At 40.5% G+C, this 72,089-nt stretch overlaps 1 protein-coding gene across 2 annotated transcripts; it reads left to right on the forward strand.

The window, feature by feature from the left end:
- Positions 1-9,069: 9,069 nt before the first annotated feature.
- On the forward strand, positions 9,070-53,157 carry TMEM248 (transmembrane protein 248). 2 transcript variants are annotated; one of them, XM_046666811.1, is made up of 7 exons: positions 9,070-9,303; positions 42,509-42,685; positions 45,282-45,567; positions 46,958-47,108; positions 48,198-48,381; positions 49,522-49,665; positions 50,240-53,157. In XM_046666811.1, the coding sequence occupies exons 2-7, from the start codon at positions 42,527-42,529 to the stop codon at positions 50,258-50,260; spliced, it is 945 nt and encodes a 314-aa protein (XP_046522767.1). In that variant the 5' UTR covers positions 9,070-9,303; positions 42,509-42,526; the 3' UTR covers positions 50,261-53,157. The 2 variants fall into 2 exon arrangements, with proteins under 2 accessions (XP_046522767.1, XP_046522766.1); XM_046666810.1 differs by lacking the exon at positions 9,070-9,303 and adding an exon at positions 9,587-9,649.
- The last annotated feature ends 18,932 nt before the right edge of the window (positions 53,158-72,089 follow it).

Below are 72,089 nucleotides of genomic sequence, written 5' to 3' on the forward strand. Positions count from 1 at the left end.
TCTGCTTTTTCATTTAGTGGTTACCCTGAGGTTTGTAATCAGAATCTCGTATATAAGTTAGTCCATTTTCGGATGGCCTCTTATTTCCTCAGTATAAACTGATTCAGTCCCTTTCCTCCTCCCGTCGTAAGTTGTTTTTTTCATATCTTATTCCAACTTGTGTTGTAAGTTTGTGGTTAAAGTGTCCGAGAGGTGCTCCAGCCTCTCCACCCTCCATCATGTGGCTGCGTGTCTCTCTGAGGTTTTTGTGTTGTTAGGATGTCTTCTGTTATAGTATGGCTGTCCCTTTTCTTTGTGTGTTGGAGAGGAGAGTGTCCCTCGCAAGTTCACTCTGCCATGATGCTGATGTCACTCCTGAAAAGTCCATTCTTAAGTCCTGGGAAGCCATGAAGTTGTTTCCTTCCAATTTAAGATGTCTGGTCTTTCAGCTTTGAGCACTGTATAAAGAGGCAGGGCAATTAGGGGAAAGTTAGGTATCCAGCTTCTACTGTATCCAGCTATATCCCCAAATTCTCAAAGTTGCCTTTTGTTCTGTGGCTGTGGGAAGCTTAAAATGCTTTCAACCCTGTCCAGGTCTAAAAGGAGCCCTTGATTTGAGATCAAGTGTCCTAGGTATCTGACCTGTGTCTGAACTAATTGTAATTTCTTTTTAGACACTTTATGACCTTTAGTTGCTAGGAAGGAGCTTGAGGAGGTGAATGCTGTTTTTCTCACTTGCTTCCTTAGGAGGGAGCAGAGAAGATGATCAACATATTTTAAGGGGGTGGACCATTGTGGAAAAATGACATCTGCTTTTAGGATCTGTGAAAAGTAGGAAGGGCTTTCAGTATAGCTTTGTGGCATAACAGTCTGGGTATGTTGTCATCCTTCCTACATAAAAGTGAATAAGAATTGACTTTCAGGATCCACAGGGATCTATTACGGTGAAAAATTTGTTTTCTGTGGGTATTGCCATTAGAAGAGTATGAGGGTTAGGGACTACTGGATAATAAGGGATAACAACAAATCTTGGAGAAATCTCCATCGTCGCCCATGGTGTTTCTTAGGAAGAATGGGCATGTTACAAGGAGTAGTGCATGGGTCTAGGAAGCCTCATGCCTTATACTCTTCTATAAGTGGTTTAATTTCTGCTAAAGACTTGGAATGTAAAAGATATTGTTTAATGTTAGGAAGACGCTTTCTAGTGTAAATTTGGATTTTCATTGGGGAAGCTGAGTGAATACGCCCAATACCAGTTGTGGATTTTGGCTTCTCAGGGACTACTTTGAGGAGTTTTAGCTTTGAGCTATTTTTAAAGCTTGTTTGAAGGGCAAAACTTAACGGGGTAGAGGAGTCCTGAATGCCATCAGTTGTTGATGAGTTTGAATCAATTTCGAGGATAATTTCCCCCTTTTAATAAAAAGAGATGAAAACGTGATATTTTTCTAGAAAGTCTCATCCCAGTAAGTGGACAGGAGCAGAACTGACCAATAGGAAGGAATGAATGTCCTGAAGAGGGTCTAACTGGAAAGGTAAGAGAAGGGATTTAGAACCTATGAGGAGTTTATGAGATACTCCCACTATTTGAATTTTTCAGTTCTCTGAGGAAGGGGTTGTTTGAGGTTGGTCGGGTTGAGCATGGAAAGCGTGGCTCCAGTATCGATTAAGACAGTAAGGATCTCATTTCTGGTCACAAGGGAAGTTTTGCACAGGTGATTAGGGGGAAGGATTAGAAAAACCCCTTGCTTGTCCTTGGAGCAGCCTCAATCCATGGGGGAGCTTAAGGCTCAATGTTGGAAGATTGTTTAAGATGTTTTAGCTTAGGGCAATCCTTTTTCCAATGTCCAGGATTTTTGCAAAAATGGCAAACATTTTTAGGAGAAGTTAATATCTAGTTTAGGTTATCATGGCTTATGAGAGGAAACAGTCCGTTGTGGCATCATCAAGAGTTCTGACCAACTATTTGTTAAGTTAACTAGGTCAGGGGTAGAGAAGGTTTCCCATTTTATCTTACTTCTTTTATCAAGGAGGGAAAGAGCTTGGTTTAATCCACTTACAAACACTGAATTAAAGCCAACTTTAGTAGAATCTTCACTTAGAGGAATACCTGGATTTTCTTTGAAGACAGTTTGGAGCCTGTTGTAATAGTTATGAACAAATTCATTAGGTTTTTGGGTACAGGCCTGAATCTTATTTCAATCAATGGCTTTGGGAAAAGCCCTAGGGACGGCCTCATGCAGCACCCTAGCCATTCACCCAGTGACTTCAAAGGCTCAGGACCTGTGAGAGGTCATCTAGAGGATGGCTTTTAACATCCAATGTTGGACATGACCTTCTCCAACAAGGAGGTGAATTAACTGATAGAGGCCAGAGAACACAGGTTGGTAATTCTGGATGAGAATATAAAATTCTTTGGCAAACCTGTGGGCGTTCTCAGTCACCTTAGGAAATTCTTTAGCTATATTTCTTAATTCTGTTTTGGCCCAAGGAGTATAGGTAGGAATGACTCACAGTTGAAGGAGATGGTGGTTTGTGGAAGCAGTGAGACCCAAAGGACTTGTGTGGGTACTGCACCTGGTTCCAGGAGACACTGATCTTGTGGTGGTGAGATGGCTTTATGTCCTGCTTCTGACACCAGATATGTTAACCTAAAATAAAGAGGGAAAAGAGCCTTTTTTTGGGATCAAAGAATTGCAATTCAGGGAGCACAGATTTAGGTAGAAACCCAAATAATATCCCACTAAAGAGTGAAAGTTTAGGGTTTTTAAAGGTAAAGAGGGGAGGCATTCTTGAGTCACTCACAAAGAATTTCAGCTGGGGCCGGTGGCAGAAAGGCACTGTGGCTAACCATAATTGATTGATAAGACTATCACATAGCCGAACATCCATCATTGTGACAAGTTGCAGGAGTTCTTGCAGCATCTTTGGAATATTTGCAGTTTGGCCCAGTTCAAAGGTCATGGTTACACTCAGTGAGGATGTGCATAAGGCCCGCTTCTTTAACAACCTCCTGGTTCCATTTAAAATCCCTTAACGTAAGTGACTCCATTTTTATCACATTTCACAATAGCAACAGTGTTAAAGTAAGGAAATGTGTCACAGCCAAAGGCTGTCTTACAGCAAGGGTCTAGAAAGGCCAAGTGCAAACTCCTATTTTTCTCTTGGATCAGGAACCACCTACGTGTGCACAGAACACCTTGGAACAAGGATCCTGTTCATATAGAGAATCCAAATGTGCACACAGTTTCCAAACATCTGCAGTCATTTGAGGGGTTGTTATTCATTTAAACAGACAGCTGACCTACCCAATAATACCAGCACAACTCTTTCATACTTTGTAATTCTTTTCCTCCCGGATCAATGACTACCTGCACTTTATCGCATACTTCTGTTGACTGATTAAACCATAATTAATCTATCATTGATTATTTTGTCCCTCCCAACAAAATCTACCTTTTCTCATATACCATATATTATCTCTTATAGGAGTCTAGGCTAGAAAACTTGTCTGTTATTTCAGGTTCAAAATATCCTGAGGGCATAGCCAAACTGCTTTTCTCAGGTCATGTGGTTTGACAGAGTTTGGTTCCCATTAGGAGGGGTCCTTCTTGGGATCCCTATTGGGCCCATGTGTCCCCCATGGGAAGAACTCTGGTGCTGCTTAAAATCTGTCCAATACCTGCAGCTTGCACTCAGTCATGGTACCAAAGTGCTAAAAGCACTTCGATAAGTTGCATTTTCCTGTAAAAATCCCATACACTGAGGTATGTCCCCCATAAGTGCAGATCCTGGGCTTCTACTATGAGAATTCCAGGCCATTGTGCCTGGGATGCCCAGACACCTAACCCAGCAGTGCTGACATGCCAGCTGTTCCCATTGTGGGTGTGGCCATGTTGTCTTAGTGTCTGCTCTAATTGCAAGGCCCATTTGACAGTGCCCTGTTACCATTCCAGGCAGCTCGCACCTCCTTACCATTCCTCTTGGAATAGGATGCCTTTAAAGCAACTTTATGTGCACGAGGAGGTCTTTTTCATCAGTATGTCTTTCCTCATTAAGAGTGATTTCCACCTAGCCAACTATGCCTGGCCCAGTTCCTTATTCTCCTTGGGCTCTTTCATTTCTAGCGGGTCAGTGGTCTGACCCATTTTTCTAGCTCCTGAGGTTCAGATTCTTTCATTTCCAGATTTCACTGGAAAGTTTTGTTATTAGTATCTAATTCCAAAGTCTGTGCTATTTCAAACCAAGAGTAACTTGTTTATTTTCATCAGAATCATCTATTTTCTTTCTAAGTAATGCCTTAACCATATTTATTTATTTAGTTTATTGAGGTTATAATAGTTTATAACATTAAGAAATTTCAGTTGTACATTGTTATTTGTCAGTCACCATATAAATGTGTCCCTTCACCCCTTGTGCCCACCTCCCAACTCCTTCCCCTCTGGTAACCACTAAACTGTTCTCTTCATCTGTGTTTTACTTTATTTTCCACACATGAGTGAAATCATATGGTGTTTGTCTTTCTCTGTCTGGCTTATTTCACTTAACATAATACCCTCAAGGTCCATCCATGTTATTGCAAATAGGATGATTTTGTCTTTTTTTAATGGCTGAGTAGTATTCTGTTGTATATACGTATATACGACATCTTCTTTATCAATTCATCGGTCAATGGGCACTTGGGCTGCTTCCATGTCTTGGCTATAGTGAATAATGATGCAATGAACATAGGGGTACACAGGTCTCTTTGAATTGTTGATTTCACGTTCTTTGGATAAATACCCAGTAGTGGGATACCTGGGTCATATGGTATTTCTATTTTTAATTTTTTGAGAAGTCTCCACACTGTTTTCTATAGTGGCTGCACCAGTTTGCGTGAGGGGTCCCTTTTCTCCACATCCTCTCCAACATTTGTTGTTTTTCATTTTGGTGATTATAGCCATTCTAACCGGTGTAAGGTGATATCTTAGGGTAGCTTTGATTTGCATTTCCCTGATGATTAGTGATGCTGAGCATCTTTTCAAGTGCCTATTGGCCGTCTGTATATCTTCTTTGGAAAAATATCTGTTCGTATCCTCTGCCCTTTGTCTAAGCCATATTTTGAGTTAAGAATGAGTCAGGGGTTTTTCAGTAAATCCTACTTCTAACACCAGCTGCATGAACTGTGGCAATTAAGTAGGGTTTAACAGGGTTTGGGTGCTAAAGAAGACACACAGGACCCTAAGTGACAATGCTAACAAATCTACAGTTTATTACGGGAACAAAAATATAATGTAGCACAGTATTAAAGTAAAGATATGCATCACAGCCGAAGGCTGTCTTAGAGCAAGAGGTCTGGGAAGGCCAGATGCAAGGTCCTATTACCTTTCTTTTGTAAAACCCAAGAGAGAACCCATTTTCTCTCTTGGATCAGGAACCATCAACATGTGCATGGAACACGTTGGAATAGGGAGCCCAAAGTGGAGTTTGAGCTTTTTTTTTTTTAAATATTGTGCTAGTCACATAGGCATAGTCTTGCTATGTAACGAGCCTCAATTGCAGAGCCCTTTGCGGGGAGGGGTCTCACTGAGACCAGGTGAAAATCATCAGTCTGACTATTATCAGTAAATAATACTAAGAAACTGACCTAAACTACTCTGAAGCTCCTTGAACCCGTGAGTTACAAAGCAACACTCTTAATCAGTTTCTGTCCTGCCTTGACCAGGGGTCAGAACCCTGGAGGAACTGTAACAAAGCCATTCAGGTTAGCTCTGGTCCTACCACGGTTAACTCTCACAGCACACAATTTATCTCTGGATAGTGCTTTCTAGTTTACAGAGTGTTTGGAAGGTTTTTACCAACTTGAATAAGCTGATATTATCATCCCCACCTTACGAATGAAGAACATGAGGTTCAGAGTGTTTGTGACTTGCTCAAGGTGACCCACACTGTTACCGAACCTGAAGTGAGTTCGCTCACCCGTTGCGCAGCAAGCCAATCTCTGACACCGGGGGTGGTGGAAGAAAGTAGGAACTTTATTTTTGCACAGCGCTGAGCAAGGAGAGAGGGCAGCTAATGCTCAAACCCCAAAAACTCCCCGAAAAGCTAAAAGGAAGGGTTTTTATTTGGGGCTTTAGGTAGGGGAGGGGGAGCATATGGCCTTGCTGGTCGGAGCTTTCCCACCAGCCTGTCTTTGGCCTTGAGACACTTGCAGAGAGGAGGGAGCTCATGACCTTGCTGGTCAGAAGCTTTCCCACCAGTCTGTATCTCTTTGTGGGGAGGAGATAGTCCAGGTGCTTGTCCTTGACGGTGTCTGTCTCCATGGAGCATAGTGGATTCTGGAGCCAGGAACCCAGAGAGTAAGCAGGGAATGAGTGTTTTGGTTTTAACCCCATATATGCTGGGTTTAGTGTGGGGAAACTGATATCAGGGTCGATATCAAAACTGTGAGCCCCAGAGCCAGGTCTCGACCCCAAATCCCGCCTCCAACCAGTGCCTCCCACTCTCCTTCCTGCTGTCACATACCCTTCTTCCTAGTAAACTACTATCTTATCCTCAGTGAGTCCCTTATCGTTACTACCCATGAAAGATGTCATTGGTAATGTCAGTGGTAATGACAGAAAAAGGTGTTCTGTCAGAATTCAAATTTCTTCTTTTATGAGGAAGAAATTTCACTTATTCAACAAGTATTTATTGATTCAATATTTCATTGAGTGTAAGATGGTCATTGATTTACTAACACGTTTTCAGAAAAAAATTACATGGTGTGTATGAAAATAGTGGAGTGAAACGTTTTTCTTTCCTATTTGGACTTTGATGCACAGAGCTGACAAAATTTATTTTTAACTCATGACAGAATATATTTATCCTGACTCAATGACCCACCACGTTGCTCTTCACCTTCACAATCCAAGTTTAAGTTTAATCCATGTTCACCAAACTGTAAATATACATTTAAATGACCCTTGGTCATTGGCAGTGTTCACTGCTTGCATTGGCGTGCTTGTCAAAGCCGCTACTTATACCTTGGATTACTTTAACAACTTTAAGATTGAGGGTATGATCTTGAGGATAGAAGCTTTATCTTCAGTTTAAGGACTTTCTACAGAAATTAAGCAGCTTCTTTTGAAAACCAGCTGAAAGCTGTTGATACCTTTGTCAAAAGATATATGTTTGGGTCTGCAGTCATTCTCTGTCATGACTCATGAATGACTCACACCAACGTCTCCAAGATTTGACCTATTTTAAGGTACTTAGCAACTTCTACTGCCTTTGTCATCTGCACACTCAGCAACTTTCTAGTTCAATGGTAAATCATAGTGTTTTTTGTTTTTATTAACTATTTAGTAGATACAAAATAATATTTGTAAGTTATGTATAAAATACAAACAATGACAATTCAATAAATAACTGTGTAACCATCACCCTCTTTAAGATAAAAAACATTTCTACTACCTTTGACATAACCTGTGTACCCCTCCCCCGTTCCATCCTCTTAACACTTATCCTGAAGTTTGTGCATCTTTTTCTCATGCTTTTTGTCAGAGTTCTATGAATTATATATGCATCTTTAAACACTATGTTGATTAGATTAGCATATTTTAGAATTTTATGTAATGGAATTATGCTGCAATGTATCATTTTGTGATTTGCTTCCCCAGCACATTATATTCTGAGGTTGATCCTCATTGTTGTGTTGGCTGTTTTCAATAATTTTCACTGCTCTTTTGTATTTGATTATATATGAATATACCAAAGTCTATTTTTACATTTGACTGTAAGGGAATTGGTTTTTGTCCTCAATTCTTAGTCATTACAAAAAGTGGTGCTATAAACATTATTAGGTCTACTTGTGCAGATGTGCAAGTGTTTCTCCAAGACAATGTATCCTCCAGAGAGGAAGTCTATCTTCAAGTTTACTGGATAATGCCAAATTATTTTGAAAAGTGATCGTACCAAATTATACTTTCATCAGCAGTGATTAATATACGAGCATAGAAACACACACACACACACCATACATACCTATGCATGCACCCACCCTATATTCACACCCACCACACACTAAACATGCGTACAGATCCACGTGTGTGCGTGGGAAACGGCCTTGTACATAATGCATACTGACACAGACAGATCTGCTCCACGTATGCACGCTTAACTGTTACCGAAACCAAAGTGGATTCCCTCCTGGTGAGTTAAATCAGACTCTCCACCAGAAGTAAGTTGTCTCACAAAGGCTATTTGTAGCAAATAGGAGGCCATGAGGAAGCACTTCCAAAGTCATGGCATTCCTGAACAAAGGGAAGCAGGGACACTCATTTTGAATAGGAAATGAATATTCAAAAGGGGGGGGTCTGCTTGCGCAGGCTCAGTTGGAAACCATGCTTCCACCTACACTGCAGGCTATGAGAATAGAACTTAAGCTCCTCCTGGAGAGATTTTAGCATTAAAAATAAGGCAGGGGCTGGCCCTGCGGCGCAGCGGTTAAGTTCGCAGGTTCTGCTTGGGCGGCCCAGGGTTCGCCAGTTCAGATCCCGGGTGCGGACATGGCACCTCTCGGCAAGCCATGCTGTGGCAGGCGTCCCACATATAAAGTAGAGGAAGATGGGCATGGATGTTCGCTCAGGGCCAGCCTTCCTCAGCAAAAAGAAGAGGATTGGCATATGTTAGCTCAGGGCTAATCTTCCCCCCTCCCCCCTCCAAAAAAAGGCAAAGGTCTTAGGCATAGCTCTTGTGGTGAGGCTTGGTCTGGTTCAAGGTGGTTGTTGATTACATCTCCTTGATGTAACAAAAGGAAAAAAAAAATTTTGGAAAAACAGTTAAACGCTTCCAAACCCACCCTTGAGTTCCTCGCGGCAACTAGTCGGTGACATTACCACAGTCCCACTCTCACAACAGCACACTCACACGCAGAAACACACATACTCCATGCCTGCACGCACACAGCCCACGTGCTCGGTTGCAAGCCCCCCTTGTGACCCAACCAGGAAACGTGGTCTCCTCCACCCTCGACTGAGGAATCTTGTCCCAGCCGCGCTGCCGTTGGGCGCCAGGTGTCGGAGGTCACGGCAGCGTGGGCGGTGGCTTTTTTTTTTTTTTTCCTACCCGGAAACCGCGGCTGCCGGATCCCAGGCGGGCCCGTGTCGCGGCGGCGTGAGGCAGACTGGCCTGGGGCTCGCGGCTGTCCCGTGGAGCCAGACGCTGCGGCCGGCGCGCTGGGGAGGATGGTGCCGAGCGGCCCCGGGCCCGCCGCGCGCCGTCGCGAGTGAGCCCTGGGCGTCCGCGGGCGTCCGCCGAGCAGCTGGCCCGGCCGGGCCGGGGCGCGCCGCTGCCCACCAGGGCGTGGTGAGCCGGGGCGGGCGGGCTGGGGTCGGGGCTCAGCCGGGGCTGGCCGCGAGGCCGGGAGGGGCCGCGCTGCTCCGGAGCGGCCCTTCCGGCGGGTTTCTTCGTCGCCTTTCGGGGCTGCAGCCCCCGCCCCAGCTGCTGGTGGGGGTCGCGCGCCTCAGCCCGGGACTGGCCTGCGCTGGTGGCCTTGGCCTGGTCACCCGCCGCCGGGATTTGTCCACCCGCATCCCCGGGGCAAGGGCTCCCCCCCCCCCCCCCCCCCCCCCCCCCCCCCCCGAGATGGTGAGACTGCCAGCATATGGAGCTGAGGCCTGGATCATTTGGATTTGGCACGGGGAACATTTTGGTAGTTTGCTGTTTTTGACTTTGGGTAGTGTTTGCGTTACTTCTCCGTTTGCGAATTATACACATTTCAGAAGGAAGATGGGAGGGACAGACTCACGTATGTGCAAAAACTTAAAAGTGAAATAGTGGCATATTATACGTGTCAAACTTGGTAAATATCTAGAGATGGGATGGTTTCTTATTTGTAGTCGTATTTTAATAGAATGAGTAGCTTTAGGGTCATCCCGAGGAATGTAGTTCTAGTTTCCTTGCTAGGCACCGTCAGAAATAAAACTAGGCCTGTTGTGCGGTTTTGAATTGTGTGAACACCATAACCGATGGACAGCTGGTGAGGGGGGCTCTTGTTGAAGAATCTAATGTCTGTAGTTCTCAACTAGTAGATTACAGCCCTCACTGAGTGATGAATGATGAGCTGCTTTGCAGCCTGCTAAAGCAGGAAAGATTGTGGCTCCTCCTGAATTGCTACTTTCCTGCCTCAAAGGTGAGCTGCTATGGGAGGTAGTGGGAGGAAACGCTCCAGGACTGATGATGAATATTTGATAAACTGGTTCATCCCTATAGCACTCTTGGTCAGCTTGGGGTCTGAGCATTTGTATCCCAGCTGTAGATGTCAGTGCTTGAAAGGTGAGAGCACCTTCCTGCATCCACACTTCATTTAAGGATTCCAAAAGGAAATAGATCTGTTGTGCAGCTAGGATATACTTCGTCATTCCAAGCCTATTTACTCTCTAGGAGTAAGGAGGCAGTGTGTTGACTTCCTAGTAAAAGTGTGGGAAGAATTTCTGTGGCCTAATTGAGGTAGACCGGAATCAGAGCTGCCACCTGCAGCTGGGTACTGAGCTTACCAAATGCTGATTGAGCGCACCTTCTCTGTTTGGACTGTAGCTGCAGCTGCTGCAGGGAAGAGAGACCTAAGTTCAAATATAGTTTCTCCCTGCAAGGAACTTACTTAGAGAAAGCAATAGGCTGTAAAATGTGAGAGGATTTAATTGCCCTATGGAGCTAACAACTATTAGGGATTTCGTTATGGTTAGGATAAGAAAAGGCTTCATAAAGGAAATGAGTTTTGAGGTGGACCTCGAAGGATCAGGAGGATTTGGGTTATTCAGAATTAGCTGGGAAATGAAAGAGCTAGGGGCAGTTGGCGGAACAGCACCCAGGCTGGGTAGCTGGTCAGTAGGTATCTAGAAGTATTGACAGAGGCAGCCAGGTAAGGATTCGTTGCTTTTCTAAGACAGAAAAGCATGTGCTACCCAGTCTGGCTTCTGGGTATCAAAGGATTGTTTGCATTTGATGAGTTTTTCTTGTTCTGTTAAGCAGCCAATGACATAAAGCAGTACTTAGCTTATTTTAAGGACATTGAAGAAGATGCTGATTGTAATTCCTGTCTGGTGTTAACAATCAGGAAATTAAATTTGGTGTCTGCAAGTTGTTTCAGTGCCTGTGTTTCATTTGCGGGAGCACAGCTCTAGTACTGTCTCTGCCACTCTGGCTACAGTCAAGTGATAAACGGCAAGCTCCTTAGCCATCCCCTGAGTGTTTTTAGTGACACCTAGTTCACTTCACAGAGATGCTGTTTGTTTCTCTTACCCAATATTATTGAAGAACCTTTGAAGCCGTTCACACATGATGCCATGAAATTGCTCTGGAACCTTGTGACTAGTCTCCGGACCTCACTTGCTTCAGCCTTAGCCTTTCTTTTAACATGCTCAGGACTACATTATCTTAAATTTTTAATGCTTTTTTTTTTTTTGACTCTTCTACCTTCTCTCTACCCACTTCTCTATCTCCTTCTCATTATAGACAAGCATCTGAAAAAGGGTGGTCCTAACAGGGGACACAGCATGTCATATTACAGGGGATGGCAGATCTATGGGATGTTTTTTTGGCAATGTTAACATGCCACAGAATTCTATTGCTGTGTGAGAGGGCTTTAAGATTTTTATTTTATTTTATTTTATTTTTTGCTATGGCATTCCAGTTAAAATGAAAAAAAAGGAAATGAAGGAAAGATAGGATTTTTAGCAAATTGAATTTTCATTTAGGAGTTATTTTGATAAACATGGAAATCCTTAAATTATCTTTCCACATGTACAAATTGACTAAATTTGAGAAGAGGTCTATAGCTCTTTCTGTGTATGATTACAAAGCTAAATGTAGTCCTGGGGACTACACAGTGACCTTTGCTGATGATAGTCTCCAAAGGACTGTCATTTGCTAGTTGGACTTTTGTGCTGTTTGGTTAAAAGTACTGTTTTCAAAACATTTCCCAGTTTTTACATTGAGTTTGGATGTAATAATATAATTTTATATTGAGCTTGTAGTGTTCATTTAATCTTGTTATTGCTTATAGTTTGTTTTCTTAAATATCTGTTAATTAAACCCCAAATCATTAAATTTTAATATGAGGATACTTTTAATTTGTCTTTTAGGATGTCAGCAATTAAAAAATTGAAGAATAAAGAGATTTTCAATTTTGGGACTGTGGTGAATTTATTTTTTAAAAAAGAGAGGGGGCATGTTGGAAGTTACCATGATTTTATATCATGACTTTGAAAATAGAACAATGCATTCATTCGTTATGAGTAGAAATACAGCTGAAGTCTGAATTTTGGGAATAAGTCTGGTTACAGATATGTAATTATATCAGCCCATGTTGTTCTTCCCTTTTTGTCTTTATTCGAGTACCGAAGTTGCCTGAAATGCATGTTTAGCAACTAAAAGTTGATGCTTTCTGTTGTAGTTTCTCTTTTGATCATTTAAACTTGAGTTATTGTGAAAGTTTCTTCTGCACTGTGAATTGTATTAGATTAAGAAACAAGAAACCATTGGTAGAAGATTCCACTCACCTTTGCTTTATGCTCTAATTGATGAGACTGCTGAGTGAGATGGGAGTTGCTTTGCTAAAGAGATGGAAAATAAGTTAACCATTTTAAACTTCAAAAAATTGATCCTAATTGTGCTTTTATGGAAGTCAATGACTAAAATACACTTTATGTATCTGTGACATGTGATTTTTTTTTTTTTTTTTTTTTTTGCTTTTCAACTTGGCATTTGACTTTTGAAACCTGCTTATCCACCCTGGTGTTGTGATTGATGGCACAGCTTTTGGGGTCAGATGAATTAAGTCACAGTCTGTCTCTGCCATTTCTTTGAAATATAACCTTGTACAAATTACTTCTTTTATTTTCCTTTTCTGTAAAATGAGGATAGTAACGTCTACCTAGGAGTATTGTGAAGATTGAAAAATAATGTATGTAAAGCACTTGGCATGGTGTCTGGCACATGGCACGTTTTAAGTGGTAGCTGTTAAAAATGCTGCTCTCTGACTCTCTCCTTAGCCCTTTGTAATGTGGTTTCTGCCTTCACATCTCCCTAATGAAAGGGGTTTCACTTACATCACTATTGGTGTCTTGATTGCAAAATTGTATGGATACTTTTCAGTTTTTATTTCATTTGATGGGATTGACTTTTTATTCAAACCCATCACATTTGTTGGGAGGCAGTAGTATGCCTAATGGTTAATGCGTGGGCTCTGGAGGCTGGCTGGTTGACTCTAGTTCAGTTACTATTGTGTGACCTTGGGCAAATTAGCTAACTTTCTTTTGCCTTAATTTCCTCATTTGTAAAATACAGATGTTGTGAGGATCATAAAACAGGTGCAAAACTCTTAGAACGGTGTGCCTCTCTCACAAAAAGTTAGCAATAATGTTAGGTGTTACTGTTAAGCACCTTCTCAGTGCCGGGCACTGCCGACGTAGAGAGACTCCAGAGACAACATCCTAACAACGAGAGATAGCAGGAGCAGGCTGCATTTGGAGTGCAGTTTGGCTGACGAAGGCAGTGTCATTTGGGAGGGAGTGAGAGCGACTTGTGAGAGACATTTAAGATGTGGGAACGGACTGGTCACTGATAACTGGTTGTAGGAGAGTGAGAGAGTCAGAAATGGCTGGCAGGGGTCACTGGGTAGATGGCTGTCTTTCCTTATGGGGAGGAGCTGATTTGGCGACTTGGGATGGATTTTGGCCTTGTTGGTGCAAGGTGCCTGTGGGTCATCTAAGGAGGGAGCTTCAGTAGGTGGATGTTTGGATCTGGAGTGAGGAGATACATAAAACTGACAGGAAGCTCTGAATGAGCGTGTCCACCTTGAGCAGAGGCCCAGCAAGAACTCAGGGGGAATTTGGAAGAAGAGTGAGAAGGAAGGGGTGGCCACAGAAGTAAAAGGAAAGCCAGGAGAGTGAGGTCCTGGAAGCCCGAAGGCGGCGTGGCTCTCAGTGTCAAATCCCACATGGAGGTGAGTTAAGGCCTGAAACTCAGAGTGGCTTTAGCATCTGAGCCCTTACTAGGTCTTTAGACCTAGCGCGAGGTCTTACTGGAGACCTTCAAGTTTTCCGTGTCTTCCTTGCTACTCATTTGCCTCTCTGAGGATCTGTCTGCCTACACTCACTGCTTCATGGTGGGGGAATGAGGATGGTTTTTACTCAGTGCTGAGGTAGCTGGGTGCTTGAGGTTGCACGGGGTTTCTTTGATAGAGCGCATATCTTCATCTCTGCTAAGTTTTAGATGACCTGGCACCACATCCATTAATGTTCTTTATTAGACTCAGGGTTTGCAGCCCCCAGCCTTAAAGCCCTTTGAATATCTCAAACATCACAGGATATTTGAGAAATGCTACTTTAATTTTTACATTCCAAATGGACCTCTCGCATCAAAGTGAGTTCCTGCCATCCTGTCCTAGCACAAGACCAGTGTGTTTGCCGAGGTGGGCATATAGAGCAGGCTTGTGCTCTCATCCTCCCCTCTCTCTCATTCTCCCTATGGCCTTCCCCCCGTGTCCCCCAACACTTACTCTCTTCAAAACTTTGAAAAGGGCATGACTTTATAGGAGAGCTTTAAGGAATTTTGCATTTAGCCTGAGGTCAAAAATCTAGTTTAAGATGAATGGTGATTTTGTTCATGAGAAGTGAACTTTTTGGTTTGGGTCTCAGGTAGTGTTTTAGTGTATCTTAATTGAAAATGTTAGGAGCTATTTAGGAGATATTATCTGGGAATATGGACTCCCTATCCTGTCCAAAGATTCTAGTTTTAAACCTGGAGAAGTAGCCATGTGGTATAAACGGGCTTCAGAGGGAGGGAGAGAGACTGTGAAAGGACTCGTGTATCTGGCATAATGGGTGTTAATTTACTTCCTTTCTAATAAAATATTATAATCAAGTTGCAAATTAGATATTTCTGCCCTCCCTGGTCCGTTGGGAGACCAGCCTCTTTTTCCTGGCTCTGTTCTCTGCTTACAAATGTGTTTGTTTCCTCACTTCTTTTGACCCCACTGTCTCTTGTCCCTTTCATTTGAACCAGTGGTGTTCACTTAGTCCCTCAGTGTCCTCATCCTTGTTCTTATCTCCTTTCCATTTGATTTCTCCCCTCCTAGAGGATTGATTTCAGAGGTCATCAGTGATCTTGCCAGATAGAGGATTATGCAAGCTCAATTTCACTTGCATGCTTTTAAAGAACAGAGAGGCTCAGAGGTCTTTCTTTCCTTACTCTTGTTCACTTCTCAGCAACATTTGGCTGGTACCTCTCGGTTTTTGAATCTCTTCTCCCTTGCCTTGCAGGACACCTCACCATCCTGGGCACCCGTTTGGCTCATGGTCACATCCTCCACTGGCTTCTCAACCTCTGCCCTAATGGAGGAGCCTCTGCTTCTCTGGAAAACCTCTGTGCACCGCCTGCCCCAGGAGCACACAGTACTGGATTGTGTGGAGGAGCCTAGTCTAAATGTTATTTCTCATTTTATTCTTGGTTTCTCACAGATCCCTCTAACCACAAATCAGTGCAAGTTAAGCTTTGCCTTTTTGTAGTACCAGGACCATTCTGGTTTTAGAGGATCATGTTGTTTTCTATTTTTTTTTTCTAGGTTGGTTTAAGAAATCACTCTAAAGTTCTGTTTTTTCCTATTTATTGCCTTTATTAATGAAGAAAATGAGTGGAATTAAGATTTAATGAAGTTTTATTTTGGCCACCAGTCTTGCAGGATCAAATGAAGATTATTTATATTTATAAATTTTATGTTTTTGTTTTTAAATTTTATATAATATATAAAATTTATATATGATAAATTTTGTTTTTATATTTTTATATAAAAATATATTTTATTGTTAGAAATTATTACAAAGGAGATACATATTCATGATGGATATTTTAAAAAAACATAAACAAAGAAGAAAAATAATGTAATCTCACCAGCTAGAGATAATCACTGCTGTTTACATTTGAGGATATGTTGTCTTTTTTCCCATGTGGATGCTTGCATATATAAATATACTCTCTCATACTTAAAAAACCTGAAATAGCCTTTATTTTGTGAATGTTACTTTAGATTCTTTTTTTGTATTATATAAGTTTCAGGTGTACAACCTTATAATTCGACATCTGTGTACATTACAAAGTGATAATCTCCAAAAGTCTAGATAACCATCCATCACCCTACAATTTGACCTCCCTTCACAACGCTTGTGCCCACCCTCCAACTCCTTTTCCCTCTGGTAGCCACAGTGTATGCTCTCTGTCTATGAGTTTCGTTTTGTTTTTTTGTTTGTTTTAGATTCCACATATGAGTGAAATCATATGGTATTTGTCTTTTTCCTTCTGACTTTTTTCGCTTAGCATGATACCCACAAGGTCCGTTCATGTTGTTGCAAATATCAAGATTTCATTCATTTTTATGGCTGTCGTATTCTAGTGTGTGTGTGTGTGTGTGTATATATATATATATATATGTATATAGCACAGTTTCTTTATTCATTAATTCATCAGTGAACCACTTTGGTTGTGTCTGTATCTTGGCTATTGTAAATAATGCTGCAGTGAGCATAGGGATGCATATATCTTTTCAAATTAGTGTTTTTGTATTCTTTAGATAATTAGCCGGAAGTGGGGTAGTTGGATCAAATGGTAGTTCCATTTTTAATTTAACTTTTTTTTATTGAGTTCATAGTAGTTTACAACATCGTGAAATTTCAGTTGTGCATTATTACTTGTCCGTCACCATGTGAGTGCTCCCCTTCACTTCCTGTGCCAATCCTCCAGCCCCCTTCCTGGTAACCAGTGAACTGTTCTCTTTGTCCGTGTGTTTGTTTGTCTTCCACATATGAGTAAAATATGTGGTGTTTGTCTTTCTCTGTCTGGTTTATTTTGCTTAACGTAATTCCCTCCAGGGCCATCCATGTTGTTGTGAATGGGACAATTTTGTCTTTTTTTATGGCGGAGTAGTATTCCATTGTATATATTTACCACATCTTCTTCATCCATTCATCAGTCGATGGGCGCTTGGGTTGCTTCCACATCTTGGCTATTGTGAATAATGCTGCAATGAACATAGCGATGCATAAGTCAGTTTGAATTGTTGATTTCAAGTTCTTTGGATAAATACCCAGTAGTGGGATAGTTGGGTCATATGGGATTTCTATTTTTAGTTTTTTGAGAAATCTCCATACTGTTTTCCATAGTGGCTGCCCCAGTTTGCATTCCCACCGGCAGTGTATGAGAGTTCCCTTTTCTCTACAATCTCTCCAACATTTGTTATTTTTTGTCTTAGTGATTATAGCCATTTCCTGTTTGTTTGTTTTTTGAGGAAAATTAGCCGTGAGCTAACATCTGCTGCCAGTCCTCCTCTTTTTTGCTCAGGAAGACTGGCCCTGAGCTAACATCTGTGCCAATCTTCCTGTACTTTATATGTGCAACACCTACTGCAGCATGGCTTGACAAGTGTTGCGTAGGTTCGGCATGGGATCCGAACCAGCGAACCCCAGGCCGCTGAAGCGGAACGTGCAAACTTAACTGCTGTACCACCAGGTGGGCTCCTGATTATAGCCTTTTTAACAGATATAAGGTGATATCCTAGTGTAGTTTTGATTTGCATTTCCCTGATGATTAGTAATGTTGAACATCTTTTCATATGCCTATTGGCCATGTGTCTGTCTTCTTTGGAGAAATGTCTGTTCATATTCTCTGCCCATTTGTTGATCAGGTTGTTTTTTTGTTGTTCAGTTGTGTGAGTTCTTTATATATTATGGAGATTAACCCCTTATCGGATATATGATTTGCAAATAAGTTCTCCCAGTTGATGAGTTGTCTTTTTGTTTTGATCCTGATTTCCTTTGCCTTACGGAAGCTCTTTAGTGTGATGAAGTCCCACTTGTCTGAGAAGACCTGGTATTCGAAAAGATCCTTTTAAGATAGATGTCAAAGAGTGTACTACCTATGTTTTCTTCCAGAAGTTTCATGGCTTCAGGTCTTACCTTCAAGTCTGATCTATTTTGAGTTTATTTTTGTGTATTGCATAAGATAATGGTCTACTTTCATTGTCTTGCCTGTCACTGTCCAGTTTTCCCAACACCATTTATTGAAGAGACTATCTTTCCCTATTGCATATTCCTGGCTCTTGTGTCAAATATTAACTGTCCATAGATGTGTGATTTTATTTCTGGGCTTTCAGTTCTGTTCCATTCATCTATGTGCCTGTTTTTGTACCAGTACCATGCTGATTTGAGTACTATAGCTTTGTAGTACATTTTGAAGTCAGGGATTGTGATGCCTCCAGCTTTGTTCTTTTTCTCAGAATTGCTCTAACTATGTGGGGTCTTTTGTTGCCCCCCATGAATTTTAAGACTCTTTGTTCTATTTCTATGAAGAATGTCATTGGGATTCTGACTTGGATTGCATTGAATCTATAGATTGCTTTGGGTAGTATGGATATTTTAGCTACGTTTATTCTTCTGGTCCATGTACATGGAATTTCTTTGTCATTATCAATTTCTTTCAATAATGTCTTATAGTTTTCTTTGTATGTGTCTTTCACCTCCTTGCTTAAATTTACTCCTAGATATTTTATTCTTTTTGTTGCTATTGTAAATGAGATTTTATTCTGGAGTTCTCTTTCTGTTAGTTCATTATTAGAGTATAGAAATGCAACTGATTTTTGTAAGTTAATTTTCTACCCTGCAACTTTACTGTAGTTGTTGATTATTTCTAATAGTTTTCTAGTGGATTCTTTAGGGTTTTCTATATATAAAATCATGTCATCTGCAAACAGTGAGAGTTTTACTTCTTCGTTTCCTATTTGGATTCCTTTTTCTTGCTTAATTGCTCTGGCCAAAACCTCCAGTACAATGTTGAATAAGAATGGTGAGAGTGGGCACCCTTGTCTTGTTTCTGTTCTCAGAGAGATGGTGTTCAGGTTTTTCCCATTGAGTATGATGGCTGTGGGTTTGTCATACATGGCCTTTATTGTGTTGAGGTAATTTCCTTCTATCCCCATTTTGTTAAGAGTTTTTATCATAAATGGCTTTTGGATCTTGTCAAATGTTTTCTCTGCATCTATGTAGATGATCGTGTGATTTTTATTCATCGTTTTGTTAATGGTATGTACCACATTTATTGATCTGCAGATGTTGATTGCTCCCTGTGTCTCTGGTATAAATGCCATTTGATCATGGTATATGATCTTTTTGTTGTATTCCTGTATTTGGGTTGCCAATGTTTTGTTGAAGATTTTTGCATCTATGTGCATCAGTGATATTGGCCTGTAGTTTTCCTTTTTTGTGTTGGCCTTGTCAGGTTTGGTATCTGGGTGATATTGGCCTCATGGAATGTATTAGGAAGTGTTCCATCTTCCATAATTTTTTGGAATAGTTTGAGAGGGATAGGTATTAAATCCTCTTTGAATGTTTGGTAGAATGGTAGGGAAGCTGTCTGGTCCTGGACTTTTATTTTTTGGGATGCTTTTGATTACTTTTTCAATCTCTTTACTTGTCATTGGTCTATTCAGATTATTTGTCTCTTCTTGATTCAGCTTTGGGAGGTTTTAACAGTCTAAGAATGTATCCATTTCTTCTAGATTGTCTAATTTGTTGGCATATAGCTTTTCATAGTAAGTAAGCTTTTTCTTTGTAAGTCTGGCTAGATGTTTGTCAATTTTGTTTATCTTCTCAAAGAACCAGATCTTTGTTTCATTGATCCTTTCTACTGTCTTTTTTGTTTCGGTTTCATTGATTTCTGCTCTTTTATTATTTCCCTCCTTCACCTGACTTTGGGCTTGTTTGTTCATCTTTTTCTAAATCAGTTAGGTGTAGTTTGAAATTACTTATTTGGGATTTTTCTTGTTTGGTAAGGTGAGCCTGTATTGTGATGAATTTCCCTCAAATACCACTTTTGCTGCATCCCATATGAGTTTGTATGGTGTGTTTTCATTTTCATTTGTCTCCAGATATTTGATCTCTCCTTTAATTTCTTCAATGATGCTTCTGTTGTTCAGTAGCATTTTGTTTAGTCTCCACATCTTTGTCCCTTTCTCAGCTTTTTTCTTGTAATTAATTTCTAGCTTTATAGCATTATGATTGGAGAATATGCTTGTTATTATTTCAATTTTTTTTAATTTATAGAGGTTTACCTTGTTTCCCAACGTATGGTTTATCCTTGAGAATGTTCCATGCGTGCTTCAGAAGAATGTGAATTATGCTGTTTTTGGGTGCAGTGTTCTATATATGTCTATTAAGTCCAACTGTTTCAGCTTTTCGTTTAATTCCACTGTTTCCTTGTTGATTTTCTGTCTGGATGATCTGTCCAATGATGTGAGTGTGGTGCTGAGGTCTCCTACTTTTATTGTGTTATTTTTAATATCTTCTTTTAGGTTTGTTAATAGTTGCTTTATGAACTTTGGTGCTCCTGTGTTGGGTGCATAGATATTTATAAGCGTTATTTTTTCTTAATGGAGTGTCCCTTTGATCATTATATATTGCCCATCTTTGTCTCTCTTTACCTGCCTTATCTTGAAGTCTGTTTTGTCTGATAAAACTATTGCGACACCTGCTTTCTTTTGTCTGCCATTACCTTGGAGTATCATCTTCCACCCCTTCTCTGAGCCTGTATTTGTCATTGGAGCTGAGATGTGTTTCCTGAAGGCAACAAGTTGTTGGATCTAGTTCTTTAATCCATCTTGCCGCCATGTGCCTTTTTATTGGAGAGTTCAATCTGTTTACATTGAGGGTGATTATTGATGTATAAGGGCTTAGTGCTGTCATTATATCACTCACTTTCTGGTTTTCCAGCATTTCCTTTGTTTCTCATTCTGTGTGTTTTGGTCTACCCATTGAATTATGCAGTTTTTTATGCTGTGTTTCTTAGTTTTTTCTTTCTTTATTTTTTGTCTCTGTTCTGCTTTTTAATTTAGTGGCTACTCTGAAGTTTGTATTGAGAATCTTATGCATAACATAGTCCAATTTCTGATGGTCTCTGATTTCCTTGGTCTAAACTGATTCAGTCCCTTTCCTCCTCCCCTCCTAAGTTGTTATTAGTATATCTTATTCCAGCTTGTGTTGTGAGTTTGTGGTTAAAGTGACAAGATTATCTTTCTTTTTAGTGTTTTCCTTTCCTTTAGCCGAATGGTATACTTAAATATTTGCTGCCCTATTCTGATTCTGTCTACCTATTTAGCTCCTTACTCTGTGTTTTGTGACCCCCTTTCTCCCTTTTTTTCTTTTTTCAGCTATCAGGGCCTTCTTGAGGATTTCTTGGGGGGTGTTTGTCTTGTGGCTATGAACTCCCTTAGCTTTTGTTTGGGAAAGATTTAGTGTCTCTCTTATATCTGAAGGATATTTTTGCTGGATAGACTATTCTTGACTGGAGATTTTTATCTTTTAAAGTTTTGAATATGTTGTTCCATTTTCTCCTAGCCTGCAAGGTTTCTGCAGAGAAATCTGCTGAAAGCCTGATAGGGGTTCCTTTGTAGGTTATTTTCTTCTGCCTTGCTGCCCTGAGTATTCTTTCTTTGTCATTCATTTTTGCCATTTTTACTACTATATGCCTTGCAGTAGGTGTTTTTCCGTTGACAAATCTAGGAAATCTGAAAGCTTCCTCCCCACACATTTCCCTCTCATTCCCCAGATTTGGGAACTTCTCTGCTATTATTTCTTTGAGCACGCTTTCTGCTCCATTCTCCTTCTCTTCACCTTCTGGGATACCTATAATTCTTATGTCACATTTCCTCATTGAGTGGCATATTTCTCAGAGACTTTCTTCATTTCTTTTTAGTCTCTCTCCTCTGTCTGGAGCATTTCAACATATCTATCTTTGATTATGCTGATTTGCATCTCTCTGGTGTCCACACGAGCATTCAGGGAATCTGTATTTTGTTTTTTCTCTTCCATTGTGTCTTTCATCTCTAATATTTCTGATTGATTCTTCTTTATAGTTTAAATCTCTTTTGTGAAGTAGCTCCTGAACTCGTTGAATTGTTTCCCTATATTTTACCTCATTGAGTTTTTTGATGATAGCTATTTTGAATTCATTGGCATTTAGTTTACTTATTTTTGCATCTTCAGGACTGATTTCTGGGTGCTTTTTTTCTCTCTGATCTGGAGATTTGATGAATTGTCTGATGCTGGAATGACAGGTCTTTCCCGTTGTGATATTATTCGGTTGCAGTTACAGCCTATCGCCACTGGATGGGTGTCGAGAGCCACATATTCTGAGCTCTCTGCCTTCAGCGGAGATGCCACAGTGTGGGTTGGGGGAGGGGTGCTTTCCCCTGCGTGCAGTCCTGGGTTTCCTGATCAACTCTTGCTGTCTGGTCCCCTGGGGTCTTGGCTTGATGATGTCACCCCCACACGAAAGCTTTCACCCTTCACGTTAGAGGGCTCTCCTCTAGGCTGCAAGGGCCCTAGGGAGTCCTGGGTGATCCCACTGATGTGCGACCCCTCCCCCACTCCTTCCCTCATGTAGCCTCCCGTGGCAGCTATCCCGGTCTTTAGGGGAGGGAGCGAAGTTTTCTCCTACCCCATTCCAGCTCCTCTGAGGGCTGCTCCAGCCTCTCTGCCCTCTGTCGTGTGGCTGCTGTGACTCTCTGAGGATTTTTCTGCTTTTAGGGTATTTTCTGTTGGAATGTGGTTGCTCCTTTTTGTGTATGTTGGAGGGGAGGAGGAGTCCCAGGCAAGCTGATTCGCCATGATGCTGATGTAACTCCTACTCTGTGTCTTTTTATTGGAGAATTCAATCCATTTACATTTAGAGTGAATATTGATATATGAGGGCTTAATGCTGCCATTTTCTCACTCGTTTTCCAGTTCTCCTGCATGTCCTTTGTTTTTCATCCTATGTACTTCGGACTGCCAATTTGGTTAGGTGGGTTTTTTTTGCTGGATTTCTTAGTTTTCTCCTTATTTATTATTTGTGTCTCTATCCCACTTTTTTGTTCAGAGGTTACCATGAGGTTTGTATGCAAAATCTCATAAATGAGATAGTCCATTTTTTGATGACCTCTTATTTCCTTAAACTAAGCAGATTCAGTCCCTTTCCTATTCTTCTCCTAAGTTGTGTTTGTCACTTCTTATTCCATCTTGAGTTGTGAATTTATGGTTAAAATGACAAGATTATTTTTGTTTTTGGTGTTTTCCTTCCCTTTTTCCTTAATGTTTTACTTGAATATTTGGTAACCTGTTCTGATGGATAGCTACAATTTTCTGCTTTTGTCTACTTATTTATCTCCTTATTCAGGGCTTTTAACCCCTTTCTTCTTTTTTTTTTCTTTTCAGGTATGAGGGCCTTCTTGAGGATTTCTTGTTGGGGAGGGGTGTGTCTTGTTGCAGATGAACTCGCTTAGCTTTTGTTTATCTGGGAAGGTTTTTATTTCTCCATATCTGAAGGATATTTTCGCTGCATAGAGTGTTCTTGGCTGAAAGTTTTTGTGTTTCAAAGATTTGAATTAACCATTCCATTCTATCCTAACCTGTAAGGTTTCTGCTGAGAAATCCCCTGAATGCCTGATAGGGGTTCCTTTGCAAGTTACTTGTTTTCCCTTGCTGCCTTTAGTAATTTTTCTTCCTCATTGACTTTTGCCAGTTTTACTACTATATGCTTTGCAGTAGGTCTTTTTACATTGATATAGTTAGGAGATCTGGTGGCCTCTTTCACGTGGCTTTTCATTTCCTGCCTCAGGTTTGGGAAGTTCTCTGCTGTTGTTTCCTTGCATAAGCCTACTGCTCCATTCTCCTCCTCCCTCTGCAATACCTATAATCTTTATGTTGAATTTCCTGGTTGAGTCAGATATTTCTCAGAGACTTCCTTCATTTCTTTTTAGTCTTACATCTCTCTCCTCCTCCATCTGAAGCATTTCTATGTTTCTGCCCTCAATTTTGCTGATTTGTTCCTCCATGATATCAGCTCTGTTGTCCAGGGAATCCTTATTCTGCCTTATCTCATCAGTTGGGTTTTTCATCTCCAGTATTTCTCATTGGCTATTTATAGTTTCAGTCTCTTTTGTGAAGTAGCTCCTGAGCTCGTTGAATTATCTATCTGCATTCTCTGTTAACTTGATGAGTTTTTTAATGACAGCTATTTTGAATTCTGTCATTTAGGTTGTAGATTTTTGTGTCTCAGGATTGATTTCTGGGTACTTGTCATTTTCCTTCTGGTCTGGAGACTTAGTACATTTTTTCATACTGCCAGATGGTGTGGATTTGTGCGTCTGCATTGTGGTAGTATTTGATTGCTGCTTCCACCTGTTGGCATGGGCTGTAGGTCAAGAGCTGCATATTCTGAGCCTGCTGTGATCCACAGGACAGCTTCCAGGTGAGGGGCTGGGTTTCCTGGTATGGGGGAGGAGCTCTTTCTTTCTCCTGTGTGATCTCAGGGGCTTCTCACTCTGCCTTCACTATCTGTTCTCCTGGGGTGTTGGCTTGATGAAGACACCGCTGCAGTAGCTAGTCACGTGGGGTTTTTGGACTTTGGACATCCATGGTGTTCTTGTTAAGGGCTGCTGCTCCCTCCTCACTTCCTCTTGGAGGCCACGTGCAATACCTGGGATGCTGTCCTTTGGGGAGGAAGAGAGCTTTCTCTTCCCTTGTTCCACTTCCTTGGTGGAGAGGGGGTGTTACATCCATTGATGTAAGTGGGGTAATAAAACCCTCTTGTTATTGTATTGCTGTCAATTTCTCCCTGTAGGTCTGTTAATAGTTGCTTTATATACTTTGGTGATCCTATGTTAGGTGCATATATATTAATAAGTATTATGTCTTCTTGATCGATTGATTTTTTTATCATTATGTAATGTCCATCTTTGTCTCTTGTTATCTTTCTTAGCTTGAAGGCTATTTTGTCTGCTGTAAGTTTGGCTACATCTGCTTTCTTTTGGTTGCTATTTGCTTGGAGTATCAGTTTCCATCCCTTCACTTTGAGCTTATGTTTGTTTTTATAGCTAAGAAGGGTCTCCTGGAGGCAACATATTGTTGGGTCTTGTTTTTTAATCCATCCAGCCAGTCTGTCTTTTGATTGGTGAATTCAATCAAATTCACAATCAAATGTAAATTCACCATAATGTACATTTAGTGTGATTACTGATATATGAGGACTTAGTGCTATTTTAGCATTTGTTTTCTCATTGCTCTTTGTTTCCATTATTTCTTTTTCCTTGTGTTTCTGTCTGCCATTTTGGTTCGGTGGTTTTCTGTGATATGGTTTTCAGTTTCCTCTATTTTTATGTTTTGTGACTCTGCTCTGAATTTTTGCTTTGTGGTTACTATGAGGTTTGTATAAAAGGTCTCATAAGTGAAAGAGTCCTTTTTTTGTTGATATCATCTTCATTTGCCTATGCACATTTCATCCTTTTCCTCTTCCCTTCTTTTTTTATCACAAATTATCCCTTTTTGTATTGTGAGTTTGTTACCAAATTGAAATGGTTATTTTTAGTGCTTCCTTTCCCTTTGTCCTTTATAAGTGTTTACTAACCTATTCTGATGATACAGAGTTGCCATTTTCTGATTCTATTTATCACCTTGCTCAAAACTTTGTATACCTTTGCCTTTTTGTGTTAGGTAGGAGAGCTACTTTCAACATTTCTTGTAAGGCAGGTCTAGTGGTGATGAACTCCCTCAGCTTTTGTTTGTCTGGGAAAGCCTTTATTTATCCTTCATATCTGAAAGATAACTTTGCTGGGTAGAGTATTCTTGGCTGACAGTTTTTATCTTTAAGTGTTTTAAATGTGTTTTTCTACTCTGTCCTGGACTGTAGAGTTTTCTGTTGAGAAATCTGCTTAATGTGAGTTACCTTGTAGGTTATTGTTTTCTCCCTCCTGGCTTCCTTTAATAACCTTTCTTTGTCATTGACTTTTGACAGTTTTAGCATGTGTTTTGGAGAAGATATTTTTGCATTGAGATAATTGGCTGTTCTTATAACTTCAAGGATTTGTATATCCAGTTCCTTCCCCAGGTTTGGGAAGTTTTCTGCTATTATTTTTTTAAATAAACTCTCTGCTTTCTCTCTCTCTTATTCTTCTGGGACACCCTTTATGCTTATGTTGCCATTTCTAATGGAGTCAGATAATTCTCATAGAATTTCTACATTTTAAGCCCTCCGCCTTTAGCCGCAATGGCGGTGTGCAGCGTGGATTGGGGGAGGAGGGGCACTTTTTCTTGGGCACAGACCTGGATTCCGATCAGCTCTCACTCTCTGGTTTCCTGGGGCCCTGGCTTGATGGGGGTCCCCCCACACGAAAGCTTTCCCCCGATAGAGGGTTCCTGCTGCACGGGCAGTGGGAGTCCTGGATGATCCCACGGACATGTGGCCCGTCCCCCGCTCCTTCCCTCACCTGTGGCAGCAATCCCAGTCTCTAGGGGAGGGAGTGAAGTTCTCTCTTACCCCGTGACAGCTCCTCTGAGTACGGCTCCAGCATCTCTGCCCTCTGTCATTTGGCTGCTGTGGGTCTCTGACAATCTCTGTGTTACTAGGATTTTTTGGTTGTAATTCAGTTCTTCCTTTGGTTGTAGTTTGGAGGGGAGAGAGTCCTGGTGAGCTCACTCCAGCATGTTGCTGACCTGGTTGGAGGAGGAGCTCAACAAGGAATGTCTCTCTCCTTTTCTGCTCCCTATTTCTTTTTATATGCAATTCAGATTGTGTTCTTTCTTAATAAATGAAAGCCTAATTTAATATTGATATTTTCATTTCTGAATCCATTTATTAATCTTATTTAGGGTCATTACTAGATTTGTACTTGTTTTTTAAAAAAATCAGTTTTTTAAAGCAGATTTCAGGTCACAGCAAAATTGAGAAGAAGGTCCAGGGATTCCCCATATAACACTCGGCCTCCACACATGTGTAGCTTCCCCCATTGTCAACATCCCCAAGCAGAGTGATAGATTTGTTACAGTTAATGAACCTGTAGTGACACATCATTATCCCCCAAAGTCCATAGTTTACATTTGGGTTCACTATTGGTGTTCTATGTTTTAGGAGTTTAGATATGTATCTACCATTATAGTATTGTGCAGGGTATTTTCACTGATCTAAAAATCCTCTGTGCTCTGCCTGTTCATCCTTCCCTCTCTTCTGCAACTTCTGGCAACCACTGATCTTTTTTTGCCTTTTCCAGAATGTCATATAGTTGAAATCATATAGTAGATAGCCTTTCAGATTTGCACCTTTCATTTAGTAATATGCATTTAAGGTTCCCCCATGCCTTTTCATGACTTCATAGCTTGTTTGTTTTTAGTGCTGAATGATAGTCCATTATCTGGATATATTAGTTTATCCGTTCACCCACTAAAAGATATCTTGGTTGCTTCCAAGTTGTAGCAATTATGAATAAAGGTATTCTAAACATCCCTGTGCAGGTTTTTGTGTGGACATAAGTTTTAAACTCCTTTGGGCAAATACCAAGGAGTGAAGTTGCTGTATCATATGGTAAGAATGTGTTTAGTTTTGTAAGAAATCACCAAACTGTTTTCCAAAGTGGCTGTACCATTTTGCACTCCTACCAGTAATGAATGAGTGTTCCTGTTGCTCCACATCCTTGCCAGTGTTTGATATTGTCAGTGTTTTGGGTTTTGGCCATTCTAATAAGTGTGTAGTGTTATCTCCTTGCTGTTTTAATTTGCATTTCCTGATGACATATGATATGCAGCATCTTTTTATTTGCTGATTTTCCATTTGTATATATTCTTTCATGAGGAGTCTGTTAAGATTTTTGGCCAATTTTTTAATTGTGTTTAATTTTCTTATTGTTGAGTTTCAAGAGTTCTTTGTATACTTTGAATAATAGTCTTTTATAAGATATGTCTTTTGCAAATATTTTCTCCCAGTCTATGCTTACCTTCTCATTCTCTTAATGTCTTTTGTAGAGCAGAAGTTCTTAATTTTAATGAAGTGCAGCTTATCAATTCTTTCTTTCATGGATTGTGCCTTTGGTGTCATATCTAAAAAGTCAGCACCAAACTCAAGGTCATCTAGGTTTTCTCCTATATTGTCTTCTAGGAGTTTTATCGTTTTGTATATTACATTCAGGTATGTGATCCATTTTGAGTTCACTTTTGTGAAGGGTGTAAGGTCTGTGTTTAGATTCAGTTTTTTGTATGTGGATGTCCAGTAGTTCCAGCACCATTTGTTGAAAAGACTTGTCTTTGCTCCTTTGTCAAATATCAGTTGACTTTATTTCAGTGGGTCTATTTCTGGGCTCTGTATTCTGTTCCATTGAACTATTTGTTCTTTTGCCAATACCACAATGTCTTGCTTATTGGAGCATTATAGGAAGTCATGTAGAGTCAGTCGTCCAACTTTGTTCTTCTCCTTCAGTATTGTCTATTCTGGTTCTTTTACCTCTCCATATAAACTTTAGAGTAAGTTTGTTGATGTCCACAAAATAACTTGCTGGGATTTTGATTGGGATTGTGTTGAATCTGTAAGTAAAGTTGGGAAGAACTGACATCTTGGCATATTGAGTCTTTCTATCCATGAACATGGTATATCTGTCCACTTATTTATTCACTTTTGTTCATGAGGGTTTTGTAGTTTTCTTCATACAGATCTTGTACTTTATTTGTTAGATTTGTACCTAAGTATTTATCTTTGAGGGTGCTGATATAAGTTGTATTGTGTTTTCAATTTGGAATTCAACTTGTTCTTTGCTGGTATATAGAAAGCAATTAACTTTAATATATTAGCCTTATATCCTGCAGTCTTGCAATAATTACTTTCTAGGTTATTTTTTAGTTTATGTTTTAGGTCTGGATTCATTTGATTCATTCATTTAACAAACTTGCATTTTTAAATCACCTATTTTGTGTCTAGATATTGATTATGCACAGACAAGTAAGACATTGTATCTGCTCTTAAGAGGCTTACAGCTTGGTTGGGAAGATAGGCATATACACAGGCAACTGCAGTAAGATGTTTCAGTCTCTGAGAAATTTGCAGAATAGAGTAGAGACATAAAAGTGAAAGTGATTGCTTCTCCCTGTGGGGCTGGCAGACAGGGGCCAAGGGACATTTCATAGAGGAGGTAACCCTTGAGCCAAGTCTTGAAAGAGGTGGGTGAAGTAATTGGGTGTGGTTCATTAAGGTCAAGAGGACCAATAGACTTGAAAGCTTGAAGCTCCGATATTGTCTGCTATGTTCTGCGAATTGCAAGCAGTTAATCAAGCCATTGAAAAGTAGATAAGACGTGGCTCATGGTGGACTGCCATTCTAAGGAGCTTGGACTTTATACCTTGGTCATTTGGAGCTCTGAGAGATTTAAGCAGTAACATGATTAGATGTGCGTTTGGAAAAATCACTGACAGCATGTGGACTATGGATTATTTGACTGGTAGCAGGAGGATCCAGTTGAGACTCTTAGCCACAGTTAGAAAAAAATATAACAAGGGCCTGAACTAAGGGGAGTAGCAGAGGATTATGGAAAGGAAGAGGCAGAAGTAAGAGATGTTAAAGAAATAGAATCTTTAATACTTGGTAATTTTGTGGATATGAGGGGTAAGGCAGAAGTAGTCTAGGATGTTTTCCAAAGTTCCAAATTGAAATGGGGAATACAAGAGAAGGAGTCAAATTGGGCAGAAAAGCAGATGAGTTCAGTTTTGGATATGTTGTGGAACATATAGGTATAGAGATTTTCAGTGGGCACTTGGATATAGAGGTCTTAGGGCTGTAGAGACATGTGGCAAGCTTATACAGTGATCAGTCTATCATCTTAACAAGAAGATAGAGCACAGTGGGTGGATCTGAGATGTATTTTGGAAAGAAAATCAGTAAGATTTGCTGTTGGATTAAATTGGTGGTAGTGGTGATGAAACGTAATGCAGCTAAAGAAGGAATGTGTTGAGGGAAATTTATATTCTGAAATGCTTAATGAGAAAAGACAAAAAAAAATCTGAGATAAGGTTCCAACTGAATAAGTTAGAAAAACTGAACTGAGTAAACCCAAAGAAAGCAGATGTAGAAAAATAATAAAAAATGTATTTAGAAATTATTGAAGTAGAAAACAAATTACCTAGATATAATCTACAAAACCAAATATTGGTTCTTTGAAAACAACAAATACAATACGTATCTGTTAAGACTGATTAAAAATAGAGTGGAGATGGCAAACACACAAAAACGTTTGTAATGAAAAAGAACATAACTACAAGTAAATTAAAAATTAAACAAAACACAAAATAATACTGGGCCAGAAATCTTAAAAACTAGTATGAAATGGGCAATTTCCTAGAATAATGTATCTTATCAAAATTGACTCAATAGAAATAGAAAACTATAAGTAAAACTGTAAGTCTATACAGATAGTCATTAAAAACATGAATAAGTGGTTAAGACAACCCACCAAAATACAAAACCAAACAAAACTTGATGGATCCAGATGGTTTTTTAGTCATGGTCTATCAAGCTTCCAAGAGATAGAAGCGAGTATCTTATACACATTGTTCTAGAAATAGATGAATGAACACATTTAATTAATTTTATGATAATAGGATGACTTAGTCATACTAGTCAAGGAGTTACACAGTTAAGGAGAGTGTGACAATGGCCTATAATTTTCTTATCCCACTTATGAATAGATGTGGAAATTTGAATAAAATTTAGTAAACATAAATCAGCAATGTAGTTTTAAATCATCACATTAAGTTTTTCCAAGGAATGTAAATATGAATCAACATAAAATCCATTAACGTTGTTTGTTTGCTTTTTGAGGAAGATCAGCCCTGAGCTAACATCCGTGCCCATCTTCCTCTACTTTATATGTGGGTCGCCTACCACAGCACGGCTTGATGAGCAGTGCCATGTCTGCACCTGGGATCCGAACTGGCGAACCCGAGGCTGCTGAAGCAGAATGTGCGCACTTAACTGCTGTACCGCTGGGCACCCCATTAACATAGTTTATGGTAACAGATTAAAGGAGAAAAATTGATTGTTCAGAGGTTGCAGATAAAGAATCCATTAAAACGTAAAATTTACTTATAATGAAAGTCTCTTTGCAAACCTGAAATAGAAGAGTACTTCCTTAACCTGTTGAGGGATTTCCTTCAGAAACTTTTATCATATACTGTATTTAATAGTGAAGCATTGGAAGCATTTCCTTTAAAGCCCAGGGATGAGGCAAGGATTTCTATTGCAACTTCTTTCTTCTTTCTAAGAAAAAGAAAAAACAAATAAGAGCTGAAAAGGAAGAAACACTATTGTTGCTTGCAACGTGGCTGTCTACACAAAATCCAAGAGAAGCTACAGACAGGCTAATTAGAATTTAAAAGATTTCAGCAAAGTGTCTGGAATCAAGATTAATATGCAAAAGTCTGTTACTTTTGTATAAACTCATAACAATAGAAAATGTACGATTTTTTTTGTGTGGCTTTGTTTCTTTTTCTTATTTATTTTTTTTTTAGTGCAGTAACATTGGATTGTAACATTATATGGCTTTCAGATGTCATCATAATGTATTTCAAATTCTGTGTAGATTACATCATGTTCACCACCCAAAAACTAATTATAGTCCGTCACCACACTTGTGAGCCTAATCACACCTTTTGCCCCCCTCCCTCTCTCCTTCCCCTATGGTAACCACCAATCCATTCTCTGTTGCTATGTACGTGTTTGTCGTTTTTATCTTCTACTTATGAGTGAGATCATACAGTATGTGACTTTCTCCCTCTGACTTATTTCGCTTAGCATAATACCCTCAGGGTCCATCCATGTTGTCACAAATGGCTGGATTTCATAATTTCTTATGGCTGAGTAGTATTCCATTGTGTATATATACCACATCTTCTTTATCCATTCGTCCTTTGATGGGCACCTAGGTTGCTTCCAAGTCTTGGCTATTGTGAACAATGCTGCAGTGAACATAAGGGTGCATGTATCTTTACACATTTGTGTTTTCAAGTTCTTTGGATAAATACCCAGCAGTGGAATAGCTGGATCATATGGTAGATCTATTCTTAATTTTCTGAGGATACTCCATACTGCTTTCCATAGTGGCTGCACCAGTTTGCACTCCCACTAGCAGCATATGAGAGTTCCCTTCTCTCCACATCCTCTCCAACACTTGTTGCTTCCTGTCTTGTTAACTATAGCCATTCTGACAGGAGTGAGGTGATATCTCATTGTAGTTTTGATTTTCATTTCCCTGATAGCTAACAATGTTGAACGTCTTTTCATATGCCTGTTGGCCTTTTTAATTGGGTTGTTGCTTTTTTTGTTGTTGATGTATGAGTTCTTTGTATATTTTGGATGTTAACCCCTTATCTATATATGGTTTGGAAATATCTTCTGATTGTTAGCTTGTCTTTTCTTTTTGTTGATGGTTTCCTTTGCTGTGCAGCAGCTTTTTAGTTTTTTTTTTTTTTTTAAAGATTGGCACCTGAGCTAACTGTTGTCAGTCTTCTTTTTTTTGTCCCCCCGCCCAAATCCCCCCAGTACATAGTTGTATATTTTTTAGTTGTGGGTCCTTCTAGTTGTGGCATGTGGAACGCTTTCTCAGCATGGCCTAACGAGCAGTGCCATGTCCACACCCAGGATTGGAACTAGCGAAACCCTGGGCCACTGAAGTGGAGCACGTGAACTTAACCGCTCGGTCACAGGGCCAGCCCCCCAGAAGCATTTTAGTTTGATGTAGTCCCATTTGTTCATTTTTTCTTTTGCTTATTTTACCCGTCAGACATGGTACTTGAAAATATGCTGCTAAGACTGATGTCAAAGAGCGTACTGCCTGTGTTTTCTTCTGGAAGTTTCATGGTTTCAGGTCTTAGATTCAAGTCTTTAATCCATTTTGAGTTAATTTTTGTGCATGGTGTAAGATAATGGTCTACGTTCATTCTTTTGTGTATGGCTATCTAGTTTTCCCAGCAGCACTTATTGAAAAGACTCTCTTTTCTCCATTGTATGCTCTTGGCTCTCTTGTTGAATATTAGCTGTCCATAAATGTGTGGTTATTTCTGGGCTCCCAGTTCTGTTCCATTGATCTGTGTGTCTGGTTTTGTACCAGTACCATGCTGTTTTGGTTACTATAGCTTTGTAGTATATTTTGAAATCAGGGAGTGTGGTACCTCCAGCTTTGTTCTTTTTTCTCAGGAATCCTTTGGCTATTCGAGGTCTTTTGTTGTTCCATATAAATTTTAGGATTCTTTGTCCAGTTTCTGTGAAAAATGTTGTTCGAACTTTGATAGGGATAGCATTGAATCTATAGATTGCTTTAGGAAGTATGGACATTTTAACTATGTTAATTCTTCCGATATAAGAGCACAGAATATCTTTCCATTTCTTTGTATCTCCTTCGATTTCTTTCAACAATGTTTTCTAGTTTTTGGTGTACGGATCTCCCATCTCTTTGGTTAAGTTTATTCTTAGGTATTTTATTCTTTTTGTCGCAATTGTAAATGGGGTTACATTCTTAATTTCTCTTTCTGCTACTTCGTTATTAGTGTGTAGAAATACAACCGATTTTTGTATGTTGATTTTGTATCCTGCAACTTGACTGTATTCATTTATTATTAAAGTTTTTTAGTGGGTTCTTTAGAGTTATTTGTATATAAAATCACATCATCTTGCATAGAGTGACAGTTTCACCTTTTCTTTTCCAATATGGCTCTCTTTTATTTCTTCTTCTTGCCTGATTGCTCTGGCTAGGACTTCAAATACTATGTTAAATAAGAGTGGTGAAAGTGGGCATCCTTGTCTGTTTCCTGTTCTTAAAGGGATGGCTTTCAGTTTTTCTTTGTTGAGAATGATACTTGCTGTGGGTTTGTCATATATGGCCTTTATTGTGTTGAGGTATTTTCCTTCTATACCTATTTTAGAGTTTTTATCATAAATGGATGCTGTATCTTGTCAAATGCTTTGTCTGCATTTATTGAGATGACCATGTGATTTTTATTCTTCACTTTGTTAATGTAGTGTATCACATTGATAGATTTGTGGATGTTGAACCATCCCTGCGTCCCTGGAATGAAACCCACTTGATCATGATGTATGATCTTTTTAATGTATTGTATTAGATTTGGCAGTATTTTGTCAAGGATTTTTGGATTGATGTTCATCAGTGATATTGGCCTGTAATTTTCTTTTTTTGTGTTGTCCTTGTCTGGTTTTGGTATCAGGATAATCTTGGCTTCATAGAATGAGTCAGGAAGCCTTCCCTATGCTTCAATATTTTGGAAGAGTTTGAGAAGGATAGATATTAAGTCTTTGAATGTTTGATAGAATTCACTAGGGAAGCCATCTGGTCCTGGACTTTGCTTTTTTGGGAGGTTTTTGATTACTGTTTCGATCTGGTTACTGGTGATTGGTCTATTCAAATTCTCTACTTCTTGGTCCAGTTTTGGAAGGTTGTATGTTTCTAAGAATTTACCCATTTCTTCTAGATTATCTAATTTGTTGGCATGTAGCTTTTCACAGTATACTCTTACTATCTTTTGTATTTCTGAGGTTGTCCATTGTAATTTCTCCTCTTTCATTTCTGATTTTACTTATTTGAGCCTTCTCTCTTTTTTTCTTGGTGAGTCTAGCTAAGGGTTTGTCAATTTTGTTTGTCTTTTCAAAGAACCAGCTATTGGTTTCATTAATTTTTTCTATTGTTTTTTTAGTCTCTATTTCATTTATTTCTGCTTTGATTTTTATTATTTCCTTCCTACTGCTGATTTTGGGCTTTGTTCTTCTTTTTCCAGTACCTTTAAATGCACTGTTAGATTGTTTATTTGAGATTTCTCTTCTTTGTTGAGGTAGGCCTGAATTGCTATAAACTTCCCTCTTAGAACCACTTTTGCTGTATCCCATAGGTTTTGGCATGTCATATATTAATTTTCATTTGTCTCCAGGAATTTCTTGATTTCTCCTTTGATTTCTTCATTGACCCAATCGTTGTTCAGTAGCATTTTGTTTAATCTCCACATTTTTGTGGCTTTTTAAATTTTCTTCGTGTAGTTGATTGATTTCTAGTTTCATACCTTTGTGGTCAGAAAAGATTCATGGTATTATTTCAGTCTTCTTAAATTTATTGAGACTTGTTTTGTGGCCTAATAGGTGATCAGTCCTGGAGAATGCTCCATGTGTGTTCAAAAAGAATGTATTCTGTGGTTTTTGGATAGAATGTTCTATGTATATCTACTAAGTCCATCTGGTCAAATGTGTCATTTAAGGCCAGTGCTTCCTTGTTGATCTTCTGTTTGGATCATCTATCCGTTGGCATAAATGGAGTGTTAAAGTTCCCTACTATTATTGTGTTACTGTCTATTTCTCCTTTTATGTCTGTTAATAATTGTTTTATGTATTTAGCTGCTTGTATGTTGAGTGCATAGATATTTACAAGTGTTATATCTTCTTGTTGGATTGTTCCCTTTATCATTATGTAGTGCCCTTCTTTGTCTCTTGTTACAGCTTTTGTTTTAAAGTTTCTTTTGTCTGATATAAGTATTGTTACCCCCACTTTCTTTTCTTTGCCATTTGCATGGAATATGTTTTTCCATCCTTTCACTTTCAGTTTGTGAGTGTCTTTAGGTCAGAAGTGGGTCTTCTTTTTTTATCCATAAGGCCACCGTAGGCCTTTTGATTGGAGCATTTAGTCCATTGACATTTTAAAGTAGCTATTGATAAATATGTATTTATTGCCATTTTGTTAATTTTTTTTTTCTGGGTGTTTTAGTAGTTCTTCTCTGTTCCTTTCTTTTTCTCTTGCTCTCTTCCCTTCTGGTTTGATGGTGTTCTTTAGTAATATGTTTGCTTACTTTTGTCTTACTTATTTGCTTGCTTACTATAGGTTTCTGATTTGTGATTACCATGAGAATCCTAAATAATATTCTACATATATAGCAATCTATATTGAGTTGATAGTCTCTTTAGCTTGACCTCTTTCTAAAAGCTCTACTGTTTTACTCCCCTCCTCCTACATTTTATATTTTTGAAATCACATCTAATCTCTTGTTTTGTGTGTGTCTGTCCATTACCCTCTTATCACTGAAGTAGATAATTTTAGTAGTTTTGTTTTCTACCTTCATATTATCTTCACAGGTGTTGGTCTGCTACCTTTACTATATTTTTACCTCTACCACTGATTTTATTGCCTGATTTTTTTGGATAATTTTCTTATCTCTATTTGTGGTCATTGCTTTCCCACTTAAATGAGTCCCTTTAGCATTTCTCATAGAACTGGTTTCTTGGTGATAAACTCCTTTAATTTTTGCTTGTCTGGGAAGCTCTTTATCTTTCCTTTCATTCTGAATGACAACCTTGATGGATAGAGTATTCTTGGCTATAGGTTTTTTCCTTTTAGCACTTTAAATATGTCATGCCATTCTCTTCTTGCCTTTAGGGTTTCAGCTGAGAAGTCCACTGATAGCCTTATGGCCTTTCCTTTGTATGTCAATTGTTGTCTTTCTCTTGCTGCTTCTAGGAGTCTCTCTGTATCTTTAATTTTGGGCATTTTAATTATTATGTGTCTTGGTCTGGGCCTTTGGGCTTATTTCGTTTGGAGCTCTCTGTGCTTCCTGTACTTGGATGTCTGTTTGTTTCCTTAGGTTAGGAAAAATTTCAGCTATTATTTCTTCAAATAGATTTTCTGCTCCTTTGTCTCTCTCTTCTCCTTCTGGGACACCTGTAATACGAATGTTAGTGTGCTTGATATTGTCCCAGAGTTACCTTAGACTGTTCTCATTCTGTCTAATTCTTTCTTCTTTTATCTCTTCAGGTTGGGTGATTTTTCTCTAGTCTTTCGTCTAGCTTGCTGATCCATTCTTCTGTATTCTCCACTCTGCTATTGAGTCCTTCTAGTGAATTTTTCATTTCTAGTATTGTATTCTTCATTTCTGATTGTTTCTTTTCTTATATTTTGCAATTCATTATTCATGAGCACACTGTATTCATCCAGTTTTCTCCCAATACCTGTGAGCATCATTATGATTTTTTGTTTGAACTCTTTGTCAGATAGAGCACTTATTTCTGTTTCATTTAGTACTTTCTGGGGTTTTGTCCTGTTGCCTTGTTTGGAATGTATTCCTTTGTCTCCTCATTATGCCTCTTTCTCTCTGCTTATGTATTAGGTGAGTTGGCTTTGTCTCCTGATCTTGGAGAAGTGGCCTTATGTAAGAGATCCCTTTTGAGGCCCAGCAGTGTGCTTTCCTCTTGTCAGCAGTCCAAATGATGCAGGAGTGACCCCTTTGTGGGCTACTTGTGTCCTTCTGCTGTGGCAGGGTTGCTCTTAATGCAGGTACCCAGGGAGTATAGTCTTTCCTTCCCTGGCCTGCTGTTTGTAAATCTGGTTTGGGGAGCCTCAGCACCGTTGGCTACAAGGTCTAACAGCACACTCCTGTTGCAGTTTTCCTCTTAATTGGGCAGGTACCCAGTGTAGCTGGTTGCTAGGCTCAGGGCTTTACAGTTGCTATAGGCATCAGGCCTATAAGGCTGTTGTCAGTTCTCTTAGGAGTACACCTGAGTGGGGCTGGCCCTAGGCACGGGAGCACTCAATTGTTTCAGGCTTTGGGAGGTGGGGCTGATCCTTTTTATGGGTATTTGTGAAGCACAGGTCTTCTGCCACTGATAAGCCTCACCCCCCCGACAGGACCACACACACTGTCAACACAGTCCTGGTCCATGCACACTTCCCAACCCTCTGGAGTGTAACCCAACGCCCCACTGCAGAGGCCCTCACCTCTCCACCAGTGCCCCCCACAGTTGTCCTGGTTCTCACACAGGCCCTGCCCCACAGAGGTGGACACACTTGCCTGCCTGTAGAGGATCAAGGCACTGAGTCAATGCAGGCCGACAAGTTGCCTGAGGGCTTGCTGTTAGGTGGGGCCGGTCCCTAGGGCAGGCTGCCTGCTCTGGCTCAACTAGGTTAAATCTGCACTTGAGTGGGTGTGGCAGACCCCTGGGATAACAGGCTAGGGGAAGAGCTTCAATGGTGTCTGCCTGTCTGTGTCAGCACTCCTGGACTAGGTGACAACAATGGCCACCACCAATGTTTCAGTCTCTGGAGAGGTCTCTCTTCTCACCGAGATGCATGCAGAGCCTACCGGGTGAGTCTCTTTTCACCAAAGGACAGTCAGCCTTCTTTCTGGTGATTTTAGGTTGCTGAGACGGGTGAGTTTGTGCCTGGGCCCTTTAAGACCTGGGTCTTTTTGGCTTTTGTCCGATAGCTTTTCTAGGGGTATTCCCTGCTGCCATTAATGGTCAGCAAAGCCAGATAGTAAGACCCTCGTCTTAGTTGTGGTGAGTCTGAAGGATGCTTATAGTAGTATCAGCCCCCGCTAGTGCCTCACTTCTCCAGGGAGGGCTATGTACCTTAGGGATGGCTCCCACCTGGCTGGCTGAGAAACTCTCCTGCTCCTGAAGGTGGCTTTTTTGTCTCCAGAAGGAATTTCTGCCTCTTTTGCCTTAGTCAGGATTGTCCCTTGTTGTGGGGGTTCTTTTCATCCAGTTTTCAGTTTTCTATCCATGGTAATTTTTCCAAAAATAGTTGTAACCTGGTTGTGTTTGTGGGAGGTGATGAGTTCAGAGTCCACCTATGCCGCCACCTTGATGAGATGCCTGAAAATGTACTATTTTGAAGATAATATCAGTGATAGCTGCATAAGTTAGTATGTCTTTGAATCAATCTAACAAGATATGTAACAGAAAGTTTTAAAAAATTATTGAAAAAAAAAAAGTGGACCCAAGTAGATGGAGAGAGAGATACTGTTTTCACAGGTTAGGAAACACAGTGTTGTAAAAATGTTATTTCTTTCCCGAAGTAATAGTACATTTGCTGTAATTTCGGTTTAAATCTCAACAGGATTTTTCTGGGAACTATACAATTGGAACCTAAAATTCATAAAGGGCAGAGTAAAGAGCCAAAAATAGGCACGGCAATTTTGAATCAAATAAAATGGTAGACTTCTTGTTGTAGATAGAAAGATTTAAAACAGCATGGTATTGAGGTAGGGAGAGAGATATAGTGGTGGAGCACAAGTAAGAGCCTAGAAACAAACCTACATATGTGTGGGAGCTTGTTATATGTGAAAGATAGCATTACAAATCTGTGGGAAATCCATGTTCAATGCAAAACCATATTCAGTAAGTGGTATTGGACAATTGGCCACCTATGTAGGGAAATACTAAACAAGAAACCTACCTGATTCTGCACTCCTAAATCAATTCCAAGTAAACGAAAGACTAAAAGTCAAAAGTAAAACTATAAAACTTATAGAGAAAAATAAAATCTTATGACATATAAAGATAGAGAAAGGAATTCTTAAATAATACACATACAATCATAAAAGGAAAACGTTGATAAATTTGAATATATTAAAATCAAGAACTTACAGCTATCAAGGAAATGCAAACCAAACCTGCAGAGAAACACTGCCCCACACACACCAGGATGGCTAGAATAAAAAAGTCAGATAATAACAAGTGTTGGTGAGGTTGTGGAGAAATTGGAAACTCTCCTTACACTGCTATTGATAATGCAGAATAGGGCAGTTGCTTTGGAAAATGATCTGGCAGGTCCTCAAAAGGTTAAACATATGGTTACCACATGACCCAGCAATGCCACACCTAGGTATTTATAGGACAGATAGAGCCAAGAGAAATGAAAAGATATGTCTACACAAAACCATACACACACATGTTCATAGCAGCAGTAGTCACAATAGCTAAAAAGTGGAAACTCAAATGTCCTTCAGCTAATAAATGGGTAAGTAAAATGTTTATGAATAAATAAAACATTTCATACAATGGAATATTTTTTGCAATAAAACGGAACCAAGTACTGATACATGCATACATGCACTGGATAGACCTTGAAAACATTATACTGAGCGAAAGAAGTCATTCATAAAAGACCACCTATAATTCCACTTACTTAAAATGTCCAGAATGGGCAAATCTGTAGACACAAGGTATGTTAGTGGTTGCCTTAGGGCTGGGGGGAATAGGAGGTTACAGCTAAAAGGTATGAAGTTTCTTCATGAGATGATGAAAATGTTTGAAAATTGGTTAATAGTGATGGTTGCCCAATTCTGTGAATTGAATTGTGTACTTTAAATGAGTGAATTGTATGGTATTTGAATTATATTTCAGTAAAGCTTTAAACAAATCAGGAACCTTTTGTATGGCAAAAGATACCATAAACCATATTAAAGAAAATCCACAGACTTGGAGTAGTTATATACAGCTATATATATATATAAAGTTGGAAAAGGCTCACCATCCAGAATAGAAAAAGAACTCCTAAACATTAATAAGAAATTGACAAACATCCTACTAGTAGATGGCCAAAGATTCAGGCAGTTCACCTAGGAAGAACCCAAATGGCCGACAAAGAAGTGGAAAGATGCTCAGTTTCAGAGAGGTGCAATTTAAAATAATGGTGAGATACAATTTTACATCCATCTTGTTGGTTCTAGTAAACAAGACTGCCTTAGAATATCAAGTGTTGGCACAAACGTTGGGAAATGGAGGGAGCCCTTTCATTGCTGGGGAAAGTGTAAATTGATACGGCTTCCTTGGAGAATGGTCTGACAAGAGAAAGTCAGGTTGCATGGGGGCCTACCCTGTGACCTAGTTGTGCTAGAGCCACTCTTGTGCCTGCTGCAGTGCCTTTTGTGAGACAGTAGGAAGAACCTAGCTGGGCTCCTCAGCCTGGGATAACCCAACTGTAACACAGTTGTGTGCTGTACAGTTCAATGGAATAGGTCCACAGAGATAAATCTCAGAATGTCAAGCAAAAATAGCACAAAGATATATACTAAATATTATTTCTACCATGTTTTCAAATGCAATGTCAGTAATTATATCTGTTTATATATCCACATGTAGTAAAAGTACACAAAACATGCATGGATAGTGGTGCTTGCCCATTTAAGAACTGGGGTTGCCTCTGGGGAGAGTGGAAAGGATATTATTTCCCATCTCCAAGGACTCTTGTAAGGACAGACAAGTACACAGCCTGGCTTATTACGAGTGGTTGCTGTTAGTTCTTAGGGGCTCTTGATGCCTCTTTTTCTCTCTAAAATTTAAAAGCTAGTACTGATTGTTTTGATTGGGTTTTTTAGTGTTGTGGTAAGTCTGCTCATATAAGTGCTCATTGTGTGTCAGGTACTGTTCTGGGGACCCGTGGCCAGGGCTATCGCAGTGAAGCAGACTGGCCAAATCTCGGCTTTCCTGGAGCTCGCAGTGCGGGTTAATAGACAATAAACAAGTAGAAAATTAGTTGTACTCTTGACTGGCACTAAACAGTGTGAAGGAGGTAAAGCATGTACTGAGAGACTAGGGGCTGAGGGTGGTCAGGGAAGGCCTCTCTGAGGAGCTACTACCTGGAGACCTGTATTATAAGAGCAAACATATGGAAATTTGGGGGGAAATCTTTCCAGGCATAGGTAAACACCTTCAGACATGTATTAATTTAAAAATTCCAAAAAGAGGGGCCGGCTCCGTAGCCGAGTGGTTAAGTTTGCGTGCTCTGCTGCGGCGGCCCAGGGTTGGGATCCTGGGCGCGGACATGGCACTGCTCGTCAGGCTACGTTGAGGCGGTGTCCCGCATCCCACAACTAGAAGGACCTGCAACTAAGATATACAACTATGTAGAGGGGGGTTTGGGAAGTTAAAGCAGGAAAAAAAAAAAAAAAGAAGAAGATTGGCAACAGTTTAGCTCAGGTGCCAATCTTTAAAAAAAAAAAATTTCCAAAAAGAGTAAAATACTTAGAAATAAATTTAGCAAAAGAACTGCAAACCATATACTTTGAAAACTGCAAAACATTGTCAGAATAAAGAAAACCTAAATAAACGGAGAGGCATCCGAGGTTCACGGACTGGAAGACAGTATTGTTAACGTGGCAGTACTCTCCAGACTGATCTATAGATTCAGTGTAATCCCTCTCAGAATCTTAGCTAACTGCCTTGCAGAAATTGACAAGCTGATCTTCAAAAATAGAAAGGCCAGTGTGGCCAGAGCCCAGTGAGGGAGAGGGCGAAGTTGGTAGAGATACAGTCATTGAGATTGGCAGGGCGTCTGGATCATGAAACCCTGTGGGCTGTGACAGGGAGCTGTCACTGACCTCATCCTAGGTCTAGTGGGAAGCCTTAGAAGGGTTTTAAGTAGAGGAGTGATAAAATTCAATATTTATTGAGTGCCTATTCTGTGCCAGGTGCTGGGATGGGCATGAATATGGCAGTGAACAAGACAGAATGTTGAATAAATGGAATTCAGCTTCTCACTAGTAGGAAATGAGAGCGTCCTCAGTTTATTTTCTTATGTGTTGGCATATATTTGTGTCATATTACTAACCTACTTAAAGATTTTCTTAAGTGATACGGAAGTAGCATATTCACTATGGAATAATTAGAAGATTCATACCAAAAGAGAGAATGCATATCTTTCAAGATCTTACCCTTTGGAAATAATGACAGTTAACATTTAGTGTTTTTTCCTTCTAGTCTTTTGGATGGATTTATGATCAAACACTTCTGAGGTTCAGTAATGAGTGACCCCCTCACCCCCTCAACACCATTAAAGGAAGTAAAAGTGAGAATCATAGGTTTTCTTTCGGCAAGTCAGTCCGTGAGTTTTCTGATTACTTCCTTTCAGGTGGAGCTGATCAGAATAATGTTCAGCATCAACCCCCTGGAGAACCTGAAGCTGTACATCAGCAGTCGGCCTCCCCTGGTGGTCTTTATGATCAGTGTAAGCGCCATGGCAATAGCTTTTCTGACCTTGGGCTATTTCTTCAAAATCAAGGAGATTAAGTCACCGGAAATGACAGAGGTATAGTATACATTCTAAGTTTTTTTCTCAAGTTGGCTGGACCTTATAGAGTGGGAAAACACCTTTGGGCTCTCCACATACTTTTCTTTGGTTGTGACTTTTTTTATCCCAGTAAGAAAGATCAGTATCTATTCAGAGTTCTCTGTCTTCCTTCTCCCTGTGACTCTCTTTGTTAGGAAATATCTAGTCAGATAGTTATTAATTTAAATAATGCTCCCAGTTTCAGTTAGACTGTTTCAGCAAAGAAACGTGTATTTTGGAGAATATATTTGTAAAATGTTTGTGTCAAGAAGCTATAGAACTAGCTTCTTTGATATTTGCGTTAAATTAGTTCATTACAATTTTTAAAAAGTAAACGTTTGTTATTTTAAAGCCACATATCATGGTGAAGTTTTATCGGCTCTACTAATAGCTTTTTCATTGAATAAGAAGAGATCTGAAAGAAATTAGAAAGCGGGATCTTATTTCCAAATATATGTCTTTTTTTTTTTAATCAAGGAAAACTTCAGTTATCTACAAACTTGCCTTCTGGATTTTACATTTTGGTCAATATAAATAAATTATTAGGGCTTTGCTCTTTAATCCTTAGTCTAGGCGTAATAGAACACTCAATGCAGATTTTATAAGATGTGTATTTTTACATATCAGAAAACAGTTAAAAGTTAATAATTTCTGTTTAATAAAGGTGAATGTCAATATACCTATTAATAAATTTACGTTAGAAATTATGCTGAATTAGTGATATAGTGAATTTACTGGTAGATAAGGTTTCATTTAGGACAAACTAGTTCCTGTCTTGGTAGATCCTTGAGGCCTGTCTTACACTTTTTCCTCTTGGATATGTTCCTTGATGGGAGTGGGAATGAGAGTAGGGATTGAAATGACTTTGTTGTCGCGTTGTCTGTGCCTTGTGTGGGAGAGGAGAGTTCTATGCAGTGTAACGGGGATAGTGGCTTTCTCTTGAGCTCCCTGGGATTCCTGATCATAGATGCTCTTGGGAGGAGGCCCCACCTTCACACTTGAACTCTCTAACAGTTAAAATAACAAGCTTTAGTTATTTCTACCATGGAACCCTTTCAGAGAGTTTCTTAACCAAGAGACGTACTGGCTGGCTTAATTCTCCCTTTTATGACCCTGCCTGAGTCTTTAAAGGTTGTGCAAACAGGCTGCACCCACGTTAGGGCTTAAAATGACCATTCCAGTCACAACCAAAGCTCTGCAGCATCCTGGCATTGCTTTCCCTCAGAGCTCCATGTTCGACACTTGGCCAAGGCCAATGTTTAGGATGTAGCTTGGATAATTAGCCCTTAGTAATCAAAATGGGGACTGACATTGGCTTTGGCAGACTGTCCAAAATTGACTTGAGCTCTACAGAAGAGCAATGCCAAGATGCTGCAGAACTTCGGTTGTGATTAATTTAGTGATTTCATTTTCAAATAAGGATCCCGGGTATATGGGAAGAGTTTTGGCATGTGAATCAGAAAACTTAATCCTGATTCTGCCTTCAACTGTGGAATTAGAGAGTCCCTAATTTGCTCTGGGCCTCAATTTCTTTATGTCTAGAATATGAAAGGATGAGACTGGAACGTTCGTTTTCAGCCCTAATGTTCTTGAATGGTCTGCTGAGTTTGTAGATGTTAGGGAAAATGTAGTTCAGTTGCAGTCTTACTGAAGGCCATACACTGATATGCTGACGCTAGAAAGGTAGACTTGCTCAACTGCCTGGGGATTGCTCTGTTGGCATTTTTAATTAACGCTAGTGTTATAATAATCGAAAGTGTAAACTTGGTTTGTCTTCACATTTGCAACTTTTTGTAGACTAATGTTGCTTGAGAGAAAGAAGTTAGACGTAACAGCCTAGGTTAGGTTTATCATTGCTGTTTCGGCTTGAGTTCATCTTTGGGTTTCTGCTAAAATTAAAACAGACCCTGGTGGGTACTTTACTATGTTGGCATCAGTTTAACCAGGAAATAATTGGCTGTATGTGTTGTTAAAAACTGCTTATGATTTAACCGTTGTCAGTCCAGGGTGTAGATTTTCTCCTTCCTCTTGAAATTCTTCCTGTTCTAAGGTGGCATCCAAAATCTGTGATGAGGGGGAGAAAGTACCACATATGCCTTAGTGTGTACTGCGGTTTTGCGTTCTAGAGAAAGAAAACAAGATGTATAGAATTACCTTTTGAGGAATTATTTTAAGGCAGCCTTATTTTTTAAGAAAATAACTAATTGTAACTGCTAAATGAGTTTGGATTAATTTGATTCTGAGATTAGATTATTTTCTGTAACTATAATACACTGTTACGGTTTTTACGTTTTCTTGAATAAGTTGGTTTAGTCTCACAGCATATTTAATCTCTCATGCCAATGAAGTGTTTACATTTTAGATTATGAATATGAGAGTGGTTTGGGAAACCACACTGCTATGCTAGTGCGAGAGGCTGATGGCTGTATTGTCATTGTTACTTTAAATGATTGACTCTGAAGTGTAGTTTTCCCATTGTGGTGTGATGCCCCACTTAGGGTCATGGCTATATGGCTGAAGTGACAGCACTTTCAGACCACTTACACTTGTTTCTCTCCATTTCATTTTACTGAAGGATTGGAATACTTTTCTGCTACGGTTTAATGATTTGGACTTGTGTGTATCAGAGAATGAAACATTAAAGCATCTCACAAATGACACCACAACTCCGGAAAGCACAATGACCAGCGGACCGGCCAGAGTGTCCACCCAGTCCCCACAGGCCCTGGAAGACTCAGGCCCAGTTAACATCTCAGTTGCAATCACCCTAACCCTGGACCCACTCAAACCCTTTGGAGGGTACTCTCGCAATGTCACCCATCTGTACTCAACCATTTTAGGGCATCAGATTGGACTTTCAGGTATGTGAGTGTTTGTCAGTTTCCTTTCAGACTTTCTCAGGCAACAACTATTACAAGACAGAGTATTAGCAGTGTATGGTTATACTCATGAGACTATTTTTTATTTTTGCATGTGTCTCCCCTTTTGTTGAGTTTGAACTAAATGAAGTCAAGAAGGAACCATTTCTACTATATATTTAGTTAATAAAGTGCTTTGTACACAGTAGGCTCTCAATAAAAGCCTATAAGAATGAGAAACTAGGAAGAAACTATAAGGCCTATTTCTGGTCTTAATATTTACAAACATAAAATTTTTATTCAGGTTTATCATGTTGGAGTTTTCAATACACACTACAAATATTGCTGTTAGTTTACAGATTTTTGAATGCCCACTATTAGCTTAACACTGTGCTAGCTACTGGAAAGAACTAGAAAAAGCCTAAGATCTGGTCTCTTTCCTTTGGAATATTGGGATTCTGGAAGAGAGTAGGATAATGGGAGTTCATATTTATCAAGCACTTAGAGTAGTTCCTGGTACAGTGGATATGCTATATAAGTGCTTGTTAAATAATACTAAAAATAAACATCTCTCAAAACCTTGAGCACTGCCCTTTGAGCAGTACTAAACCTGTTAGAGACTGTAAGTGATTTAGGAGAAGGTTGACAAAGTAAGGGAACCTGGAAAGGCTTTAGGCCAGAGACCTGGGCCTTGGAAGAATAGTCTTGGGTTCTTTGGTTACCAAGAGCCCTTTAAACTCCTCATAGAAACTTGGGAGTGTCTGCCAGCCTCCTCTTGGCTGTTACAGGCGAGAGCTATTCCCATGGTAGTAAGGCTAAGGGCGACTTCTGGGTTTTCCATGTAGTGAGTGGACCTCCTTCTGCTCTGGTGTTATAATACCTTGGTTTTCATTTAAGCTTCACCACTTACTGGTCCCGTGACCTTTCTTAGGTCTGGTAGACCCTCAACCTCAATCTACTCATATGTAAAAGGGCAACAGTAACACTTCTTTGCTCATGTTTTTGGGATAAGGGTAGATTTTAAGTGAGACAATACATATAAAAGCAGTTTGAAACGGTAAGAATGCTGTACAAATGCTGAAGCAGTGGTGGTGATAACTCACCCGGCCCCCAGCCTTCTGACTTGGGCGCTGCCGGGGCTCTTGCCTGGCCTTTGCAGGTGCTGGCTGAAAGTGGTTGCTCTCCCTTTGCCATTTTGTGGCTCTACTAGGTCAGCAGGCTCAGAGTCTGGCTCAGAGATCTCACAAAGGCAGATATCCTGCTTCTGTGGGCTAATGGGTGATTCCTGAGTGGGTTTGATTTCAGGATTCATTCAAATCCCAGAGAATAATAAATACATGAGTTCTTACCTTTAATTACAAAAAAAAAAACCAAAACGATTTCTCTTTCATAGGCAGGGAAGCCCACGAGGAGATAAACATTACCTTTACCCTGCCTGCAGCTTGGAGCTCAGACGACTGTGCCCTTCATGGTCACTGTGAGCAGGTGGTGTTCACAGCCTGCATGACCCTCACAGCCAATCCTGGTGTGTTCCCCGTCACCGTGTAAGTGGTCTCCTGAGCCCAGTAGCTGTGTGTGAGAAGCTCCGTTTAGCGTGAATATGACTGGGATGCTTCAGCAGCAGATTCGCAGGATGGCTTGCATTGTACTTTGTGGAACTGCCACTCCTCAGACTTGTCTAAAGGGTTATTTGAGTTAAATCTGGAATTCTAAAGGTGGAGCTTCTACATATAAATACTAGAAAATGAGTGCTTCACTCAGGTAGTAAAAGCATGTGGCTGTTGTTGCATGTTCGTAGGCTGCCTTTCCCATCACTGGAAGCAGCACGTCACAGAAAAGATAAGTAAGAGCTGATCCTATGACCAGAATGATGCATAATTAAGGCTTCTGAAAGAGAAAGGTTTTGTTCATCTCCATTATCTAGAAAGAGTTATTTTTTAAATTGAGAGCATAAATTAAACCTTATTTTCTATGAAACAGTTACTAATTGTGAAGCTTTTGCTTCATATTTTTTGAGCAGCCATCAATGTTATTGCTTGGCCTTTAAGGGTTTTTTTTTTGCCTCTTCTTTTTCTATAAAGGACATAATGATCTATAGATACATGAAATACGCAAGGTGTAGCCTATTTAAAAGAATTCTGTGGTGAATCCTTTTAAAATAATAATTATCCCAGGATTTCTCTATTTTAGACATTTGGAGGTTTTTAGGACAAGATCAGATAAGTCAAACCTTATTTGCTGTTGGTTGTTATATCTGATGGAGAAGTTTCTATGTAAAACTTCCAGTTATAACTAAGAATTTAGATAATTTGAGAAAATAGGCTTAAAAGGAGCAGGTCCCTCTTTGGCCACATCGTATGCGAGGGGACTGTGGGTTGAATTCCAAAGGCAAAAATATGACACCCAAAGCCTAAATGTCAGATGCCTATTGCTTATAGTGTTATTGTTAATTTAAAAAAAAAAAATCCCTGAACTAAAAACATAGTGATATTTATCTCAAGAAGCATGTATGTCTCTTATTTCTCCTTTCCACACATGTGGCTATGCTCAGTGTTATGACAGGGACCTTGGGGGAGACACAAGTAAATGTCTCAGGCCACTGAGCATGTGTCTGTCCCTCTCTTCCCCTGCAGACAGCCACCGCACTGTGTTCCTGACACATACAGCAATGCCACGCTCTGGTACAAGATCTTCACAACTGCCAGAGATGTCAACACAAAATATGCTCAAGATTACAATCCTTTCTGGTGTTATAAGGGGGCCATTGGAAAAGTCTATCATGCTTTAAATCCCAAGCTTACAGTTATTGTTCCAGATGTAAGTAAGAAAAATTGTGTGTGTGTTTGTCCCCGGGAACTGAGGAGGCCCTGTTTACCTCCTTGGGTTAGCTCAGCCTCTGCCATTCTAGATTTCTAGCTGGGTTGGGAGACTAAGTGGAGTGGTGGTGGAGACTTGGAAAAACATACCACCTTTTGGTTAAGAATACCCTGCTTTTGTTCTTGGTTTTCCATTTTGTTCAGCAGCAGTTGTCATTGAGCAGCTGTGGTGTGCCTGACTCGTGGGAGTGACAAGAGATGCTTGCACAGTGTTACTCATGCACACAGACACTCACAGGGCAGTATTGGGCTAGTGTCAGTATGAGCTTTGGAATTCAGAAAGTTCGACATAAATCAGAGGAGATGAATCTTTGGCGGATATTGAGGGCTATATGGGATTATACTTAAAGAGGCAAAGAGAGGAAGACACAGTAATCTAGACTGTGGGGTAATATGCTCGTTTAGCTTCCCGCTTAGACTTGAGCCCATTTTTAAAAGACTGCACTGATTTTTGGTAAATGCTCGTACTTTTCTTCCTGTCAGTATATGTTAGGTAGATTTCTTTTTGCCTGGTCCTTTTTTCTTATGTCTCATTTTTATCAAGTTGTGGAAATTGGTAGGCTGGGGGCATTTGAGTGAGCTCAACGTTTTCAGCCAGGGACTTGTAAAAGTGAGAAGAAGGCAGAAGGAAGGAAGCTACCTCCAGGGAGAGGTGATGTGCAGAGGCCTTCCTGGGGGGAGGGCGGGTGACAAGGAGTTGGAAACACAGGCTTGGACTGTCAGCCATGCAACTTGAGGGCTGTCAAAGGATGTAAGAGAAGATTAGGGGTTAAAGACTCTGCGTCTCTGGAAGCTTCTCAGGGGAGGAGACCTGTGGGAGAGGGGTTCGGGCAGTGTGGGGTGCAGAAGCCAGGGCAGAGGGCTGCTTTAGGAAGGAGTGGGTGGTCTCAGGAACACCATGTCTTCGCCTGATGAGATCCAGTTTTCATAGTTTACAAGACAAAAGGGGAAGCCGCCTGTTCCCGTTTAAGAATTGTAGTTGAGGCGAGTCTGGAGGTTGTGAACCCTGTTTCCAGAAATGTAGCATTAAGATCTTTCAGTAACTCAATGCAGATGTTTTTGGTTTATTTTCTTTATTTAGGATGACCGTTCATTAATAAATTTGCATCTCATGCACACCAGTTACTTCCTCTTTGTGATGGTGATAACTATGTTTTGCTATGCTGTTATCAAAGGCAGACCCAGCAAATTGCGTCAGAGCAATCCTGAATTTTGTCCTGAGAAGGTGAGCAGTGGAGGGGGTCTGGCCCAGCATTTTGCTAGAGATCTCTCTATGCAGAAAGTCCCAGTTAGTCCTTATTCCATTTATTGTGGGTGGTATCTTTCCTTCAGAGAAATCAGTTCCTATCTTTTTATCAGAAGTAGTCTACCTCCAGCCTAAATTATGATACTGGATTTTCAACTATATTACCCAAGTCTTAGCTGGTTAAAGGTACTGATTGTTCTCAAATCCCCATTGCAGAGCAACTGACACTGGAAGGCTGCCTCCCCTCCACTTTCGTCAGCTTGAGAAATCATCTCACGGACTGCTGAGCAGGGTTCCAAAAGAGTTAACTTTGTATCTCAGCTGAGTGGTTCCATTAGATCAGCTGCTTTTTGCAGGAGACTTTTAGATTTCTATTCTTTCCCTCCTACGTGAGACTTTTTCTTAGGGATTTAGTAATTCCCCTGCCTGATAGATCTATGCAGTATGGCTCCCTGGTCTTTGGGTTGGGACCCGAGCCCAGTGAGGGTACTAGTGGGGCTGAGTTACCTGGGCTTTGGTCTGTGACTGGATTGCTCATCTTGCTTTTTTCTAGGTGGCTTTGGCTGATGCCTAATCCCACAACTGCCTGTTTTCTGAGAGAACCATAATCGTTGCCTGCTGAACCCAGCCTGGGCCTGGACACTCTGTGAATACGTTATCTTGTGATGTTGGGTTATTCCAGCCAAAGACCTTTTTCAAGTGCCTGTAACTGATTTGTATATATTTATAGAGATCTATTCAGAAATTGGTCCAGTGATGCACGTGCTTCGCACTGGGTGCAGCCAGAACCCTTCAGCCTCACCCGTGGACTTGGTGGGATGATTCCACGTGGCGCCAGAGAGAATCTGTGGTCTCACTGCATTGGAGAGGGCCATGCTGTCTTTACCAAGGTCACGGGCGTTTCATTACTGGTGGGGTTGAGGCCTGCTTTGGTTCTTGTTTCCGCCCGATATGTACAGAACGTTCAAAACAGTCTGCACCTTTGATATGATACTGCATTTCCAAAGCCACCAGTCTATTTTGTGGATTTTATGTGTCTGTGGCTTAATAATCATAGTAACAACAATAATACCCTTTTCTCCATTTTGCTTGCAAGGAAAGATATCTATCTTTCTAAGTTTTTTTTGAAGACAAAAATAAAATAGTCACATTTTAATACTACTCTAGTTAGGACAAGACTTGTGCTTTTATCTTGAGTAAAAGGCTAAATATTTAAAAGTCACCTACGTGGTAAAGATCTAAGTTTCATTTTCCACATGGATGATGAGGAACCTGGTCTTGTTTGAGTTGAGTTGGCACAGAATATTCCACTGTCTTTCTCCTTTATTGTTCCCTCCATTATAAAAGTTAAAGCAGCTTTCTCACTCAAAAAGGCTTAAAAATTAAGTAAATGGCTCTAGAGTAGAGTAAAAATTAGTTATTCTGTTTTCTGGAATGCACATGGTAGAAGAGAGAATGATGATTTGGTTTAACAGTTATGAAAGGGTTTCCTGTTTTCTTTGAAGAGGGAGTGGATTTTCTTTCCTCCTCCTTCTCTTTTTTTTTGTATTTATTTTTATGCAATTAATTTATCTTCAGAAGGAAAATGGCAGCTAGTAGGTCAGTGACTTTATGAAAACGATGCTTGTAAATTTGAAGGAAAGCAATTCTCATTTGCCGTTTGTCAGGAAAACCAAAAGTGTTTTTCTTTCCTTTAATATTTCTATAATCTAATTCCTTTATCCCTTTTTCTTTCTAATCTATCTTCATTTAAAAAAATCGTGTGTTATCTTTTCCAGTCCTTTCTTGTTACTTGTATTCTTACTGTTTTTCTGTGTCTTAATAGCTCTTTGCCTTAATAACTTGTCATTAATGACTTCTGTGTTCTCCCAAGCAATGTTATAGCAGAAGGGCAATTAAAATCTTGGGCATGACTGGCAGCGCTTCTTTTCCTTAACTCCAGGTCTATAGTCTGTTATAAATCAGAATCAGTCCTGCAGTCTGAAATATATTGGCCTAGAACGAAATTTTATCCCAGGCATTCTTTTTTTTTTTTGGTGAGGAAGATTGGCCCTGTGCTAATATCTGTGCCAGTCTTTCTCCACTTTGCATGTGGGACCCTGCCACAGCATGGCTTGATGAGCAGTGTGTAGGTCTGCACCTGGGATTGGAACCCATGAAACCCAGGCCACTGAAGTGGATTGTGTGAACCTAACCACCACACCACTGGGCTGGCCCCTCCCAGGCATTCTTGAATGGAAAACAGTTGTGGGCTTTTATCAATGATTGTTAATCACAAGAGTAACTTGGTATGTTAATATTCCTTTCTTCCTTTTACTACATTTCAAGTGCAGTAATCATACTTGTCTATCCAGTTTTTTTGTATTATTAGTTACTTACATGGTGCATGGCTAACCTGTTAATTTAGTTTTCTCTTTAGAGACTTTGAGACTCTTACAAGACAAGATTGAGAAAGAGCCATTTGGCTTGGCTTTTAGAAACATCAATATCATTAAGAACAGATTTTAGGTTAAGTTGCTACTGAATTATTAAAATCCCAGTGAAGCAGAACTATAGGGATAGATTTATAACTGGGAGAGTAACATAAAAGGAGAAAGGCGAAAGTCAGTTTCACTGGTTTGTTCAATCCAGCTTTTTTGCTGATATTAGTTACCCTTGTTTGAATTACAGGGAGTGGCTGGAATCTGTAACCAGGGAGGAAGGACACTGTTAGGCATGAGGAAAGGAAGTGGCAAAAATGCCTGGACAGTATGACTTGTCATGAGGCCAGGACACACACTTTAAAATCCAACATCCACCCTAATAGGTAATTCTCAAAGATGTAACTGAAATCCAGAGTCAGTCAGGTATATAAAGGAAGGCTGGGGAAGAGGAGAGGCCCTGGGGCCTGGGCAAAAGAGGTCTAATAACTGAAGAGACTCCACTGAGTGTCTGGAAGTCCAGAGGACCTATTACTGTCTGGGCATTTACAGACAAGGCCCGATCCTCCGCTGTATCTTGCGGGGGGACCTCAGGATTAGAAGAGTATCACGAACAGGGCCCGTTTGCCATTCAGAGGCGACCCTGCTGGGACCATTGGCTCATCCTCAGGCATCTTGGACTGGAGGTCCAATAAAAGGTCAGCAACTTACTATTAAAATGATTGTTTCAGATCATATTGATCTCTTTCCTTTTTCCTTTTGTCCTTTCGCTCTATGACTTGAATCAGTTTTGATTCTATTTGTAAGTTTTTCTTGTCATAGGAACCTGCCATTTCCGTTGCATCCTCTCGGGCGGTCTGTAGGGATTCAGTACCCTGGTTCTGCAGCCCTGCTGCAGGCACTGTGGGGTTGCGAGGGCCAGTGGATCCATTTCACTTACCTTGCTGCATGATGGTCAGTAGCTGATCTGTTATGGCATTCACTCTCAGATTAATTTTCCGTATTTGAACTATGTGCATATGTGCTTTACAGAATAAAACATCTGAATTTATTTGCTGTATCTTTGTTTCCTCCAGTCTGATGGGTGTTTTCTAAAGGAAGAACATACGTGAAAAGTAATTGAGGGTTTTTTGCAAGCTGTTCTTTTGAAGTGTCACCTATCAGCAAGATGAGGGGTGGGCAATATTTCCTACTAAGCTGGTGTCACTAAGCACATGGGTCTTTTCCCTGAGAGTACAAAACCTCTTCTAGTGTATTGGACCAACAAGTACTCACAGACCTGACCCAAATCCTGCCTCGGAGAAGTAAGTAATAGAGACAAGTAGGGAGCGCTTGAACAGGTATGGGGATTTAAAGGTACTTTTCTCAGTTACATAAACCCTTTGTGCGCACTTGGTCTGAGTTACCGGAAGCAGTCTCCTAGCCGGCTCCGCCTTCTAAGTTACAGACCTCCCACATGTGCTAGACTTCTTGCCCAGGATAGTGCATCCTCTACAGTTACTTTTGTAGAGTTAGTTTTAAAGGGAGATTGTGTTCACTAGTGTGAATTCTTCCCTTTTCCAATGGGCAGAGGCTCTGTGGACCTTCCTTCACTCCCCGGCAGGAACCAGAGGTGGTAGAAGTCCATCTCAAGGCACTCTGTGGGACAGGACAGCATTGAGGAACAGGACACCTCAACGGGCTCTTGGTTTCTGCCTCCTCCAGCTCTTCCTGCCTTCTCTCTCTAACGGGTAAAATATTTATACACGCAACACCTTGTGCCATTCACTGCTCTGTCCTTGAACTCTGAGATTTGTGAGTGTGTGTAGAGAAGTCCTTGGAGGATAAGATCAAAAAATTAAAAATAGAACTACCGTATGATCCAGCCATTCCACTACTGGGTATCTATCCAAAGAACTTGAAGTCAGCAATTCCAAAAGTACCATGCACCCCAGTGTTCATTGCAGCATTATTTACGATAGCCAAGACATGGAAGCAACCTCAGTGCCCATCAACAGATGAATGGTAAAGAAGTTGTGGTACGTATATACAATGGAATACTACTCAGCTGCAAAACAGAACAAAATCATTCCATTTGCAATAACATGGATGGACCTTGAGGGAATTATGTTAAGTGAAATGAGCCAGTTAGAGAAGGATAATCTCTGTATGACTCCACTCATATGAGGAATTTAAAAATGTGGACAAAGAGAACAGATTAGTGGCTACCAGGGGAAAGGTGGGGTGGGGGGTGGGCACAAAGGGTGAAGTGGTGCACCTACAACACGAATGACAAACATTAATGTACAACTGAAATCACACAAGATTGTAACCTATCATTAACTCAATAAAAAAAAAAAAGTCCTTGGAGGATAAGAGTTCACACCTTCCTCCTGTACGTCTAAAATCTGGCACAAACCACGTCATCAAGTGAAGTTAAAGATGGTGCTTTAGGCAACCAGAAGGACCTACAACTAGAATATACAACTATGTACTGGGGGCGCTTTGGGGAAAAGAAGAAGGGAAAAAAAAAAAGATAAGCAACAGATGTTAGCTCAGGTGCCACTCTTTAAAAAAAAAAAAAAAGATAGTGCTCTAGACCTGTTTCATTTTCCTGGTAGGTGCACTGTGCTTGAAGTTCTGAGACTCACAGACAAGGAGTACAGAAGAAGCAGAATGAATGCACAGACCAGAGGAGTGCTGTGAAGTCTTGTCAAGCTCCTTGTGAATTTATTTGCTATCTCAAACAAACTTCTCTGCCCATCTGTGAGAGCCCACTTTTTTTCCAACTCTGAAGACCCCAAACTCCTTACACCATGCTGGGTGTTTGATTATGGTTGAACTGGAGTGGTTTGAACATACCAAGAATAGACGGCAAATAAATGATGCTGTGTCTAAGGGGGGAGAGGGTTTGAGTTTTGCTTGTGATACTAGTCAGCCTCTTTCCTCCAAACTTTTGCTTATTCAGTAACAACTGTTTATGGGATTCCTCTTAAGTGCCATCACTGTTCAAGGAACTCAAGTTACAGCAATGCGTGGACAAAATGCTTGCCCTCTTCGACTTCCTTCTAGTTGGGAGACAGTCCATAAACACTTAAGTTTGTTCATAATCTAGTGGCAGATAGTGATGAAATAGAGGGTTTCTGGGATGGAGAACGATAGACATGATGCCCGAGGGTGGTCACAGATGGCATCTTGGCAGAGGTTCAGTTTGAAGGCACACGGAAATGGGGGAGTTCTGCACCCAGGCATTCCATGCAGAGGGCAGGGCTGGCCCTGCTGCGCAGAGGCTGTGCTCTAGGGGCCCTGGTTCATTGCCAGGTGGAGAATGGGAGTCCTATAGGGTCTTGTCTCCCCACATGAGGATAAGATTCCTCAGACTGCTACCAGAGTGACACTACAGGGATGGCATGCCAGAGGCAATGCAGGTAGATACTCCTTCACCATCTGGTCCAGGAAAGGAGATCTCAGAACTGAAGCACAGCATGGTAGGTGTGAGCCCTGGCTCCACTGCCTGTTGGCCATGTACCTTTGGCCATGCTGCGGCAGGTGTCCCATGTATAAACTAGAGGAAGATGGGCACGGATGTTCTCTCAGGGCCAGTCTTCCTCAGAAAAGAAAAGAAAAGAATTAGTTTTGTCATTTTGAGCAAGTTACAACATCTTCAGGTCTCAGGACTTTGGAGCCTGACATCTTGAAATCATGTTGACCAGACCTTTGTTTTAAAGATGAAGAAGCTGTTGATCTAAAGGGGAAAAAAAGGCACATGAAGAGGCTAGGGAAAATACTCCTAGTTAAAACCTTTGTCCCTTTAAAAGCTTTCTCCATCCAACAGTCCATCACTCCCCTGCCCCTTTATCACCAGCCTGGCTCTCAAATCACATCCTGTATCTGGAAAACCCTTCTCAGAGGCACCTGACACCTTGACAGACTCCTTCTGTCCCTATCCTTCAACTGAATCTTGATGTCTTCCTTGCACCAGTATCCATGCCCATGCGACTGGTTGACTTGCCTCATCTGGGCAATCCACCTCCTGTGCCCAAAGTGCACCGCTCCTTGGCATAGGGGTTCCCACCATTTCCTAGTCGGGCACACATGGTGTGCACTGTGGTGGTCTGCTACCTGGAAGGGGGCCCTTCCCTTTCCTGCTGGTCCAGAGCACCCATTCCAGCATCTGCCTGGCTGCTTTCCTTCCCTAGCACTGCCCCAGGGGCCACTAATGCTGTGGTAGCTGCAGACTACCCATGGACACACTCAAGAGCAGAAGCAAGGTCACATGTAATACATCAGGGACCTCATGGCCTTCTCTAGCACCTTGACCTCAACCTGATCACTCCTGATCCCTTTTTGTGAATTTTACTATCCTGAAAAGAGAGAGAAGATAAAATTTAAAAAGGAAAATAAAGGATTAGCTGAAATGTAAAGAAGGAATAAAAGAAGAACAACATACAATAAACTCACATGTATTTCAATAAGTAAAGGCCTGGGCGCCACTGCCCTAAAAGTGGTGACAACGGGATTAGATGCTTGTATCTGTGAGAGAATTGCTGCGAATGGGACAGCTCTACACACACAGTGACAGGTGAGGTGTTGAACGGGCCACTGTGCCTCCTGCAGCAGGGGTACTGGAGAGATGATTTTTGTTAAGTTTCCTAAGAAGACAAAGTACGCTCTTCCTCAGTTTACTTGCATTCCTAGGAATTACTGTGTATGTATAGAAAATACTTTGTCAAAATAGAGTTAGGTTCCAGGCTCCAATGATTATAAACATTTTTCACCTCTACCTGATTGTTGGATAAGAAACTGGAAACCATGTAAAATGTGACAAATCTTTGCACTGTCTTATGCTTTTTTGACGTCCACATCTAAGGAGTGGGCCCCTGTTATTGTGATGACCAAAAACATCCCCCACATCTCCACAGTGTCCCTTATTGAAAATCAGGGCTCCAGCATATTCACCCTATGCATCCTGCTCCAGACTGAAAGGTTTCTGATACCTCAGCTTTTGGCTTCTAACCAACCCCAGGAGCTTAGAGCAGCTGTCATCCCCCAGCTGCTACAGACCAGGTCCATCAGCCTGTAATCTATGCCTCTTCCTCCCACTTTGTCTGACCGTGGCCCACACCTCAAGATGATGCTGTGACCTGGAGAGGTACTGCCTTACTCCTGGCGCTCTAGGAGGAAGGGGGATTGGCCCAAGAGAACAGTGCTGGGATTTGCCTCCTGCCCCAAGATGTCTGTGTGGCACCCTAGGAAGCCCAGGTTCCGCTCAAGCAGGCATTGGGGCTGGGAGACAAGTGGTGTAATTCCTGTCCCCATCCCTTTTCCTGCATACAACACCCGCCACCACACACACACACCCCTAGTGCACAGAATGCCATAGGAGCTAGAAGAGGGAGTAACTGATCTTATCCACAGTCATACATTTTTGCCATACCCAAATACAAAAAGGATAGCTTATAGCACTGGGGTCTAAGAAGTTCTACCCATAAAGTTGCTGGTGCCACAGAAACCTGTATATTGGACTGGGTGGGTGGGCTTGCATTGGAGAATTCATAAGGTGGTAGTGGTGTGGGCTGGAAACAAGCCAAACTACACAGTGAAAAACCAAGACTTTGGCCAGAAGTGTGCAATATTTCAAGAACATGGGATACACAGTTCTATTTTAGCGATAGTGATGTTAGAAATTTTGGCCTGGGTTGGACTCTGAAAAAATGAGAGATTTTGTTAAAAATCTAAACAAGGCAAGCAAAGCAAAGCAAATCCTTGAAGGGGTCTGCCCAGAATCTGAAAATGTTGGCAACAAATGGATGAAGGAAGATGCTGTGTGTGGGTGCCTATGCCTTTTAGGTAGGGACCCTCTGAGTACATCTCCATGTATCTTAATCCCCAATTATGTAAACCTGCAACATGCATACCCTATTTGGAGCAAACGATGGGTCTGTCCCTCTGGTAGCCAGTTCTAATGCCAGAAATTACTGGTGACCAGGTCTTGGACAGATAGTTGCATATGGAGAGGCAGGAGAACATAGTGGTTAATAGTGGTTAGGGGATTAGGATTAGGAGCTGGATTGTCTGGGTTCAAATTCCGACACTGCCACTTTTGGGCAACCTTGGGCAAATTTCATTTATACTCTCCATGCCTCCATTTCCTCATCAGTAAAAACAGGGATTAATAATAGTGTTTACTTCCTAAGGATCTTGTTGAGGATTCAATGAATTGAAATATGTGGAGTGTGTAGATGATAAATTTTAGCTGTAAGTGTGGAGGCCTGGAGTCAGCCTACTTACCTTATACCCTGTCCTTGCAGGGAATATGGTGGGGATGCGGGACAGCTATTGGGGGTCAGTAGGTAGAGGCAATACCAGAGCTGAACTCATACACCTTGCCTACTGTCCTATTCATGCCCTCCCTCCTTTGGTCCTTGGAAAAGTTAAAGGTTAATGGTGCAATTCCACCAGTGATCTACTCCATTGTACAGATCAAACTATGTGAAAGAAGACATTTCTCATGACCTCTCTGATGGCAGATATAGAGGACTGGGAGGTCGCCCATCTGCAGTTGTTATCCCCCATTGATAAAGCAGATACCTTGGTTTAGGGCAGGAGAGTGATGCCAGAGGCTGCAGGACATAACTGCTGGTTATGTATTGAGTTCTGGTCCTGAAAGTTCTGCCCCAAAGCTGCATGACACATGACTGGAGCCCAAGGTGGAGAGTGTTTGGGACTTGCCAGTCCCACGGGAGAGTCCCCAGCTGGCCAATGGGATCCCAATGCAAGAGTACCCCCAGAGACCAGCAGGACTTTATCTTAGACCTCTCTTGGTAGGGAATTGTAGTGCACGTAATGGATGTAAATTTGCCTAGAATGTTATGTACGTGTGCTACTATATTTCTATATCATGTACCTAATAAAATATAGATACAATCAGAAACATGAAATACAGCAGTTTAAAGTGCCTTGGCAATTGTGATGACATCATGATGTCAATGGTTCATATCTCCAGCCACATAAAGGGTTTAAGGTGAGGTTCATCACTGAGAATTTGTCAATCTATATTTGAAAATGTAGTCTTGTTAATTTGGCTTTGTTTGCTGGATAGCTTCTTGTCAGATCTGATTAAAATATCATTGTACTTAGCTCCTAATGGGACTTAGGGAGACCACCTAGTAGGAGGAGGAGAAGGGGTTGGTTCTGCCATTATCTTGTTCTTTGCTTGTACTTGTGTATTATTTTCAATCAGTGGTTTATTTGAAGGAGTCTTTTTAACCCATTTGTCCATGTTGTGGGGATTAATTTAAAACTACATAATATAAGTCATGACTCCCCTTAATAGTGTCCATATGAACTGCACTACCTCTTGATAAGCTGAAAGGGAATGAAAGTGTGAGGGTGCTTCCATCCAGGCAACTGTATGAAGAACATCCACTCCTTCTGCAGGAGTGTGTGCTTCTAATTTTTATATAAAAGTTCCCACACCTGGGGCCAGCCACATGGCTGAGTGGTTAAAGTTCCACATGCTCCACTTTGGCGCCCGGGTTTGCAGGTTCAGGTCACAGCACAGACCTACTCCACTCATCAGTCATACTGTGGAGGCAACCCACGTACAAAGTAGAGGAAGATTGGCACAGATGTTATCAGGGCTAATCTTCCTCCAGCCAAAAAAAAAAAAAAAAAAAAACAGAGGAAGATTAGCAACGGATGTTAGCTCAGGGTGAATCTTCTTCATAAAAAAAAAGTTCCCACACCCTTATGAATTGACTAGTGCCATCCTGTCCTCTGGGTTATGTGTACTCCACTCTGGAGATTATTGTCCTAGACTGTTGGGACCTCTCAGTAGGCAAACCTAAAAACTTCTGAGCCTTCACCAGAAGAGGCAGGTCTGGTGTTTGAATGGACAGCTTCGTTTAAACAAGACTTGATGACTTCTTTACACTGGGGCTGTGGCTGGGAGGGTAGAGTGAGGATCCCAGCTGGATCCCAAGATGTGTCCAGCGCTGAAAGGTTCAGTTATGTCTGGGTATTTCTGACAAAGTGTTAGGCAGCTATAAAACAGGACAAAAATTTCAAAACCAAGCATTTCAGGGCTCTGGAAGTTGACCAAAGGTAATTAAATAAAATAGAAAAGCATCTATTTATGGAAAAACTGCTGAACTTCAAGAACAGTGTGAGTCTTGGCTGGAGCTGCTTCCATTTCCTCCTGCACCCCCAGCTTGTAGTGCCACCAGGGTGAGCTTGTCTCTAAAAACTAGCAGCTTCATTATTGGACTTCATTTAGAGGGGAGGGTGGAGAACCCATGCTCAATGGCTTTGTCAGTAAAAATAGCAAACTTAATAAGAAATGAAAGAGGAAAGCCCACAGCTTTGCTAACCTGAGGTTGCAGTCCCACTTGAGGCAGGTGGCAGACAGTGGACTACACAGAAGTTTACCAGGTAAGTCCTGGAAAAGACAGCCAGAGAGGGCTAATCAAACTTTCCTCACTTTCCTGGTTGAATGAGAGGCTGCATGCATACACCCAGTGGAGACCCAAATAGGCTCAAGCTCTGCGGCAGAAAGTAAAGGCTAAGGTAGACTTCAAAACTGACTGAGGTTTTAATAGGCTTCCCGCAAGCCCCCGGATGCATTGGCAAAGGATGAAAGCCTTACTGGCTCAAGATGTTTGAGTAAAACCTCTAACCAATCATTGCCTGACCACTATGCTATACAGACCCAGGGGCAATCTTTAGGGAGATTTTATTTTGCAAACAAATGAAAATATGAATTAAAAAACTGCACAGAGACATCATGGGCTGCATACCACAGGGGAGACAGATTCCACAGATTGAGTCTAGGCAATTTATTAAAAATAAAACAATAGCGACCACCACCTTCAGGGGAAAAACAAATTGGAATCAAAAGTTGCTACAGTATTTTGTCTAAAATGTCCAGTTTTCAACAAAAAATGGAAATTTCAACAATTTTCAAAATTAAAAATACCATTTACAATCACTTAAAAATACTTAGGTGTAAATCTAACAAAATATATAAAGAAGTTATATGCTGAAAACTACAATACACAGGTGAAAGAAATCCAAGACCTGAATAAGTGCAGAGACATACTGTGTTCATAAATTGGAAGACTCGACCTAAAAAAGATGTCAGTTCTTACCAAATTGGTTTAAAAGTTTAATGCAATTCATATCAAAATCCCAGCAAGAGTTTCTTTGTTAGACATAGACAGGCGACATAGACAGGCTTATTCTAAAATTTATAAGGGAAAGCACAGGCCCTAAAGTAGCCAGAACAATCTTGGGAAAGAAGAAAGTGAGAGGAATTGCTCTGCCCAGCATGAAGGCAGATATAAGTGATACTAATGAGGACAGTAGGGCATTGTTGGAAAGACAGAGACATAGGTCAATAAAACAGAATAGAGAACCCAGAAGCAGACCCACACAAATATGCCCATTGTATTTTTGACGAAGGTGCAAAAACAATTCAGTAAAGGAAGGATAGTTATTTCAACAAATGTTGCTGGAGCAATTGGACATTCATAGAAAAAAATTCAACCTTTACCTAAGTCTCACATGTTATGCAAAAATCAACTCAAAATTAATCATGGACTTAAATATAAAATGTAAAACTTTAGAAAAAATACTTTCTTTACCTCGGACTGGGTAAAAAATCCTTAGACATGCCATCACAAGCACGATCCACAAAAGGAAAAATTGGCAAATTGGACCTCATCAAAATGTAAAACTGCTCTGTGAAAGACACTGTTAAAAGGATAAAAAGACAAGCTACAGACTTAGAGAATATATTTGCGAACCACATATCCAACAAAGGGCTACCATCTAGAATATGTAAAGAACTCTTGAAACTCAACAATAAAAAAAAATAACACTGAGGGGCTGGCCCCGTGATGTAGTGGTTAAGTTCGCATGCTCTGCTTCTGTGGCCCAGAGTTTGCAGGTTCAGATCCTCGACACAGACCTACACAATGCTCATCAAGCCATGCTGTGGCAGCATCTCACATACAAAGTACAGGAAGATTGGCACAGATGTTAGGTCAATGACAATCTTGCTCAAGCAAAAAGAGGAAGATTGGCAACAGATGTTAGCTCAGGCCCAATCTTCCTCACTAAAAAAAAAAAAAAAGGTAAAAACAACCCAAACAAAAATAAACCAATTCGAAAATGAGCGAAAGACATGAGCACGTTTCACTGAAGAGGATATACAGATTTTAAATAAGCACATAAAAAGATATTCAACATCATTAGCCATTAGGGAAATGCAAATTAAAACCCCAATGAGAGTGGGGGCCGGCCCAGTGGCACAGCAGTTAAGTGTGCACATTCTGCTCCTCAGCAGCCTGGGGTTTGCCGGTTCGGATCCCGAGTGCGGAGATGGCACTGCTTGGCAAGCCATGCTATGGTAGGCGTCCCACATATAAAGTAGAGGAAGATGGGCATGGATCTTAGCTCAGGGCCAGTCTTCCTCAGCAAAAAGAGGAGCATTGGCAGTAGTTAGCTCAGGGCTAATCTTCCTCAAAGGAAAAAAAAAAAACCCAATGAGATATCACTACACATCTAGAATTGCTTAAATGAAAAAATAGAGACATCAACTGCTGGTGAGAACACAGAAACTGAATTACTCATACATTGCTGGTGGGAATGCAAAATGGTACACTCACTCTGGAAAAAAGTGCGAAATTCTCATAAAACTAAGCATAGAACTACCATACAACCCAGAAATTATGCTCCTGGGCATTTATCCCAGAGAAATAAAAATGTATGTTTACACAAAAACCTGTACATGAATGCTCCATAGCAGCTTTATTTATAATAATCAAAAACTAGAAGTGACCCAGGTGTTCTTCAATGGGTGAATGGTTGAACAAATTGTGTGTCTTAGTCTATTTGGGATACTATGACAAATTACCATAGACTGGGTGGTTTGTAAATGACAGAAACTTATTTCTCACAGTTCTGGAGACTGGGAAGTCCAAGATCCAGGTTCCAGAAGCTTTGATGTCTGATGAGGGTCTGCTTCCTAGTTCATAGGTGACCATCTTGCTGTGTCCTCACATGGCAGAAGTGGTAAGGGAGATCTCCGGAGTCTTTTATAAGGGCACTAATTTGATTTATGAGGGTTCCATCCTCATGACCAAATAATTTCCAAAGGCCCCGCCTCTCAATGCTATACTCTTGGGGATTAGGTTTCAACATATGAATTTTGGGGCAACACAAACATTCAATCTATGGCACTGTGGTATAGTCATACCGTGAAACACTACTCAGTAATAAAAAGGAATGAACTATTGATATATGCAACAACTGGGATGAATCTCAAAGGCATTATGCTAAGTAAAAGAAGCCAGTCTTAAATGGTCACATAGTATATGATTCTACTTATATAACTTTCTTCAAATGACAATTATAGAATTGGAGAACACTTAATAGCTTCCAGGAGTTAGGGACGGAGGATAGATGTGTTTATAAAAGGACAACAGAAGGGATTCTTGTGATCCTTCTATCCCTTTTATAGATAGAACTGTTCTGTATTTTGACTATCAATGTCAACATCATGGTTGTGATATTGTATAGTTTTATAAGATATTACTATTAGGGAAAACTGGATAAAGGTTTCATGGCATCCCTCTGTATTATTTCTTAAAACTGCATGCATACAATTATCTGAAAATAAAGATATCAATTTAAAAAACTGATCAGAAATCTCATTCTCCCTCACACGTTCCACCTATTAAGTTCAGGCAAGTTACTAAAAGCAAAACAATATCACCTCTTCAGGCGAAAAATCAGAATCCAAAATTACTAAAATATATTATCTAAAATGTCCAGTTTTCAACAAAAAAGTATGAGGCATGTGTACAAACAAGAAAATATAATCCATATTCAGGGAAAAAACAGTCAATAGAAGCTGTTTGTAAGTGGACGCAGATGTTGGATTTAGCAGACAAAGACTTCAAAGCAGCTATTATAAATATGCTCAGAGAATTAAAGGAAATCATGATTAAAGAATTGAAGCAAAACATAATTACAACTAAAAAAATCTCAACAAAAACAATGAAAAAATATAACAAAGAACCAAATGGAAATTCCAGAGTTGAAAACTGCGATAATTCAAATGAAATATTTTACAGTAGATTTGAGATAGTAGAAGAGTCACTGAACTTGAATATAGATTATAAAAATTACCCAATCCTGAAGACGAGAGAAAAAGTGGCTGAAGTAAAATGGATAGAGCCTCAGGACCTGTAGACAGCATCAAACATACCAACACAGGGAAATGGTAGTCACAGAAGAAGACAAGAGAAAGAAAGGGACAGAAAAAATATTTGAAGAAATAATGGTCAAAAGCTTTTATATTTGATAAATAGCATTAATCTACACATCCAAGAATCTCAATGAATCCCAAGCAGAATAAATACAAAGAGATTACCACCTAAACACATCATAGTCACACTTGAAAGACAAAGACAAAGTCTTAAAAGCAGAAAGAGAAAAATGACTCAGGGAAACAACACCGCAACTAACAACTGACTTCTCAGAAGCAACGGAGGAAGAAGACAGTGGAGTGGCATATTCCAAATGCTGAAAGAAAAAGTGCTGACCAAGAATTCTACATTCAGAAAGATTATCCTTCAAAAGTGAAGTTGAAATAAAGACATTCCCAGGTAAACAATGCCTGAGAGAATTCATTGCTAGCAGATTTACTTTCTAAGAAATACAAAATTAAGTCCTTCAGGCTCAAAGGAAATGGCAACACGTGATGTCTCAAATCGGAAGAAATGAAGAGCACTAGAAATGGTAAATATGAGGGTAAATATAAAAGACTGTAAAAATATGCATGTTTCTCTTTCTTTAATTCCTTTAAATCCCATAAGATTATTTAAAGCAATAATTGTAGCACTGTATTTTGGGCTTTATAACGTATGGATGTGATACATATGACAATAATAGGTAAAAGGAGGGGAGAATGAACTGTCGGCAAGCAAAGCTGCCATGTTTTGCCAGAATGAAGTCAGCATTAACCTGAAGTATATTGTGATAAGTTAAAATGTATATGGCAATCCTTAGAGCAGCCACTAGGAAAATAACTCAAAAAAATCATTGAAAAATCAAGAGAGGTGTTAAAATGGTACACTAAAAATATTTTTTAGCACAGAAGAAGACAAAGGAGAAACAGAGGGGCACACATATACACAAATAGTATAATGGCATATGTAAACCCATTAGATGTGAATGAATTAAACACTGTTATTGAAAGGCAAAGATTCAAAAGCAAGATCCAACCATAGGCTGTCAACAAGAGATAGATTTCAGATTCAAAGCCACAATTAGAGTGAAAAGAAAAGAATGGGAAAAGATATATCAAACAAACAGTAGCCATGAGAGCTGAGATGGTTACATTAATATCAGATAATATAGACTTTAAGACAAAAAATATTACTAGAGACAAAGAAGGACATTTCAAAATAGTGGCCAAGTGTTAAGTTCATGCATTCCACTTTGGCGGCCCAGGGTTTCTCTGATTCGGACCCTGGGCACCGACCTAGCACCACTCATGGAGCCATGCTGAGGCGGCATCACACATAGCACAAGTAGAAGGACTCACAACTAGAATATACAACTATTTACTGGGGGCTTTGGGGAGAAGAAGAAGAAGAAAAAATGTTAATATATTAGGAATATAAGAAATATATAAATGTATATACACAGCTAACACCAGCCCTAAAATACATGAAACAAAAACTGACAGAATTGTAAGGAGAAATAGACAATTCAACAATTGTAGTTGGAGATTTCCATACCAAACTCTCAAAAATTGATGGAATAACTAAGCATAAAATCAACAAGGAGACAGAAGAGTTGGATAACACTATCACCCAGTTGAACCTAATGTTTAGTTAGTTAACTCCACTCAATAGCGCCAGATTTTACACTCTTTTCAGGTGCACTTGGAACATTGTTGGGATGTTAGGCTCTAAGAATGAAATCATTCAAAGTATGTTTTATGACCAAATGGAATGAAATACAGAAATAAATTTGGCAAATCCTCAAATATTTGAAAGATAAATAGCATCTTTCTAAATAATACATGAATCGAAGAAATGACAAGGAAAATTTTGAATGGAATGAAAATGAAAACACAACATATCAAAATTTATGGAATGTGGCTAAAGGAGTGTTTAGAGGGTGTTTAGAGTTTGTTGAGGTACACGAACATCTAGAGCTGATGGAAATGTTCTAAAACTGGATTGTAATGGTTGCACACCCTATAAATTTACTAAAACTATCATTCAGTTGTACACTTAGAATGGATGGATTTTATCTGTGTAAATTATACCAAATAAAGTTGTTTATTGAGTATTGGAGGAGGGAAGAATGGTTAACTGCAAAGGGCCCACAGGTAGGGTGACCAACTTGTCCTTGTTTGTTAGAGACTTTGCCAGTTTCGTAACATTGTGGGACCCCCTCCTCAGTCTGGGTAAACCAGACAATTGGTCACCCTATGCACAGGGGAATTTTTAGAGTGATGGAACTGTTCTGCATGGTACCAGGGTGGGGTATACTCCATGAATTTGTCAAAACCCGTACATTGTAAACGTTATGCAAATTTTAAGAAATCGACCCAAGACATCATGGGATCCCAGAGTGGAATGCAGACTGTGACAAATTAATTTAACATTACATATGTACAACATAACCTCAGTGAAGGGAGTGGGAGAAAAGAAACTGATCTAAATGACTTTGGAAAATGATGTTTTGACTAGATACTGGACGGCTAAAGACAAAAAAGTACTGTATGTTAACACTGTACTCTAGTCGGTAAGTTTGTAGGCAATTCTGAAACTACTTTATGTATGTACTAGGACTGAACAAATAAATAAATAGACTGTAGATAATGGGAGCCAGGTTACAAATAAGCAAGGGTTACAAATAAGACTATAATAAATGTGCTGGATTAGAGTCAGAGCTCTCACCATGAACTCATGTTTATTTTAGTATATACAGATAGTTATATGTGTATACACATGGGTTAGTATGCATACATATGTATATTTCCAAACTCTGTCAACTGAGAGGGCCTTGAAGCAGAGACAGTCCAGTAGGAACAAGCATACCTGGTACCCAGATCTTGGTTTCTAAATACCACATTTCAGTAAAAGAAACCAGGGCTCCTTAGAAAAGTGACCAATTTTACGACTAGGCAGGGAATGTAGGATAAGCCTGAAGCATCTTGTACCAGAAAGTAACAAAGTGCTTAAAAAGAAGAAGGAGGAAAGCAATGGGGAGGGAGAGAGAAGAAAAAGAAAATGAAAAAGAGGGACATGTCAAAAGGACACAGGAGCTGATCTGAAAGAGCTCCAATACCCAAAGCAGAGCAACAGAAATAATGGCAGTGTTGAGTTACAACCCATGAGTCCATACTGATGTAAAGAAATGATTAATAAATGGAGAGGAGGGGACAAATTTTCCGTACAGAAGAATTCCAAATAGTAATATGTGTAGATGCCCCCTGCCCCATTCTGGAAGGTGGAGCTTAATTCCTTTCCCCCTTGAGTGTGGTCTGGGCTGAGTGATCCATGACCGATCAGCTTCCAAAAAGTAGAGTAGAGAGAGAGAAAAACAGTAAATTTATAGTGGAGAAACCAGGCAGATGCAATCTTAACCAAGTGATTAATATTAATATTACCATTAATGTCATGTTAATATTGTGTGCCCCTAATATGATGCATTCAGAGGGTACTTCACTTGTGCTATTCTTCCCAAAAACTTATAGCCTCTTTCTGATCACAAGAAAACATCAGAAAAACCCAAATTCTACAAAACACTTGGCCAATATTCTTCAAAAGTCTCAAGGTCAGGGGCCGGCCCCATGGCCGAGTGGTTAAGTTCACATGCTCTGCTTGGGCAGCCCAGGGTTTCGCGGTTTGGAGCCTGGGCGTGGACATGGCACCGCTCATCAAGCCACAACTAGAAGGACCCACAACTAAAAATATACAACTATGTACTGGAGGGCTTGGGGGAGAAAAAGGAAAAATAGTCTTAAAAAAAAGTGTCAAGGTCATAAAAATACAGGAAGATTGAGGAATTGTCACAGATTGATAGAGACTAAGGGGACACGAAGATGAAATGTTAAGGGGACCATAGGTTGGGTCCCGGAACAGAAAAAGGATATTAGTAGACAAATTGGTGAAACTGGGATAATTCTGTAGTTAAGTTAACAGTATTGTACCAATGATAACTTCTTAGTTTTGACAAATGTGCCATAGTTATGTTAGATGCTAATATTAGGAGAAGCTGAGTGAAGGGTGTATGGGAGTTCTCTACTGTCTTTGCAATTTTTTTGTAAAACTAAAATTATTCCAAAGCAAAAAGAATTTGTTTAAAGCATGAGAAAGATGTCTATGTAATGATCGAGAGAAAGCTCCAACACACAAGTGAAAAGAGTAAGGTGCAGAATGATAGGTATAGTTTGCTATCTTGTGGTTGTAAATGCTGGGACCATTTCTGGAAAGATACCACCAAAATTGGTAAGAGAATTGCCTTAAGGGATGGTAATTGAGTGGGTAGGGGGCAGGAGTGGGAGGGAGACTTTTTGCTCAGGAACTTTTGTACCTTTTGGATTTTATATCGTGCAAAAAAGTAAGTTAAGAAGTGGGCAAGATACAATTGCTTTTGGTCAAAAGTACCTGTAAAATCCCTTCAATTACCCAGGATTAGGAAAAAAATGATTTAAAAAAATTTGGTCAAGCTCCCAGAAGAAGCTGCTGGCTTGAATGTAGGAGCCACGATGTATGGCTATCCACACTCAGGCAGTGAGAAGGGGCTGCCCTGCGAAAGCTCTGAGCCTGAGGCAAACGAGGCATGGCAGGTTTGCACGTCCATGGACAGATGGTCCTCAGTGCCCATTCTCTGCTCTTCGTTCTTGCTGGGTTTTTTCTTCCTTAGCAGGTTTGGTTGAATTCACTTAATTTGCTACTCTCCTCATCAGCATTTCACCTACCCTGCTTTGTTTTTCTTTATAAAACTCTCATTGCATAACACTGACATTGCATTGTATATTTCTTTGTTCTGATTATGTATTGCGGCATAACAAGCCATCCCAAATTTAGTGAGACAAGAACCATTTTATTATGCTTGTGGATTCTGTAGGTCAGGAATTTGGACAGGGCACAGCAAAGATGAGTTGTCTCTGCTCCACAATGACTGGGATCTTGATTGTGAGTGACTCCAGTGGCTGGGGGCTGGAAGCATGTGTCTGGCACCTGTAGCTGAATGATTGGAAGACAATGCTCACCTGGGACTGTGAATGGAGCACCACCATGTGGCTTTTCCACTTGATTTGAGCTTCTCAGAGCATTTACAGATATGTCCTGGAGAGGAGTGTCAAAAGAGCAAGTGTTCCAAGAGAACATGGCCTTTTATGCTGTCTTGGGGGGCGCTTCGGCCGTTCTCTATTGGCTGAAGCAGTCACAACTCTGCCCAAACTCAAGGGGGAGGGACCTTGACTCCACCTCTCCCTGGGAAAAGGGGCAAAGAATGTGGGGCCATGTTTTAAAACCACCACACTTGTTTATTTTCTGTCTCCTTTCTGTGAGGGCAGGGACTTTTTCAGCTTTGTTTTCCACTGTATCCCTTGTAGGCACACAAAGAAATGTTTGCTGATGGATGTTGTATAATGATCATGTAAGGAAAGTCTCATTTTATTCCTTGTTTTAAAAGTTTTTATTAAGAAAACTCAAATGGTGAGAGTATCTTCTCAAATGTCTCTGTGAAGACAACCAGATGGCCCACCCACCTCACTTCTTCTGAATTCACACACTGTACTCACAGCCTTTCTTCCCACAGCCCAGTGCTTCTGCCCTTTCTGCTTCCCAACACCATGGTCTTGATGGAATCTATGAGCTGTTTAAGACACTCTCAGACTTGCTGAGGAATGGGTGTAACCTACGCATTCCCAGGACCAAGCAGCATTTGCACATGCTGAGCAGCGTCAAGCAAATTAGGGGCCCCCTGGATTTGCAGTGCCTTCTGGCTCTTCCTGACAATGCCAGCTGTGGACACCAAACCCTGCAGCATGAGTTCCTGGGACCTCACAACTTCATAGAGCTGAGAGACCTTCTGGGCTGAGAATGTCCCCTACCATGGTGATCCATCTCGACCCTCACTGAATCCTGGTCCTTTTGGCCCAAACCGAGAGCTTCTTGACATACTCTTGTACCTTGCTCTAAGCAGAACAAGAATTTGCCTTTTTTTTTCACTGAGAAAGATTCACCATGAACTATCTGTTGCCAATCTTTCTTTTTTTATATATATGTGAGCTGCTGCCACAACATAGCTACTTACGGATGAGTGGTGTAGGTCCGTGCCCAGGAACTGAAACCCGGACGCTGAAGGGGAGCACACCAAACTTAACCACTAGGCCACCAGGGCTGGGCCAGGAATTTGCTGTTTTGAGCACACACAGGCCTTCTTGGATGACCACACATTATTACACTTTGGGAACACCTCTCTGCCATTGTGTGCCATCTTCTTGGGATGGCACATCCCAGTTATCTCCCTTTCTGCTATAGAAACTAGAGCAACTCGTGGTCGTCCCTCCAATGGACACTTTCTTCCCCCTCTTCAAGCTGCCAAGGGCCAGGCTTGCAATCTATGTGCAGCTGGTCAGTAGATCAGTTGTGGGGCCAAACATCTTGAGGGCGGTGACAGGGTGGAAAAATGCCTAAAGCCACTCAGCAGTAGCTCCCAGACAGGACTATTGAGCAGTTCCTATTATCGAGGCCCCCCCAGAGATGCCAGGTTCCTGTCTGTTCTCAGGCTGGATCTTCATCCTCCCTTTAATCCTATAGCTTCTCCCACGTTCTTCTCATAAATTCCTATTGCTTGAGATGTGAGCTGGACTCAGTCCTGTTGCTTGCCACCAAAGAAGCCTGAATGATGTGCTGTGACCCTAATCACCTGAGATTGGGTTGTAGACTCCCTGTAGCCCTAAGGCTGGTCCTAGGGCCTACGGTTACTAGGAGAGGTATAAACCAGGAGCATGGCTGCCAATCCCAGAAAGCATCAAAAAAGATTAAGGTCTTGGGGCCGACCCCGTGGCCGAGTGGTTAAGTTCGCGTGCTCCACTGCAGGTGGCCCAGTGTTTCGTCAGTTTGAATCCTGGGCATGGACATGGCACTGCTCATCGAGCCACGCTGAGGCAGCGTCCCACATGCCACAATAGAAGGACCCACAACTAAGAATATACAACTATATACCAGGGAGCTTTGGGGAGAAAAGGGAAAAAATAAAATCTTAAACAAAACAAAACATTAAGATCTTGCAACAGGCAATGTCAGAACATTTTAGGACGTGGTGAGGCTGCCCTATCCTCGAGATTCAGCTGATGTGCTACACAAGCATTGAGCAGTCATTTGTGGGCAGCTGTGCTCACTGCGGGGCCTCCTCTCTGTTCCCCATGTGACCCATTGCTACGTCTACCTGGTTCCTGAGTTTGTACCCGGCTTCCTTTATTCGGGGACTCTTTAATAAGTGCTTCTCTGGCCAGCCTTCTCCTTAGTTCTAGATACTACACACACCAGATTAGGAGAACTGTCCCATCTGTTTCATCCCAGAGTTGCCATTGCTGAATGAGCTATCTCCCCTCTAACATTGCTCTTCCTTCTGGATGTTTATGAGAGGGCATTCCAGGCCTAGAGCATTCATAAAAAGAGATGAGAAAATGTGAGCCTGGAAGATACTAAAGGGAAAAGATAAGCACTGGGGGTAGTGAGGATGTCATGGAGAAGAGGAAAAATGAGAGGGACATTGGAGACTCCAGTCATTCTTTTGGTTGTCCAGTAGTTGAACCTTCTCTCTCTGTTTGCAGAACCCTTCACATTATGAAGCTGACTAACCTCTAGGTATAGACATTGAAAATGCCAGCCTGGCTTTTTAGGCTCCCTTGGGCCCTGATGAAGGCTGCTGTGGACTGAATTGTGTCCCCTCAAAATT

The sequence above is a fragment of the Equus quagga genome, chromosome 7, assembly GCF_021613505.1.
Source record: "Equus quagga isolate Etosha38 chromosome 7, UCLA_HA_Equagga_1.0, whole genome shotgun sequence".
Lineage (NCBI taxonomy): Eukaryota > Metazoa > Chordata > Mammalia > Perissodactyla > Equidae > Equus > Equus quagga.

Bases quoted from the DNA above. Each gene is read 5' to 3' on its own strand.
- TMEM248 (XM_046666810.1), top strand. From the start codon at position 9,602: ATGGAGCTGAGGCCTGGATCATTTGGATTTGGCACGGGGAACATTTTG. The intron at 45,568-46,957 runs GTATGTGAGTGT...TCTCTTTCATAG, and splicing joins GCATCAGATTGGACTTTCAG to GCAGGGAAGCCCACGAGGAG. The intron at 48,382-49,521 runs GTAAGTAAGAAA...TTCTTTATTTAG, and splicing joins TTACAGTTATTGTTCCAGAT to GATGACCGTTCATTAATAAA.